This window comes from Phocoena sinus, chromosome 8 (genome assembly GCF_008692025.1).
Source record: "Phocoena sinus isolate mPhoSin1 chromosome 8, mPhoSin1.pri, whole genome shotgun sequence".
Taxonomy (NCBI): domain Eukaryota; kingdom Metazoa; phylum Chordata; class Mammalia; order Artiodactyla; family Phocoenidae; genus Phocoena; species Phocoena sinus.
In genome coordinates this window covers 103,382,112-103,453,292 of record NC_045770.1, presented here as the reverse complement: position 1 = coordinate 103,453,292, position 71,181 = coordinate 103,382,112, and the positions used below count along the sequence as shown (strand labels likewise).

Genomic DNA, 71,181 nt, shown 5'->3' with positions numbered 1-71,181 from the left:
GGAGGTGAATGTAGGGCTCTGCTTCAAGACTCGAGCTGCTGAAGAGAGCCCACTGTTTCTCTTTGTATCCCCAGCATCTTCCCAGCGTTTGGCGCACAGTAAGTGTGCAAGAGATGCTTGTTCATGTGTGTGTATATTCTTTATTTTACAGTTTCTCGACGTACAATAAACTGCAGGTAATTGAAGTATATAATTTGACGAGTGTTGACATGTGTACGTCCTGAAACCAACAATCAAGGCAATGCACATGATCATCAGCCCCAAGGTTTCCTTGTGCCCCTTTGTAACTCCTAGTCAGCTGTTATTGGCTCTTATTTTAGATTAGGGTTTTGTTTGTTTGTTTGTTTGTTTGCGGTACGCGGGCCTCTCACTGCTGTGGCCTCTCCCGTTGCGGAGCACAGGCTCCGGACGCGCAGGCTCAGCGGCCATGGCTCACGGGCCCAGCCGCTCCGCGGCACGTGGGATCTTCCCGGACCAGGGCACGAACCCGTGTCCCCTGCATCGGCAGGTGGACTCTCAACCACTGCGCCACCAGGGAAGCCCTAGATTAGTTTTTATTTTTGACAATTTTGCATAAATGGAACCAGACAGTGTGTAGTTTTTTGTTTTTTGGCCGCACCATGCAGCTTGCAGGATCATAGTTCCCTGACCAGGGATTGAACCTGCACCCTCAGCGGTGAAAGCACAGAGTCCTAACCCCTGGACCGCCAGGGAATTCCCTGTATGTACTTTTAAAAAAACTGGTTTCTTTCTCACAACATAATTATTTTGAAATTGCTCCATGTTATTGTGCACATCAGTGGTTTGTTCAAGATTAAAAACTTCTGGGCTTCCCTGGTGGCGCAGTGGTTGAGAGTCCGCCTGCCGATGCAGGGGACGCGGGTTCGTGCCCCGGTCCGGGAAGATCCCACATGCCGCGGAGCGGCTGGGCCCGTGAGCCATGGCCGCTGGGTCTGCGCGTCCGGAGCCTGTGCTCCGCAACGGGAGAGGCCACAGCAGTGAGAGGCCCGCGTACCGCAAAAAAAAAAAAAAAAAAAAAAAGCTGTTACAATTCAACAATAAAAGGATAAACATCCCAATAACAACACTGGCCAAAAAAAAATTGAATAGACACTACACCTGAGAAGATATATAAATAGCAAGTAAGCACATGAAAAGATACTCAGCACTACTGGTCATAGAGAAATGCAAATTAAAATCACAATGAGACACCACTACATATTCACTAGAATAGCTAAAATTTAAAGATATGACCACCTGGTGGCGCAGTGGTTAAGAATCCGCCTGCCAATGCAGGGAACACGGGTTCGAGCCCTGGTCCGGGAAGATCCCACATGCCGTGGAGCAAGTAAGCCCATGTGCCACAACTACTGAGCCTGCGAGCCACAACTACTGAGCCCGCACGCCACAACAATTGAAGCCCACACGCCTAGAGCCCGTGCTCCACAACAAGATAAGCCACCACAATGAGAAGTCCGTGCACTGCAACCAAGAGTAACCCCTGCTCCCCGCAACTAGAGAAAGCCAGTGCACAGCAACAGACACACACAACACAGCCAAAAATAAAAACAAATAAAATAAATAAATTTATTTTAAAAAATAAAATAAAGATATGATCATACCAAATGATGGTGAGTATGGAGCAATTGGAACTCTCATACACTGTTGGTGGGAATGCAAAATGGTACAACCACTTGGGGAAATAGCTTGGAAATTTCTTAAAAACTATGCATCATAATTACTAAAAATGGGAAGTAACTGAAATCATAATATCCATGCAATGGAATACTACTCAGCAATAAAAATAAACGTTGGTTGAACAAACAAGTGTATTATGAAGTATTCCAAGGACAGGGTTTGCAATACTGCATTTGTTCACTAGATGGCGGCAAAAGCCCACTCATTTCCAGTTCCATACATTTGCATCTCCTGTGGCTACTCTTCTCACTGCAGCAGGCAGACAGGGCATCATTCCCATTTAAACAGAGGAAAAACAGAGTCCTGGAAAGGGCAGGTGACACTCCATTTGCCGACTTGTCAGAGCCAGGAGCCAGGATCTGACCTATGTCGCCTATATTTTCTGAGCTTCTGAATCAACAACCCTGCTAGAGGGCTTCCCTGGTGGTGCAGTGGTTGAGAATCTGCTTGCCAGTTTAGGGGACATGGATTCAATCCCTGGTCCAGGAAGATCCCACATGCCGCTGAGCAGCTAAGCCCATGCGCCACAACTACTGAGCCTGCACTCTAGATCCCGCGAGCCACAACTACGGAAGCCTGCATGCCTAGAGCCCGTGCTCCGCAACAAGAGAAGCCACCACAATGAGAAGCCCGCGCACCGCAACGAAGACTAGCCCCGGCTCGCCACAACTAGAGAAAAGCCCGTGCGCATCAACAAAGACCGGAACGTAGCCAAACACAAACAAACCCTGCTAGACACTCCCACTTCTCACTTTCCCCAATACCCTGCCCCTCCCTCCAAGTCTTCTCATTTTCCTAGTTGCACCCTTACTGAAGTCAGAAATCTGCTTCCCAAATCCAAACCAACTAGCCCTGGGCCTGGGAGACTTGAGGGCAAGTTTGGAGAGGCTGGGAAATGGCGGAGCTGTCACTTAACTCAGGTTTGTTTTAGTCACCCACTGCAGTACTGGAATTATAAGAATAATGAAATCCAAAAAAAAAAGAAAAAAAAAAAAACCCAGAGTGAAAAAGCCTTTTGTACAGCTGGAGGAGTAAATAAAGGACTTTCCTGGGGTTCGTTTATATTATCAAGATCTAGGCCCCTGCCTTGGACATAACCTTCAGAGGAATTTTATGGTGGCCTCCTTCTTTTTGTGCTCAGAAGGAGGAAATGACTTCTGGCCTCCTTCTTTGCCCCTTCCTGTCGTTGACCCTGGCCTTGACATTTTCCAATCCTGGCCAGTTTTGAGCCTGCTCAGCACCAGGAAACATGTAGCCCCTGGTGAATCCCCAGCCTCTCCTCTCTTACTCCTTTGCTCTCCAGTGAAGTCCTTGCGCTTCCTGGGAGTCTTCCAGCTCTGCAAGAACAGACTTCTCCAAAAGATGCTGAAACTGGGCATCAATTCAGAATAGGCACTTAAGCCCAGGGACCATTGTGTTGGGGGCTGGTCTGCTGCTGACCCGTCTGGGCAGTTGATTTTATTATTTTAATTGAAGTATAGTTGATTTACAACGTTGGGTTTCAGGTGAACAGCAAGGTGAATATACATATAATTACATATATATTTTTCAGATTCTTTTCCATTATAGGTTATTACAAGATATTGAATATAGTTCCCTGTGCTCTACAGTCGGTCCTTATTTTCTATGTAGTTGGACAGTTGATGCACATTCATGCACTGAAGTAAAAGCAACAGAGAATTCAAGTGTTGGGGACCAGGGTTCAAATTCCAGCCCTGCTGCCTTGCCAGCGACCCAATCAGAGCTTGCTTCCCCATTTGCAACACATGAGCAACTTAACATTGAGTTCAGTAATGTAGGACAAAGCTGTTTGCTGAGGCCCCTCCCCTCCACTGGGCTGAGGGTGTGGCCAGGCTGGGAGACCGGTGCTAGGTGAGCATCTTCTTCAGAACTGTGTCCCACACTTGGGTTTCACTGGCCAGGTTTCCTGGAAGGAGGCTCTCCTACTCGTTCAGGGTATACAGGGAGGAGCAAGGACATCTCAGGGGTTTAGAAGATGGGCAGGACCATGAGGGTTTTCCAGGTGCAAGGGAGAGGGATGATCTGCAGGTTTGCAGGCCATTCCACAGGACAAGTAACATGACCAGCTTGTAGCTTGGGAAATGACAAATGATTAAAAAACGGAGTCACTTAAGACGTCAGCGGGAACAGCAGAGAGCTTTTTAACCAGTTTTAAGTACTTTCATAGAAGAAATGGTTAATACCGCCCCTCCCCATGTCCCCCAGCTGTTTTTCTCCATCCCAGCCCAGCTCACGGCCAACTGCTTAACAGGAGAAAGTAGGCTGCTTTAAAGGAAATGTCCGTTTTTTTCTGTAGGGACGTTGCTGGGTCCTTCAGCTCACCCAGTGCACGCTTTCCCCCCTCCAGGTCCCTGCTCTACTTGGGAGATTAGACTGCATGACAGTGCAGTATAACTTATTAGACAAGTTAAACAGGAACAAGGTAGAACACCCACGAAAACACCCACCCAAACCAGTTTGATTTGTACACAAATGAATCACACCAATGAAAAGCTTTTAGATTTTTATTAATATGTAATTAAAATTTTCAATAGTGAGACTTCTCCAAATACTAGATACATGAGGAATACCTGAAAATTAAAGACAATGCAGTTATTATATTAAGTTCCTATGTAAATACAAACCAGTTCAGACTTGTGACAAATGAAAAGATAGTTTGAAGTTACTTTTATCTTCCACCTCCCCTAACTCTAGAGCCTAGCACCTGAAGCAAAAGAAGAAAAACAAGAGAGTCCTGAGAGCAGAGTTAGTTAGAGTCAAGCAAAGATGCCACAGGGATTTGAACCCCGTCCTGGAAACCAGGAGTGCCAACCACCAGCATCTTTTGCTTTTTTTTTAAAGCTAGGAAAAGGCCAAAAAGCAAAACCTGAGAAAACAAAACCTTTTGTTTTCTCAGGAAAAGAAAAACCTTTATAAATAACCCTACTGAAGAGCACTGGAGAATCTGCTTCAGCTAAGATGCTAGCTTGGCCAAGTCTGTTATGTTCACCTGAAAAAGTCTTAGCAGAGAATTTTTGCAATCCCCCCCAACAGCCCCTCTCAACTGCTAAAGTGCCTGTCTACTTCAGTTTATACCTTCCCACCCAACATGACAGTTCTTAAATGTTATTTCTCCATTTACTGGTTTAAGTTTCTTTTAATCACTGGATAATAATGCCACACATCTGAAACATCTTAGAGCTTTTTAGCTGTGGTCTTAATATCATTAACTATTTGCAGGCAAAGTAATGGTCATTTCTAGTAGTGCAACCCACCGAAGACCTTGGCACCAATTACCTTAAGACCGATTAGGGATCATGCCCACAAGGATCCAAGCTACCGGCAGCATCGAGGTGAGGGGTGAAGGGTCTGCGCTAGGCCAAAGGCAGGGGGTGGCGATGTGGCAGAGAAGTCACTTGTGGGGAGACCTTGCTTTTTAACAGGCTTCTGGAAAAGCTAGGGAAAAGTGGTTGCCCGCTTTCCCCCTTTCCCTCCCCTTCAAGCATCGCTTCTTGAGGTTTGGGCTTTATTAAGAGCTGCTATAAAAACAGCTGAGTTGTATGTTAGGACAAGCCCAGGGGTATACAAGGTACTAGAGCATTCGTTTGGATGCTTCACTCCCCAAAAAGACAGCCTCGATGCATTGTCTGCAAAGGGTGTCGTTGAGGCAAGTCCTCATTTCCTAACAGAAGATGGGGTTGAGAGGCCGACACCATTCTGATTGACCTTGGTATAATAGCGCTTTGCTGTCTCTCTTGCCACAGGAAGGCTCCGTGGTTGTCCTACTTTAAGCCTTTGGTGCTTTTAGTGAGGGTTACCTGAAAAATCTTAAAAAAAGGCTTAGCGCCCACCTCACCCCTCCACCCCCAGGCCAACAACCAAGTTGCTCATGCCGTTGACACCAGCGTAAAGCTGAAGGTCATTTAGTACTGAATTACCCGTAACAGATCTGACTTGGTATTGTAAACATAGAAAAAGCTTGTTCACCTGTTGTCCTCATTTTGTCCACTGGTGAATTCAACTGGAAGCTCCTTCTATAGTCTGAAGAATACCATCTGAAAGAACTAGTGGTTCCCAATCCCCACATTTAAAATGCAATGTTTGGTTTGTTTATTAAAAGTAAATAAGCTATTTTTCCTTACTGGGTCTGGCTTCTCTGGCCCTTCGCATACGTCTGTTGTTTTGAATGTTCCTGTATATAAGAATTAAGACCGAGGGAGGAGAGAGAGAAACCCGGCACAAAGACAATGCACTAAGACCACTGAACTGTTGTTAAACATTTCCACTTGCCAGTTAAATTTCGTGAAGACTGTTGTTCGTTTGAAATTTATTTCTTGTCACTGATTTTAAAGTTGCATCTGGAAAAGACTAAAGGCTTCAGTGCCCTCCCACCCCCTTACCAGAAGTGAACAAAAAAGCAGTTTACCTAAAAGCACAGCAAAAGGGACTTTGCTTCAATCACAAACACGAATGCTTAAAGCTGCAGAAATTTCCTCAACACTCAGCCTTTTATTACTCAGCTGGATTTTCCTTCAACAATCACTATTCCAAGCATTGGGGAAAACACAACTTTTAATCATACTCCAGTTGTTTCACAATGCATTCTAATAGCAGCGGATCAGAACAGTACTGCATTACTTGCCAACAGAACAGACAGACCTGAGATCAAGACAACTGCATTCTGTGTAGTCTGCAAAAAAAAAACTAAAACAAGTAAGCCCCACCCTCTCCTCCCTTCCCTCCAAAATCAGGGGGGAAAAATTTACTTGAGTATGCTGATAAACTCACTGCAAGGTCTCACACTCACTAGTAGAACAGAAGGCAGAGCCAAGTGCTTATATGCAAGTCAAAATCCTGAACAGCTTCATGAAGGATGAAATGAAGCCTCTGCAAAGGAAAATTCTTTAAAAAACCCACATGCCCTCCCCCACACCAAGTGCCTATATAAAAGGCCAATAGTGTAGACATCAGCTACCACTAGATAACACGACTGTAAGCATTTAAAGTTAACATGCAAACTGGAAACGTGGACAGTATGATCGCTCATTACTCTAGTTTAACCACTAGACTCCTGACTTTCTGAAACAGCGTAGGTGTTACCTGTTTTCCTGATCATAATCTCCCACCTGTCTAAGAGGTATTTATTCCTTATTTAGAGGGCCTCTATTGCCATGTGCCTGGAATTATTAAATGCTCATCACTTTTACGAAGGATAAAATTTGTTTTTCCTGCCTTAAGTTAATCGTTCTTCCGCTCAACTCCTGATCTTGTCCGTTAAAGAGTGTTCAAAGTTTCTGAAAGATGAGAAGAATCCCCCCAAGATTGCCCAACACTAACTAGACAAACAACTTTATTTAAATAAGGAGACAGCTTTCTAAAAGCATACATTCTCTACAAAGTATTTTATTTTGAATAAAATAACGGTTTTCTGCACAATACACACATCATTTGAATTTTAGCAAGGTTAACAATCTGAATTCTGGTTAAAGCACGTCATGCTACCCTTTCATAGGCTTTGCAGAGACTCAATGCTAAACAAATGTTCTTAGTATTATACACATTACCTTTATTAATCTCAAGAGGCTTTAAGGCATTACTAGCCTCTGAGTCAAGTGTGCTAACCCATCGTGGAAGCCCACAGGCACACCAAGTCCTGTCTCACTTTAAAAGGCTGGATAGGAAAATCCCTCACAATCCCGGAATCCCTTAGGTAAGGGACCTAGGACCTCCACAGCTCTTAGCAAAGGTAAGCACTTATCCCTATCATGCAATACTGCAGATACAAGTTAAACTTATCTGTTAACAGCTGCCTGCTGTTTTCTGCTCCCAGATGAAATGAAGCAACTCTTCTGATAATGAGAAACCTGTCTGAGGCAAACGAAAGATTGGCAAACAGCACAGCCTCCTCCTCAATCCACTTGATCCCACTCATTTCAATTATTTCAGCTTCTTTTATTCCAGGATTAACGTGTAGCATTATCATTTTCATTTCATTTCGCTTTTTTATTCTGCTTTTGTAAAAGCAGTATTGAGATGGACATTTGATCTTCATTGTATTTCTCATCATTTCATTATTTCTCATCATTATTTTTGTGGATACAGCTTGATAAGCCAAACTTTAAAGTGGTAGACTCCATTAACTTTAAATTGGTAGCTTTCATCATTTGCTTAATTTTTTTTGGCATATGCAGACAATGTGTTCATCAGTAGTTAAGGATCTCGGGGTTATGCTTTTTCCCCATGTAGGTATGATATATAATCTTTTCTGCCTTTACTTATCATTCACCAAGGAGCTGCTCCCCTCTCCATCTAGGCCATCATACTGCCAGGCTGGTTATGACTCAGAAGATGTTATCTGAAAAAAGTCTACAGGAAAAAAAAAGGGTTTCCCCTCCCTCATCAACAAAAGCCCACCCTCTTATCAGTTATAATTTACAAATACTTAGATGCAAATTTGAGACAGTTTACAATAATTTTGAATCATACCTTAACATCCTGTTTTGCAGTCACACACACAAGTTTTTCCTACACTAAAAAAATATGCTTGCTTACATACAACTGAAAATAGAATCTTACTTGATAATATAAAAGCTACCATCAGAAGAAATCCCTTCAGGATCATTAAGCCACTTCCTTTGCTCTGAAGCTCCTACAGTAGTATTAAGCTTTATTAAACCACCTGAAAAAAATTCCAAAAGAGAACCACACACTACCATATGCAAACAACTTAAGCATTTAAAAAAATTCCCAAGTTTTTAATCTAAGGCAGCCCAGTGGGCTAGACCAACCCCCAGTCCACCATTTTCCTTCCCCAAGCCCTACACTTTAAATCCAGTCAATCTTCATGAACTTCCCCAGCTGTCAAATTCAAAAACTGGGGGAAAACAGAAACTAGAAAATTGGGAGTTACTTGCCACCTTGGAAGTTGAGAGTTCTTTAGTTTTCCATCCTAAGTATTTAAGTTCTCTGGTATGAGTTATCTGAAATCATAAACTAAACAATTACCTAAACCCAACCCTCCCAATCCCAACCATAAGCCACTGCCAACTAATTGCCAAAATGTGCCCCTCCCCTTTAGTAAGTTATCTTACAAGTTACAGGATTTGAAAACTTAACTTCAACATTTGGCCTAGTCAAGCTCTTCTGAAGTTCTGCTGAGATGACTGAATATGAACCAAAGCTGCACTGGGCTGCTGTGCCTTTCCGCTTCACTGGGGATAGATACTCTTCCAGGGAAAAGCAGCTCCAATCCCTGAAGGTGTTGGTGCCAAACAGCGCAGCAGTACAATCCTTCTCTAACTCAGTTTGTCAATAGTACTATAGCATCTGTGGAAAATCTCAGAGAAACATTTTCTCCCCCACCCTCTTCCCCAAAATACTTCAAGGAAAAATAACCAGTTACATACTTTAACAAGTATCTGATTAAGGGGTGGAAAAACAGAATAACTACCAGCCATTTCTCCAATGGATAGCTCCGCCACAGACCTCAAACGAGAGCCGCTTGTGCTCTCGTTTCTACAAACTGTAAACCTGTGGTGTTCTGATAGTCCTGATACTGGATTTTCTTTTTTCCTGTTACCTTGAGTCATTTGCCTTTGGAATTCTAGACAGACCTAAAGGGAAAAAAACTCAAAACATATTTTGCCCCCCCAAAAACTTTCCCCCCAGAATTACACACCCAAGCTACACATTCAGAAAACTTTTAGAATACAGGGTGAGGAAAGAAAAATAGGTCCTCTATTCACGAAATTGAAATGCTTCATTACCCCAAGCTAAATATAAAACCTGCTTACACAACTCGCTGAAATCCTCTCAAAGTCGTTCTATCAAATCCATTTGTTTTCCCTCATATTGGTTAAAAACAAAAACACTTGCCATCTACCATTCCTCCGGGCCTTGGTAGTCTGCCCTCAAAAGCTCCAGAAAAGATGCATGAGAAAATAGGCCTGCAAAAGAGAAACCTACGACACCCGAAAATCGGCCTACATCCCCATAAAACCCTTTATGCTTAAGTACACAACTCCCCCATTACCATTAGGAAATTCGAAGATATTACCATACTCAATTACAAAAAAAAAAAAAAATTAAAGAGAAAAAAACAACCCACGATACGGACGACCTCACGGATTTTTTTTACCACACCACTGGCTCTCCCTGCGGGCCTGGCACACTGGGCTGCCGCTCTAGGATCCTCTATCTATCCTCCACACCGCCTGCTCGCCTCCTCCGCGTGGTTGCCAAGCCAAGCCGCACGCTAGCTTCGTCACCACATCGCACTGGCCTCTTCCTTCCTGGGATCCTCTCCTAGCTTCACCTCCAAATCGTTAGGGCTCCTTCCTTCTTCCTAGCTTCCTTCACCAAATCGCACTGGCTCCCGGGCTCCTCTTTCCTATATTCACGAACTGCCGCTTGCTCCTCAGTCCTAGTTTCACCAAACACTGGCTCCTGGAATCCTGTCTGCGGCTCCTGTCTTCCTAGATTCACTGAATCCACTTCTGTGTAGCACCTGGGTCAGCTGTTAATTAGCGCCTAGTCCTCAGAATTTAAAAATTCATCTTAGCGCAAAGTCCAATGCAAAAATGTTAACTTGACGGTTATTCTTGCTCTTGGATTTCCTTCAGTTACAAAGTCCTTTAAATTTTCCAAAGGAAACTAAGCTACTGTATTTACAGCCTTTCAAATGTTTAACTCTTCCAAAAACATTCTTAGTTTTTAAATTACTTCAGTCCTTTTAGTAGCTTTTTGCTGTCATTTTAAACTGACTTCCCTTCTAGTTTTGGGATAGTCTTCTAAGTTGGTTCTGACCTACAGCAGTTTAAAAACCCTCATCTTCTCAAATCTAACTTCTGCACCACCAGAATTAAGTTGATGGGCTTTTATAATTCTTTTAACTATAAAAAATTATTTTCCTTAGTTTTTGTTCCTTTACTTTATCCAATTTTTTGGCTTTGAACTTCCCCATCTTCTAATTTTTTTTTGACGTCTATCTGGTATGCTTATGTCCAATAGCTTGTTTTTCATTTTCTATCTGAAATACTCGACCGTATGTTCAACCTTCTTTCTCTCTTCTGGTTTTGTCTACTTTTTCTTCCGCCTCCTACCTTCTGGGCTAAAATTAGCTTTTCTGTCTTCTAACAGGCGTATTTTTATCTTCTACTTTTCCTATCTTCTCTAGTCTTTTCTTCACCTTCCTGTACTTCTGTCTTCCGAGTTTTCCACTTCAAATTTCTTATCTTCTTCCTCAAAATCTTTATCCTACCACCCCTAATTATTATTTCCGTCGGCTTTAGTAAATAAAGCCCTTATAATCAAGTAGGCTTCAAATGTCGCAATTTTTATTGCGCCATGAATTTGAAGGCATGTTTCTTAAATCACCTTCAGTTAATTTTCTTAAAAGACGGCCTTTAAAGAATTTTAATCCTCTACAACTTGACTTTTTTAAATGACGGTTAGGTTCTGTTTATGTCACCCTACGTTTTAACGTTAATCTAAAAGGCTGCCTTTCATTTAAGAAAATTCCGTACTGTGCAGTCCTATTTCTTTCAGCAACTCCTTTTAAAATTATTTTTTTCACTCCATGAAGAAGTTTCAGCTCCTAACCTCCGCCATGTTCTAAAATTATTTTTCTTCCTTTCTCAACCTACTCTTTAAGTCTTCATATTTCCTCTAAAATAATCTTGTTATCAAAGTTACTCTAAGAATTTAATGCAAAGCAGTATCTCAGTATTCTATTTATAATTCCTACAGAATTATACTAATCCTATCTATCTCAGCAGAAAAACTTATCTGTGGTCTCCTCAGGCAGCGCCTCCTCCCTCACAGCAGCCTCTGCGCTCGCTGCCTCAATACCTGCCACCCCGCCCGCTGCGGCATATTTATAGAGGAAGGACGGCTGACACCTCCGAATTTCAATACCCTTCCGCCGCCTTTGTGAGGGAAGCAAAAATAGTTCCTCCGGAGCGGTAAAAATAGAATCTGGTTGACGAGACTTTCTAGACTCTTAAGTTTGTGCAACTTGATCGCAAGCCCTGTACCCAGATTTTTAAAACTTATTAACAAGTAGATTTGAGCTGAAAATTTGGGCAAAAACAATGAAAATCACATTTAAATAGACCAGCTTACAAAAACTCAGAGCCATTACTTGGGAATGTTTTAGCAACTTTTAAAATACTTCTCGTGTTTCCTTGGACTACAGTGGGTACAACTTAGTGCTTTTTGAAGGAAGGTTAAACTAGGTTTGCTGACGGCCTGCCTTTCCATTATGTAACCGAACTTCAGCCTCACAAGTACAGACCGCAGCCATTTTAGAAGCGAAGCGTTGCAGTTTTTCCCCCAACGGCCTCAAGTCCTGCGAGGTGGTTCTGAGGTTTATACCGCAACCGGCCTGTTTGCCCTTTTATTCATGAAATCCGATCGGTCCAGGTTATCTGCTTAAGAATTCTACTAAATGTGTAAGTCCACTTCTCGAAAATGTCTCCAACAGCCACAGTTTATTGTCGTCTTCTGCAACAGTGCTGGCCACCCATCTCAAAGGCTGACTAAAATCGAGGCATCAGCGTGGGCCTGTTAGTTACTTGACATGCTATATGCTTTTGTTGTCGATTCTGTATTTACTAAATGTCAGCTAGAGCCCTACACTTTTGGTTGCCTGCTTAGACATTTTAAATCAAGCCGGGATTAACTTCTTGTTCTTTCCAAACGTGAAGCGTTTCTAAGCTTCCAGGCTTCTCTCTCGTTAAAGTTGTCAAAACCAAGTTTACGTGTCCTCTTTATAAAGTATCAATAACAAAAGTCAGTGATTTCCCCTCCAAAGACAAGGCGACCTTGGGCAGGCACTCCGGGAGGGAACAAGTTCTCAAATTTTTGTGAACCTTTACTTGCGGGTTAGCTTTTCCAGGTTCTTCTGTTTTACAAATTTTGCGTTATCTACGGTTTAACTCTCGAGACTTTTAAAAGTCTTGGGGGTTGGGGGGCACTTCCCGGACACCGGCTTCCACGCAACTAAAGAGGTCGCGGCGAGAAAATGCTGAGGAGAGGCCGAGCGGGCTGGGCACGCCCCGCCGGGGCCGCTGGGCCTCCAGGACCCTCGGGCCACCCGGGCGGGGGAGGGGCGTGTTTCCGGGCCGGCGCGGCCTGAGGCCTTTGAGGAAGTGGGGGGGAGGGGCGCGACACGAATGCCACCGCACCCGCACCCCCCACCCCACGCCCGCCTCGCGCAGGGATATGCTGGTCGTGAGCCGCCGGCTCCCTTTGTGAGTCGTAGGCTCGCGGGCGGGTTCCGCCTGTTCTAACCGGCTCCAGCCGGTCCCAGCCGCCTCCGGGAGCGGTGGCGGCTGGCGCAGCGTTCCATTGCGCACGCGCGCCCCGCCTCCAGGGCCGGTGCCTGTCCAAGAGAAAAGCGTGGGGGAGGGTGGCAGCTGGTCCTGAGCCGGTTGGGGCTGTTTGACCGCCCTTCCAACCTTTCGCCACGTTTGGGTTGCTCTTCCCTTCCAGGGGCTGCTGCCCTCCTTCTCTTCTCAGCCCGTGTCGACCTTTCCTTCCCCTCCCCCGTCCTTTGTCATTGCTTCCTTATTATCGCAAAGTCATCCGTTTATTAAAAATTCGCACGTCATCCCCTTGTAGTCATCTAGTTCTGTTTATTGTAACATCCCTTGAGTGTCTGTATGTCACCAGATCTTACTAGTCTAGGATGCTCGAAGCGGAAGGGGTCTCAGAAACTGACCTAGCAGCTGCCTGGGTTGTTTTCCTTGAAAAGAATGGAGTGGTGGTGATGAGATCGTGGAGCGTTCCAGGGCACATGATGGTTTAAAGCCTAGAGCCCAGGACAGGGTGGCGACACCCACCCTCTCGCCGCCTCTCACCTCCAGGGTTTTCAATTCTAGAATCTCTGCAATACCTTGTGTTTAGGCAGTAAATTCCAAGAGGGGAAGACGAGAGTTTATTGGCAAGGTACAGGTTAGGATGGCAACTGAATAATGACATAGGAGTTGTAAAAAGTCCGTAGTCTGTATTTTTAAAACCCCTTTGGCTCCTATAAATGGCGGTGGTTGTGAACGGAGCAGGCGTGGGGGGGCTCTAGCAAGTTAGGGTACTGTTTTCTATGCTACCCTCCCACCTCCTCCACCCCCAATAAAGCAGGGCCAGTTTGAATAGCTACTTTAAAAGTGACCCTGGTGAAGCTGTTCTTGTTTAATCCCTCTTTCCCTCTCCCTGTAAGAGTGGAATATTACAGAGATGCAGATGGCTCCCTTCAAACGTAGTCCTGATGTTTGCTCTCTGGGACTGTAAAAGTTTTAGTAGAATTTTAACGCTGGAAGGAGGAAAACCTGAGTTGGGTCACCTCCTTTTACAAATGGAGATTTGGGGGCCTGGGGAGTTTGTGATTTGCCTAAAATCAGACACAGCTAATTAGTACCAGAACCTATTCTTGAATCTGCGAATTTCAGCCTCATGGTGCCTCCCTTTGTTCCCCCCACTCTCTCCCAGTACTTATGTCGGCCTCCTCAACTGCCCTTTTCTCCAGGGCTGGGCGGGGAGGGGACCTAGGTCCCCCTCTTATCTGTGACCTTTCTCCCATTCTGGAGCCGCCGGAGTGAATGTTAAGAGCCCTGAAGTGCTTTAAATAATTGTCGGTGTAGCTAACTAGTCATTTCCAGTTCCCTTACACGTAGATTGTAGCATTTTCCTTATACTATTAGAATGGCTGCGTCGTATTTGGCTAATTCTCCCTGAATTTGGGGAAAGAGATTTAAATGAAGCTCAGAACTCAGGAATCTCTCGTGTGGGAGAGATGGCTTGCCAAAGCCAGAGAGAAAATTCTTACCTTTTTTTCCCAAACTGGTAAGTAAAAAATATTTTAGAGATTATGGACACTAATCCCCTTTTTACTATTTTGGCCCAAAGGTTTACTGCCTTCATCTCTCTTGGCTTTTGCTTCGCAAAACTGACTAGCTGTCTCCAAAATATTCTAATTCCCTCCTCTTCTTGATGTAGTGAGTCTCTTTTTTTCTGGAAGATATATTTAAACAAGATGGCCTAAAATCGCCATGTTCTTTGGTGAGAAGATAAATAATACATTTGATTATGAGCCTTTCTCTCAATTCTTTTGAGCTAAGGCTCCCTTTAACATAAAACAAAATTTTCTTCAAGGCACCTTTCCTAATCCATGTTCCTTTTAACTGCCTAACGTCCTAAGGCAGCTGCTCTCAATATCCTATGTATTCCCCTCTACCTCAGTCTGAAACCTGGTCTTCATTTGGGCCTAAGGGCACAGGTATAGGAGGGCTAATCCATTTCAGCTGATAGGTCATCTCACGTTCCCACACCCCACCCTCAAAAAAGCCCAGGCTAAAAATAGGGGGCTCTTGGTTCTGGTTTCTGGCAATCACTTCCCTGACAAACAGCACGTGACCTTGGGCACTAACCCAAATAACTTCTCACTGGCCATTTTCTTATGTGTAAAATGAGGAGATTCGATGGAAGGAGTGATGATGCTAACTCTATAAAATGCAGTAAACAGAGATGAGAAGGGAACATGGAAGATTTTAGGCCTCCTGGCTGTGGCTTCAAGGAGGTGGAGCCCTGAAAAGGTCTAAAGTAGCAAAAATTTAGAATCAGGCCTCCAGACCTTCTGTCGCCTAACCCTCCTGAATCACGTCAGACCCGAAACTTCCAGAGAATGCCAGAATCTGCTCCACCTCCTTCCCTTTTTAGAAAGGCCAGTCAGGCTTAGTCAAGAGAAGTTTCTGAGGCCCTTCATTTCTGGGTCTCTGGTTCAGAGGCCAGTCTGGGTGAGTCTTCAGCGATACCTGGCATCCCCCCAGGCCTCTTTTGTTGCATTTTACCTAACCTTGTGCTATTTAGATAATCCTTCATTGCCAGAGACAGTTTTGGAAATGCAGGTCAGAAATAAAAGGCAACGGGAGTCCCCAGTAAACAACTTTCTTGTTTTCTAAAGACTCAAGGAATTTGCATTTCCCAGCCCCCTCCTGCTGCCCACATTCCCCGAGCTGATCTCTGGAACAATGACTGCACAAAAGTTCAGCTCCCTCCTCCTTAGACAGCAGCCAACTCCCACTGCAGGAAAAACCCACAGAGATGACGCAGCTCAGAGCTCCATTATGCAGAAGAGAAGTCATTGTTTTCTAGGGGATTTTGGACAACTAAAAATGTACTCGGAGAAAGTCTAAAAATCAACCACTGAAATCCACCAGACACACCATTACCTCACAGAGAGCTGAGGGCAATTCTAGCAAAAACAAGTTACAGAAACTAAAAACAGCGGCGTCATCAGCCTTCCCCAAAATGCTGTTGGGAAGAGGCAGCCTGGGCCGCTCCCTCTCAGGCACTGAACATCTCTAGGCTGAATAGTAAAGGAAACATTCTCCTCTTGTCTTCCTGAGAAGACCATCCGTCTTTTAAGTGTACCCTCCTCCAAGACATAGCAGAAGGATTCTGTGTTGGTAGAATTCTCTTTCTGGGGGAGAACACAGGAGAAAGCATCTTGAAAAAGAGATTTCTCAACCCCAGTTCGAGAGCTCCATGCTGCTAGTTCCCTTCTTTAGTTTATTCGCCACGTAATGTCTTTGGCCCTGGGCTCTGCAGCCTGTTTGTGGATCTTTCCAGAAGGCCTGGCTGTGGAAGCCCAGCTGTAGCACTGTGGGGTGTGGGAGGACAGAATGACAACAAGGGGCAGAATGCAGCTCTCCAGACCAGCTGCCTCAGCCTCTTTCTCCCCAGCTTAAGAGCTCAGCAAGGCCCCTCACTGGCTTCACCCAGCATTTCCAGACCTTCCTTCCCCAGGCCGTCCACCCTCCCTGTGGCCTTTCCTCTTGTCCTGGTTAACCTGGGGTGGAGATGGTCTACTGACCCCCTCCCCGGCAGAGAACAGAGTCTACCACGCTTTCCTCAGTCCCTGCATTGTGCCTGGTGCATCTGCAGGACAGGAAATCCAGTGGCAGCGTTATTTTCTGTAACATTTGTTGAGCACTGTGCCATACGCGTTCCATGAACCATCTCTTTTCAGTTCTCACAGCCACCCTGTGCGGGAGGTGCTGCTATTAACCCCTTGGACAGATGAGGAAACTGAGGCCCGGGCTGTCTCTCTTGGCATCACTAGTGCCTGGCACACATTAGGAGCTCAAAATGTGCCTACTGAACCATGACTAAATGACTAAATTGGAATAGTATCTCTTTTGGAATTAAAAAACCAGGCAGAACAGTGAGAAGAGCACATGCAGTAGATGCCCCATAAGTGCAGAGTGACTGAGTGACTGGTAACCCAGCTCGGGAGGGGCTGTGAAAGGGCAATGCGTCCCCCATCCTGGAATGTCCAGTCCAGAGACACTTGTGTAAAGCGAGCTCAGTGGTTCTCTGAGGTTTCCAGCTGTGTGTTGCGCTGTGTAAGTACTGGAGCGCGGTGGTGAGGAAGAGGCACAAGCTGACGTGCTTTGATAGGAACAAAATGCTTTTAGATGTGACACAAACACGACCGTCCGGCAGGATGGAGTAAACTCCGCACTGAGCGGTACCGCGTAAGAAACTGCGGAACTTCTGGACAGACTGACCCATAGAGGTGGGGAAGGGTGTGGCCCGGAAGGCTGCCTTGGGTCTCCGTGGAGCTCCTGCCTCCAGAGCGCAGGCCTGTGAGCCCACCCTCAGGACTCAGGGCTTGCTGCCCCTCTGCTGGAGGCCTCACTGCGGGAAGCAGGAGGTGCTGTGTCCAGTCTCACCTGCACTGCGCGGGGCCTGTGAGTGGACCTTTCAGAACAGCCTGAGGAACTGTGAGGCTTCCCAGTGGGTCATTTCCACAGTCTTGTAGCCCTGATCTGTTCAGTCACCCACCTGAGGTCCCGGGCAGGTGCTTGTGTTAGCACCACATACCCAGCATGAAGCTCATTAAACCTTTCCCCCTCCTACACACACACACACACACACACACACACACACACACACACACACACACACACACGTTCATTCTTCCTCAACCCAGCTGTGGCCCACATCCCACAGAGACAAGTCTCATGGAACAGGGGTAGAGGTCACCCGGTTCTAGGATCTTTGCCTGAGGTGTATTTCTCAGCACATGCCAGGTAGAAACAGAAGCCCATGGCATTATGGCTCTTTCTCTGGGGCTGATGTAACAGTAGGGGCTTGCAGTGATTGCGGTGGAATAGACCTGAAAGCTCTTTAGGTGATGGGAACTCACTAGAAAGCAGCGGAGACTGGAGTGAGGTCTGGGAGGACTGGAGTTCCCTGAAGAGGGAGTTTGGACTCTGTTCTTTGGACAGAAGGATGGCTTCCGAGCTGGGAGAGGCCCTGGCTTTGGGAAGCATTGCGTAGCTGCTCTTTGCAAGGTGGCTGAGCTGGGAGAGGCGGCAGAGGGGAGGGCCCTGGAGTCCATCTTCACAGCCCGGGCCAGAGGTCGTGGAGGCCTGGATTTGGGGGTGGTGGTGGTGGTGGTGGTGGTGGCATGGCACAAGAGAAAGAAGACAGGTAGAGGTCTGCCTGAGGCTCTCCAGGCTCCCCACACTGATCTCTTCCTCTGTCTCCTGAGCACCCAGCCCTTTCCAGACTCATGTTCTTTTCTTTCTTCCATTTTTTTTTTTTTTTCTTTCTTTCTTTTGGCCATGCTGTGCGGCATGCGGGATCTTAGTTCCCTCCCTGACCAGGAATGGAACCTGTGCTCCTGGCAGTGGAAGTGTAGAGTCTTAACCACTGGACCCTGCCAGGGAAGTCCCCTTTTCTTTTTTTTTTAAGCATTCATGTTCATCTTATTTAGTTATTTGTTTGTTTGTTTGTAGGCACTCAATAGATGTTTATTAAAAGAAAGGTCCTTTAAATTCTATAGTGTTTTACAATTTTCAAAAGTTTCACGGGGCTTCCTTGGTGGCACAGTAGTTAAGAATCCGCCTGCCAATGCAGGGGACTCAGGTTCCATCCCTGGGCCAGGAAGATCCCACATACCGCAGAACAACTAAGCCCGTGAGCCGCAACTACTGAAGCCTGTACTCTAGAGCCCGCGAGCCACAACTACTGAAGCCCACGTGCCTAGAACCCATGCTCCACAACAAGAGAAGCCACGGCAATGAGAAGCCCACGCACTGCAACGAAGAGTAGCCCCCGCTCGCCGCAACTAGAGAAAGCCTGTGTGCAGCAACGAAGACCCAATGCAGCCAAAGATAAATGAATAAACAAATGAATTTATTAAAAAAAGTTTAACACACATGATTTCATATAATCCCGTAACAACCCTTTGTTTTCCTACCCCTATCTTGCCCCTCCCCACTTCCCTCTCCCCACTGGTAACCACTAGTTTGTTCTCTGTGAGTCCACACTCATGCTCTTTACTCTCGATGACACATCTGCATGGAATGCACCTCCCCCACTCCTCAGATGACACTCATTCTCATCACCCTGCCTGGGAAAGGGCCAAGGGCCTCTCTGCCCAGCGCTTCCAAAGTCATCCTGTATCACCACTCCACAGTTACTCACTGTCACAGCACAGCCTATGTTTTCCTGGATGAATACGTGTTCATTAACATGTCCCCCTAACTCTTCGGAGGGTTAAGGCAACTCCAGGGTTTGCAGCCTGGTCAGCAGTGAGGATGGGGTGCGACTGCTGGAGGCTGAAACTGGGGACAGAGGGGCCTCGGGCTCACTCTCCTGCACAGACTGGAGATGGGTCTGTGCCACCCTCCCGGCGGTGAGTCCCAGCCGTGGACAAAGGGTGAGAACTCCACAGAGATGTCACTTGGCTCCATTTGGTAACTTGTTGCTCTAAGGCCAGAGCTCATTCCGGTCCCTGCATTCCCAGCCCCTCTGCTCTTTACTCCGGGGAAGCAGGCCCAGCAGAGTGACCTGGCTCAAGAATTGTGAAATGGTGGCAGAAGCTCTCATTCCTCCCCTTTGCCTTCCCCAGGTGCAGGGGCCCCTGGGACCGTCATTTGGGGGGCTAGCCCCCGTGTCCCATGGCAACACAATGCCCAGCATGGCTGAAGTTCTGACGTGTCCACGCCAGAAGTGCCTTCTGTGTCACTCAGTCTCAGGCTGCCTCAGGCCTCTTCAGCTGCAGCCCACACAAACCAAAGAAGTTTAGACTCAGCAGCGCCTGGGAAGAAGGTGGAGACAAGAAAGGCACTGGGAAAAAAACCTGGGTGGAAATTTCCATGACTGTTCTGCCAAAGCAAAGGCTTCAGCTGAGCCCAAGGCAGAGACAGACCTGGGAGCTAGAAACCATCCAGGTCACAAAGGGTCACCCTTCCTCACTCTCCCAGATCTTTGTCACCCACTGCCCCACCCTGAACCCGGGCCATAAACCTCAATCAGCTGTGTCCCGTCTATTCCAGCCTCATTTGCTCTCAGACCCCTAGTTCATGATATCCTGCCACCTATCCCCCAAGGACACGGCTAACCTCCCGGCCAGTGGGAGCCCCCTCTTTAGGAGCCACATCGAGGCCCCTTGCAGGAAGCCCTCCCCGCTGAATGGTCCGTCCCTCCTACAGTCGCCTGCGGCTGTCATCACCCAGCGACCTCACCAGCACTCCTGTGATCTTGCCCTTCGCTCAGTGACTCACCTGTTGTTACCCTGAGCTATGGTATATGACTTTTATTGTTGTTGTCACTTATCCTTGCAAACACAGTCTTCCCACAGCCCCGCCTCGGCTCAGACCAGCAATGCACGCAGCTTATTCCGCATCTACGCAGCCTGTCCTGTGTGACCTCCAGCTGGTGCTGGGGACGCTAAGAGGCTCACCCCAGGTTCCAGCTGCTGGTCCCCAGGATCCAACCCCAGCCCAGGCTGGCACTTCCCCAGCAGGAGTTTGGCAGGAATGGTTATAGGCTTGACTTCTCTCCCCACCCCAGCCAGGATCCCAGAGAGGATGAATGATGGGGACTCAGCCCAGGGTCCTGGCCACAGCCTTCCCTGGGGCCTGTCTGGCCTTGCCCACCAGCCGTCAGCCCCAGCCTGGCAATGTGGGTGTCCGGGAGCCAAGCAGGTATCTCCTCCTTGTTCTTCCACTCAGCCTTCTCTCAGCTCCCCAGAAGACCATGGATCTCTCCCCCTCCGCACCCTGTCCCTGTCGCCCACCCCATTTGGTTCTTCAACTCTTCCACCCTTATAGAGGGGTCATGGAGAGAGTGGCCTTGAGAGTCCCACACACTTGGTCTCAGCCTGGTTCCTCCCTCAATGGCTGTACCCTGTGATGGTGGCAAGTTACTTAACCTCTCTGAATCAAGTTTAGTCCTCAGGGAAATAGGAATGAAATCGTGTAGTACCCCCTTCTCAGGCTGTGAGGCCGTCAGGAGCTTACTACAGTGCCTGGCTCAAATGATGTGCCCTGTAAATGGTGTCTGTCACTACCTTCCCTCCCCTCTCGCATACTAAGCATGCAGCTGCCTCCCAGACCCCCAGATCTGACTGGAGCCAGGCACATCTTAGGAAGGGGTTAAACATTGGCAGTGACTTCATCCTTGCCTTGGAGCAGGAAGGAGGCAGAGAAGGTAACAAAATCAGGCCAGAGGCTGGGTGGAATTTTCCAGTGCTCATAAACAGGACCATTCGGGTTGCTGAGGTCACCATGGAAACGGTCACGTGCGCCTGCCTTCTGCTTATTCCAACCTGGCTAGAGGCCGATGACACAAGCTCCAGGCCTCTTCATTGGCTGCCACCTTCTCTTGCCACTGAAATCTAGCAGGAGATTGGCCAAGAGCTGTTTCTGGGCTGGAGTTAGACCTTCCCTACCCCCCAGCCAGAACCTGCTGGAAGCTGTTGTTTTGAACCAGAGAAAGATGGAAAATAGGCTGCCAGAGATGTTGCCATAGCAACTGCTTTCCTTTCTGCTCTCCTTGGAGTTAGTAGTTGCCTTCTTTGTAGTTGAAGTACTTTTCCAAAGGCAGAGGGAGTGGCAGCCATTTTATACTGACCTAACCTTCTTCTTTTGAATTTCTGAGCCTCTGCTTACGGCTTTGGTTACCAATCCACCCCTGGCTTCTGTGAAATGGGATACTCATTCCAGGACACCCTACCTTCTAGGGCTGGAGTAAGTTTGCAAAGGCTCACTGTAAACTAAAGCTCTGTGCACTCGCCATGTGTCTTTAATTGACCGGCTTTGACATGAGCGTGGAGTGGAATGGCCCTATGAGGTGGGGTTGGGGGCCCTACCAACTTGTTTAGCAAAGCCCGGAGCCCCAGGACTCAGGGGCCCCTTTGAAGTCCACTTACTGTTCTGTCACTGGGACCGTCAGCTGTTCACATAGCCCCCCCCAAGGACTCCCTTTCTCTTTCTGTAAGAGGATTCCTCTGTAGATGATCTCAGAAGGCCCGCTCCAGCTCTGACATTCCATAAACCTAAGTTGAAGGCCTGCCTGCTCTCTGTGGACCTTATCATCCCCATGGGAGGTAAACATACAGGCAACTGCCATACACCGAGCACTGTCTAGGCGGCAGGCACCGCCCACGCACCAGCTCAATCTTCACAGCAACCTTAGAAGGTGAGGATCATTATTACAGCTCCCACTCATTTTACAGATGTGGAAACTGAGGCCCTGAGAAGTCAGGTAAATGTCCAAGGTCACACAGCCAGCAAGTGGCAAGGTCTAGATTTAAAGCCTGGTGGACTGGCAGCTAGTGTTTGAAAAACACAAGGCTTGGGAAGGATTGTTTGAAGCTGGGGCCCACAAACCAGTACTGCTCCATGGTACTGTCTGCTGTGATTTTTCCAGAAAGCAAAATACATTCCATTTTGACTGGCCTTTATCAGAGTTGCAGCCCTTACTGCATCTTTGATGTTATAAAGTCCTTTTTCTTATGAAATGATGGTGGCAGCAGATGGTAGCTATTTTGTTGTCATGTTCTTTTTGCTGTTGTTTTTGTTACGTTCTTATTTGGGAAAAGTTGGCTAATTGAGAAAAGGCTAACCTTATATCAATATATCCAACTTTTTTTTTTTTTTTTTGCGGTACGCAGGCCTCTCACTGTTGTGGCCTCTCCCGTTGCGGAGCACAGGCTCCGGACGCGCAGGCTCAGCGGCCATGGCTCACGGGCCCAGCCGCTCCGCGGCATGTGGGATCTTCCCAGACCGGGGCACGAACCCGTGTCCCCTGCATCAGCAGGCGGACTCTCAACCACTGCGCCACCAGGGAAGCCCTCTCTCCCTCTGCAGTTTTTATAAGGAGGTGATTAGATCTTGATCCAGTTTGGGTTCCTTTTTTTTTTTTTTTTACAGGAATATTTTATAGATGGTATTGAAAATATCCAACTTAAAAATAAAATTATTGGCTATGTAAACCCAAAAGCTGGGAGCCACACTGCTCTGAAAGGAATTCAGTCCCTCCATCCCTCTTTGATTCTAGGCCTCACCCCCCGGGTCTAGCCAGAGCCCCAGAAAACCCCTTTGTTCACCCTGCAGAGCCGCACGTGCCGAGGTGTTCTCGGCATCCTGCTCACTGCTGATGTTGCAGTTCTCTGCGCACAGGCCTTTAGTTGGGAGAGTTGCTATCAAGAGCTACCACATCCCCACATGAAGGCCTACGTGAGAAATGTCTTATACATCACCTACCAGCAAAAAGTTTGCTTTCCCTGAGGAACTGGGATGCTTTTCCTTACAGACAAGATGAATCATGTAATAAATACTGTTCCCTTTTACTTTAGCTCCCAGGAAGCTAAAAACCATAACTGAGGCACAAATTTGGCAGTGATAAATGACTCTATGGCCTTTACTTTTAAACCTGCCTGAACTTTCTCTGCCTGATTTTTTTATCTAGCTACCTACCTATCTCACTCTCACTGTATATTTAAAAGTTGATGGCAATCCTTTGTGTAAAAGGTAGCTATAAAGAGATAAATTTAAAAATTAGAAGCAGAGGGACTTCCCTGGTGGCGTAGTGGTTAAGAATCCACCTGCCAATGCAGGGGACACAGGTTCAAGCCCTGGTCGGGGAAGATCCCACATGCCGTGGAGTAACTAAGCCCGTGCGCCACAGCTACTGAGCCTGTGCTCTAGAGCCTGCGAGCCACAACTGCTGAGCCCGTGTGCCACAACTACTGAAGCCCATGCACCTAAAGCCCGTGCTCCGCAACAAGAGAAGCCACCACAATGAGAAGCCTGTGCACCACAACACAGAGTAGCCCCCGCTCTCAGCAACTAGAGAAAGCCCGCACGCAGCAACAAACACCCAATGCAGCCAAAAATAAATAAATTTATTAAAAAAAAATTAGTAGCAGAGCAGGATTTGGTTTTCCTGACTTTTAGCTTCATTCTTTATGTGATTCTGGAACAAAACTTCATTCATTCAACAAACTCCCTCCACGCAGGGCACAGCTTGTGGAAATAAGGCAGGTGAGGGACTTCCCTCGTGGCCCAGTGGCTAAGACTCTGTGTTCCCAATGCAGGGGGCCTGGGTTCAACCCCCGGCCAGGGAACTAGATCCCACATGCTGCAACTAAGACCTGGTACAGCCACATATATAAATAAATATTTTTAAAAAATACAGGTGAAAGGCAAGTTTTCTGCCTTCATGGAGCTTGTATTCTAGTGGAGGAAGCCAGGCAACAATCCCAGTGAATAGCAGCCGTGTAAGTGCTCTGAAGAAGGTGAGGTGGTAGGATAAAGGGAACCAGAGGAGGGGATGAATTTTAGATAGGGTGGACCAGGAAGGTGACATCTGAGCAGCAAGTGGAAGGATGAGAATGAACTGGCCTTGAGAAGAGATAGGGAGATTCCAGACAGAAGAAAGAACAGGAGTGGACAGAGGAAGTCAGGGTCACAGAGATGTTGTTCTGGGAAGTGGGCTGTTCCCCGGTGGGGAGAGGGGGGTTCCTTCCCCTCAGACCACGGGGAAGTCTCCCAGTATGGCCATCTGCCCTTGGTGTGAAACATGCAGCTGCCCTTCCTGCCCCCAGATTTCAACTACCACCTGTGTTAAAACACATGCCCATGTCCTTCTTTGTGGGTGAGGGCCCCAGGCCTTCTGACCCTTGGGCTTAACCTCAGACGGGCAGCTCCTGGAGTCCTGGCTTCCTGCCCCACACGTTTGTCCATGATACCTGCTCTAGGGGCTGTACCACAAGGCAGGAGCAAGGTTTTCCCTGGACCAGCCTAGCTCCAGACGGCAGAGCTGAAAGCCGTGGGGATTTCTCAAAGCTCAGGATTCAGCTTTCACTGGGCATTGGTGCATCAGTCATCACCAAACACCCTGGTCAGGTCCAAACCAGAAGAGGCTGTGCCTTCTCTGGGTTAAGGAAGTGGAGGTGTGGTGGTGGTCGGGGGGAAGGCTGGGAACTATTAGAGCAAAGAAGAGGGGCTTAACTCAGAGGGTAGAGCTAGGAGGGCTTCCAGGGGGAAGTGATCCACACACTCAGAAGAATCCTGGAACATTGACCAAAAGGCTTGGTTTTATCACAGCTAAATCCTCATCATCTAAACCAGTGCCCAGTCTCTGCCACATAGTAAGTGCCTGGTAAACATGTTGAATGAATGAATGAGCCAGGGGGTGTTAAGATCGTTCTTGGTAGCGAGCTCCTTATTACTGGGAGGAACCAAGGACCTGCTGGATGGCCACTGGTCTGGGGTCCTGCCTTAAGGAGTGGTGAGGGCCTAGGGGAGCCTTCCATCCCAGGGCGGTGTGAGGCTAACTCTGAACAACCTGGAGTGGGGAGGTCAAGTCCAAACAAAGCAACTGACGCTCCTTGACACTGTCTGCTTAACTGCTTTGAACCCTGGACCCCTCTGCGCCTCCGCAACCGTCAGCCTGGTCCACGCAGTCATGCCTCCTAGAACCCCAGACCTGAGGAGGGCCTCCCCTGCGTCTACCGCTCGCAGGGCTCAGGCTGGAGAAGACAGGCGTCGGGCTGACGCAGCTGCGGGCGTGCTCTGCCTGCTCCGGTTCCGGGAGGCGAGGGGGGGCCGCGGGGGCCGCAATTGGAGCTAGCGAGTCACTGCAGCCGAGTGAGCTCAGCCCGCGGCCACGGCCCGCGCCCGGGCGGCTGGGGGAGGAGGGGAAGGGAGGGGTGCGGGCACCAGCATGGTACGCAGTTCCGGACAACCCCTCCCAACCTGGGGCTGGGAGAGCCCTGGAGCACCACACCACTCCTTCCTTCCGAAGCTGTCCCCACTGCACCCCGCCCAGCGTCCCTTGACACCTGATTCCCATAGAGGCCGAGTGACCTGCTCACTACTCTCTCAGCCCTGTGCGGTTCCCCAGTCTCAAAGCGCTTTCACTGCAAGTGACAGGCCCCGCGCACACGCTTTGGCCCCTGGTCTGAGGGAGGCCGAAAAGTGGGGCTGAGTGGAGCTGGTGGTAGACGCTCCTAGACAAGGCATTCCAGAAGGGACTACTCTGTAGCTGGATATGGTGGGTATGGGGTCTGGCTCCGGAGTTCACCAGCGAGAGAAGAGGGGTTGTGGGACAGGGCAGTCTGGGTGCAGGGAACAGCATGTGCAAAGGCACAGAGACATGTAAGAGTGTCCCTGTCGGAAGAGGCAAGCGAGTGCGCAGAGCAGAAGGTAGGGCCTGAGAGCGCATTGGCTGGGATGTGAGAGAGACTGATGCCACGCGGTGGATGGAGCAGGGTGCCAGGGGAGGCTGCTGGCCCTGTAGGTGTATGGGACGGGAGGAGGGCCACGTGGGAGAGGCCGAGGCCTGAGTCCCCTGAGGCACAGCAAGAGCTTGAAAGCTGCTCGGAGTGAGTGGGAAGGTAGAGTGTATAGGAGCACATTCCCCCTTCTCCACCTCTCCGGCGCACGATCCTGGGTCTTTCCCAGAGTGTTCTTCCCAAGATGCTACCCCCACCCTTTCTCCAAACCTGGGACACTCTTCTCCTCCACTGACTCCTGACGATCCCCCAAACCTGTCCTGCACCCCAGCTATGAGGGGCGTGGTCTGACAACTCCAGGCTCCTTCTAGATACCCTTTCTGTCCCCAGATTCCCCTCCCCAGCCTGGAACTCCTGGGGTTTCCCAAAAATGTAAGGCCAGGGCAGAGACGCTGGGAAGAGGAGAACCGGACCTGGGCTCCCCCCTACCCCACCCTGCACTGAGGCCGCTGGGCCGGGAGAGACGGTCCGCAGGTTGGCCAGGCCCGGAGGCTGGCGCCCCGCCAGATCTTTCCTGGTGCCTCAGTAAGCCAGGCGCCTCCCCGTGACTTGCGCGCCGGGGCCCGGGGAGGCGGGGGCGGGGTGGGCCGCCTCGGAACTGCGTGGTCGTCTCGGCCCGGGCGGTTCCCTGGTCTGTCACTTGTGGGCGGCCTATGTCCGGAGGCTGGGGCGGCGTCCGGAAAGGAGGGGCTCCTTGGGCGGGAACTCCCGGGTTTGTGTCAGCCTTTGAGAACTGCTTTTCCTGCCGGATTGGCCCAGCTCGATTTTTTTTTTTAATATTTATTTTTTTGGTTGTGATGGGTCTTAGTTGCGGGCGGCCTCCTTGGTTGCGGCATGCATGTGGGATCTCGTTCCCTGACCAGGGATCGAACCTGGGCCCCCTGCATTGGGAGTGTAGAGTCTTATCCACTGCCACACCAGGGAAGTCCCCTAGCTTGGTGTTTTCAAAGTGCGGGTCAGGTACTGTGGTCTCTGACCCGAAGGCACAGAGATGAGATCTGGGCAGGACCGCAGGAGGTGAGGCCGAAGCGGGGTTGAAGGACCCTGTGGCTAGGCCTCGTTCTGGGGGGTCTGGAAAGGCCCCGGGGATGCAGGTGGGTGAAGCAGGGCCGCTGTCCCCACTGTGTCAGCCTGATGTTCTCTTTTCATCCCCTGCTTTCTCACGTGGATCTCAACTCCTGCTGATTCTGACTCCTCCACTTCCCCCTTCCCTGCACCCATGACTGGCCTCCCCCCCAGGCCAGGGCCTCTCGCCGTTCTCTCTCCGTTGTGCCCTGAGCCGCACATCATCCGCCTTCAGGAAACTTGTGATAAACCAGTCTTTGGTCCTATCCCATCCAAGGCCTCCCTGAGTAAACGCAGGCTTCTCTGGGTTTATCCTCCTTGTGTTCCTGGCTCACCCCAGCCACCGCCGTCCCCAATCCTGGTGAAATCTAGTTTGCCCTTAGGTCTCAGCTCAGCCCTGCAGCCTCCTTGAAGACATGGGAGTAAGAGTCCTGCCACAGAGCTCCCTGACCTTAGGAAGAGAGCAGACTCATTCCTGCTCTGGGGCCTGAGGACTGGGGCCCGGCTCAGCCCTCAAGACAGGAGCACCAATGGCCGCAGAACCAGGGTAGCTCAGAACGCTGCCACCAAGTGTGGACAGTCCATTCTCCACCCAACTCAGATCAATAGCTCTGCGAAACCTCGGGATCAGCAGAGAAGATTTGGAGAAGCGGTTAAGCGACACTCCTCAGTTAAGAAAAAATTTTTCGAAATTTGAAAAGGCAAAAGGGTGGCTATCACCCCCAACTCGGTGATAAGTAGATTGATAGGCTGTAAATAACTGTCAGGTAGAGAGCATGACCCGCAAGGTAATAGTGACCCCTGTAGGTCATTAGCCACTTTGTATGTAACCCAGCAATCTTATTCCAGCACTTTTTTTTGGTGCCTCCAAATACTTCTGTTTCCCCGGTTCTCTTTGAACTAGCTCTTCCACCATACTGGTACTTTCCTTAAGGCGTTAAGTAATCTTTGACATATACCCTATACTGAGAGTCATGCTTTTAGCTTTTAAAATTATATGCTGTGACACTTCTGGAGACTGTCTCACCAAGATGTCCGATTGGACTCAGCTGCCAGGGCCAATTAAACTTTGTTGAAGTTTTCATGGGCTTACCTGAAACACTGCCTCTCCCACCTCAGACTTACTGATTCCACCCTGTGATGTCTTTATTATATTATTATTTATTTAGAAATAACACTTTATTGTTATAAAATTTAAACAGCACTGTTAAAGTCCCTTGGACCATCGCTTCCCATCCTAGGCCTGTCCTAAAGTTGACTACTGTTATCCTGTTAATTGATATATATATCAGTGTGTAGAATATATATATACTCCAGTTTATATATGTTTATACAAAAACATAGATATATTAAATAATGTGCTGTGTGTGTATATATATATATATATATATATACACACCACACACATATATACATACATATATGTTTACAAATATATATACACACTATTTGGTCTATGTGTATATATAGTATACACATATATACAAATGTACTATCATTTTAGTGGCTGGGGATTTTTTTCCATAAAAGGTGTTATAGTGGAGGGACTTCCCTGGTGGCACAGTGGTTAAGAATCCGCTTACCACTACAGGGGACACAGGTTCGAGCCCTGGTCTGGGAAGCAGATGCCGCAGAGCAACTAAGCCCGTGCGCCACAACTACTGAGCCTGCGCACCACAACTACTGAAGCCCGTGCGCCTAGAGCCCATGCTCCGCAACAAGAGAAGCCACTGCAGTGAGAAGCCTGCGCACCGCAACGAAGAGTAGCCTCTGCTCGCCGCAACTGGAGAAAGCCTGCATGTAGCAACAAAGACCCAATGACAAAGACTTAATACAGCCAAACATAAATAAATAAATAACTTTATTTTTTTTAAAAGTTATAAAAGGTATTATACTGGAGATATTGTTTTACAGCTTGCTTTTTCTCAAAAATAGAGCTAGAGATCTATTTTGGCACATAAGACCTATCTTAATTCTTTTAAGTGCTAATGTGACAACACAAACCATAAAATACCTAGGAATAAATTTAAGAAATATGTGAGGGCTTCCCTGGTGGCGCAGTGGTTGAGAGTCCGCCTGCCGATGCAGGGGACACGGGTTTGTTCCCTGGTCCGGGAAGATCCCGCATGCCGCAGAGCGGCTGGGCCCGTGAGCCATGGCCGCTGAGCCTGCACGTCCGGAGCCTGCGCTCCGCAACGGGAGAGGCCACAGCAGCGGGAGGCCCACGTACCGCAAAAAAAAAAAGAAAAAGAAATATGTGAGATTTTATGTAGAAAGTTACTGAAGATGTTATTTTATAACATTGTAACGTTATAATGTAATGTTTACAGCCTTGTAATACTGATAAATTTTCTAAGTGATGAAATGTATTTAGCAAAAAGTAAAAGTGTCCCTCCCCCTCTCCACCCCACGGCAACAGCATTGTTTTTTTCCCAGGCTGCTTCTTTACCTTCCTAAGCATATTTCTGGAACTTGCTTTTGGGGGTTGAGTCAGAGCCTCCTTCCAGGGAGTTGAAGACATCTATAAATAGCTGTGACGTGCGTGGGCCTGCAAACGCTGTAGCTGAGGGACCTGGTGCTGGGAAGAACCTGCGTCAGGGAGACAGTCACCATCACGAGCTCAGAGGAGGCTTCTGAGAGTGGGTGGTGCTTTAATTAGGCCAGGAAGGATGAGCTGGTGGATAGGTTGGGCAGGACATCATTGCAGACAGGGGACTTGGTCTGGAGGGGGATAATCATTTCTAAATAGCAGAACCACGACAACGGTGAGACAGAGGCCCACGGAGAGTAGCACGGGGTGTGTGTCTTTTGGCCGGGGTGGGGGGAGCCAGACTAGATGGCAGTGGCCAGAGCCAGACTGCGGCTCAAGTTCCAGCCCAAGAAACAAGCAGGGTCCAGGCTGTGAACCTCCTGCGCCCCTTAGGGTGGGGGCCATGGAGGAGCCCCTCTTTGCTGCACGGAGGGGAAGTCTGAATCCTGAAGGGCCTTCCCACTGTGCCAGGGCTGGGCACTCATTTGGGGACAGGCAGCTGTAGAGATCAGTGGCAGCTGGTAGGGGAGGTACACCGGCCTCCTCTGTCTCTCCCATCTCATCAGTTGGCAATGGATATATCTGTTCTGAGTCACAAGTCCTGGTTCTGACCCTGAGAGTGCCGTGGAGGAGTGCACACTGCCCTCGGCGGAGCGGGTGCCCGTGGTACAGCTGGCAGCCTGGGCAGGAGACACCCGCTCCCAGAGTGAGGCGGGACCTTCAACCCCTCAGCCTCTCCACAGCCACTGGGAAGCAGAGGCCCAGAGACGGCTCGGTGTGGAAGTGAAAGAAGCCAGTCTAGAATTCAGATTCCCTGCCCCTCAGAGTAGGTCGGGTCTAGGACTGGTCTTTTTTCTTCCCTCAAGAGACATGCCCTCATCCCATTATTAGTTGCCTGTCGTTGCACAGCTAAGGCAAGTCAGCACTAGTGCACTAGGACCAGGTCAAGGTCTACCAGACCTCCTTCGGTTTCACCTGAAACTCCCACCCCACCGCAAGAGGACCTAAGCAAAAAGGATATTTATTGTATTATGTTATTGAAAAACGCAAAGGTGGTCTTCGTCTCCGCCAGAGCTGGCCCCAGCTCTCTCCATGGCTCCCCACCATGAGGCTCTGCTACCCTCCGCTTGGCTTCCTCTCAGACAAGCCTTCTCACATCACTTAGGTAAAGTGGTTTGTATTGTACATAAGGAACAGGAAATGCTTGTTAAACTGGTTTAACAAGGATTAAAAGGTTGACAGTTTACTGTGATTTACTCATGCTGTGGAATGCTACAACTGGAAGGGACCATTGGGTGGTATTTCAAAGTTGTCCAAATACTAGATTCATTAGACTGGAAGGGAAAAGCTGGTGTCAAGGTCAAAGCAAAACAGAGTCAGACCAGGCCAGAAGAAATGCAAAGGGGGAACAGAGGACAAGGACAGAGACAGGCTCCAAAAATCTAGATGTTGAAGTTCAGTGTGAGTTTAGGAAACAGGAGCTGAAGAGAGAGGGAAGGGCAAGCAAGCAGGTTCTCTGCCCAACTCAGCCCTCACGACAGACGGGGACAGCATGACCTTGACTCATTTCCCACGCTCTGTAACTGGAGGGCTTGCAGCGCGCGGACCCAGTGTGTGGCTAACGGGCTTTTCTGCAGCTTGCTCTGCTCGTGTGTCTGCATGGTATCTCTGGTTCTAGTGTGTTTCCACTTTCCTGATGAGCCCTGCTGAGCTTTTCCTGCGCTCCTGAACCCTTCTGGCCTCTGTATGTCATTGGGAGACAGAGTTACCCGGGCAGTCGTGGCCAGGAGTTGGGCATTTTCAATTAGAGGGACTCTACACATTTCATGGTGTGTTGTGGAGTCGGTGCTGGAGCATGCACTCCTCTACTGGGTCTGCTTCCAGGTCGCAGGAACCTGTGCAGCCTGTGGATCTCGCTCCCGGACATTCCTGTGTCAAGCAAAATGTCAGCTCATAAGGGGTGGGGAGGAGATGAGGCTGCAAGGTTAGCCCTTGCAATTAGCCCTTGCAATTAGCCCTTGGAATTACCAGGGCTTCCTCAAGCCGGGCCACTCTGGGGAGCTTCTGGCTTCCAGTGGTGGGAAAGCCCTGGTGTGGGCTGTGGACCACAGGAGATGTGATAAGGAGGCCACCAGGAGGTCTTCAGCAGGACCCTGACCTTCTGTGCTGGATGGCAGTGTCTGCCAGCGGACAGGACAGTGCAGGAGAAGCCCACTCATGCCCACTGAGCCTGCGTGTACCTTGGGCTGTTATTCTATGTGAACAGGAAATAAAATTATTATAGATACGCAGGAAGTTCCCAAAATAATAGAGGTCAGTCCCCTTCACCCAGTTTCCCCCATGGTAACATCTTACATGACTACACTATTGCCTTTCTGTATTTGGCTGTGTCTGGGGAAAACTCTCCTGTGTTTTCCTTTTTTCTCACCCAACACTTCACTTCATGTTCGACACTTCATTTTAAAAATTTTATTTAAATGTGGACAATTAGTCAAATGATTGGAAAATCAATAATGAAAAATAGTTTTTTAGGGTTTTCCACACATCAAGTGATTCTTCAACACCAACTGGTGTCCTATAACTCAATTCAATCCTGGCCCTATCTGCCAGGAGTTACATCAGATCCCAGAAGTTAAGGGCTTAGTCCCATAAGACTGCGCCCACTTCGGATGTCAATCTCAAGTCCTAGGCTGTCACCTAGATTTCTGACCAATTGGCTGTAAGTTGGGGTTTCCATGACCCCCCTCCTTGGGTTCAATAATTTGCTAGAATGGGTCACAGAACTCAGGGAAACACATTTACTGCGTTATTGTAAAGGATATAATAAAGAACACAGGGACTTCCCTGGCAGTCCAGTGATTAGGACTCTGCGCTTCCACTGCAGGGGGCATAGGTTCAATCCTTGGTCAAGACCTGGGATCCTGCATGCTGTTCGGCCAAAAAAAAAAAAACAAAAAACCAAAAAACAGAAAATGAAAAACAAAAACACAAAAAACAGGACTTCCCTGGTGGCTCAGTGGTTAAGAATCTGCCTGCCGATGCAGGGGACACGGGTTCGATCCCTGGTCCGGGAAGCAGATGCCGTGGAGCAACTAAGCCTGTGCGCCACAACTATTGAGCCTGATCCTTGGGACCAGGCCCTGCCCTGAAAAGGGTGGGGGTGGGGAACCACAGAGGGATCAACAGTGGAGGAGAGCAGACCAGGCTGGGGTCAGTGACTAGGTGCCTTTGGGGAGGGGTGTTCGTAGAGATCCACCAGGACCAGCCAAGAAGGGGTGCTGCTGGCACCCGTGTCCAGTTCCCTCCTGCTTCACAGGCAGGCCCACTGGCTCTTCTGCCTGGTGGGAGTATATATCTTAACCCAGCTCCAGCAGGAGGCAAATTTAAGCTCTGGAAGTGGGTGTGGTACTGGGAGGGGGTGGGCCTTCCCCTCCTAGGACCTTCTCCCCATGATCTCCTGTGAGTATGGCTCAGCCCCTGCGCTGTGCCCAGCCAGGTGGTGTTGGGCCCTACAGAGCTGGCCCAGAGATGGGCCTGGAGGACAGTGCCCCTGGGTGGAAGGGCCCCAGGGTGGGAGACCAGCCATGGTGTGCCCACCAATTTCCCAGGGCCCTTGGGCTGATGCCTGATGCAGGGCAGGTGGGGAGCAGTTCCAGGGGACCCAGGACAAGAATGTCCTCCTTTATGGCCACTCTGGTCTCACCTCAAGTCCAGGGTGAGGTGGTGCCTTCTTCCAGCTGGGTGAAGCTATAAGGAAGCTGTCCTTTTTCTTGTCTTCCCCTCCTGGGCAGATGGGGACAAGTCACCCAAGCCCTGAGGGGGAACCTGCAGGTAAGACGGTGCTGGCCTTCAGCTCCCCACCCTTTGCCTTCACACTTTACCAGGGTCTGAAGCTGAACCCCGGTGGGAGTAGAGGGTTGCAATCAAGTACAGGCTTTGGGGTCTCACTGACCTGGATTCAAATCCCACTACGGATAGTAAAACCCCTAGTCTCTGAATGATGGCAGAAATTTCAGATTAAAAAATAAGAAGCTGAGATACCACTTCATACCTACTAGGATGGCTATAATCTTTTTATTTATTTATTATTTTTTTTTTTTGGCTGCGTTGGGTCTTCATTGCTGCGCGTGGGCTTTCTCTAGTTGTGGTGTGCAGCCTTTTCACTGAAGTGGCTTCTCTTGTTGCAGAGCACGGGCTCTAGGCACACGGGCCTCAGCAGTTGTGGCACGCGGGCTTCAGTAGTTGTGGCTTGTGGACTCTAGAGCGCAGGCTCGGTAGTTGTGGCACACGGCCTTAGTTGCTGCGCGGCATGTGGGATCCTCCCGGACCAGGGCTCAAACCCGTGTCCCCTGCATTGGCAGGCAGACTCCCAACCACTGTGCCACCAGGGAAGCCCTATAATCTTTTTAAAAAGGCAAAATAAATGTTGGTCAGGATGTGGAAAAATTGGAAGCCTCACACTGTTGGTGGGAATGTAAACTGGTGCAGCTGCTGTGGAAAAACAGTGGGGGACTCCTCAAAAAGTTAACCATAGAGTTACTACATGACCCCGCAATTTCACTCCTTCTGAAAGGGGTTGAAACTAGGGACTCAGATGCTTGTATGTGAATGTCGACAGCAGCATTGTTCACTGTTCAAGAGGCGACAACAACCTAAATGTCAGTAGAAAGATGGATTAAAACTACGGCAAATTCATACGGAGCCGATTAGAGCTGGAGGGAAGGGGGAATGGGATTAACTGCTTAATGGACATGGTTTCTGTCTGGGGTGATGAAAGGGTTTTGGAATTAGTGGTGATGGTTGAACGTAATTAATGCCATTGAATAATACACTTAAAAATCATTAAATATCTGGGAGGTGAAATAGGTGAAGTGAATTAAGTATAAACCTCCAATTATCAAATAAATTATGGGGATACAGCATAAGGAATATGGTCAATAATATTGTAATAACCTTGTATGGGGACTGATGGTCACGAAACTTATCATGGTGATTTTTCATAATATATGCAAATGTCAAATCATTATGTATCGATAGCACACTTGAAACTGACATTGTACATCACCTATGTTTCAATTTAAAAAATTAGAGGAGGGCTTCCCTGGTGGCGCAGTGGTTGAGAGTCCGCCTGCCGAAGCAGGGGACACGGTTTCGTGCCCCGGTCCGGGAAGATCCCACATGCCGCGGAGCGGCTGGGCCCGTGAGCCATGGCCGCTGAGCCTGCGTGTCCGGAGCCTGTGCTCTGCAACAGGAGAGGCCACAGCAGTGAGAGGCCCGCGTACAGCAAAAATTAAAAATAAAATAAATAAATAAATAAAAAATTAGAGGACAAGTTTTATGTTATACATATACGTGTGTGTGTGTGTGTATCTATTGATATAATAAAATTTAAAAAAACATTAAAAGAAAACCCTGCATGGCCAAGCAAAATGCCTTCTGCTGAAATTCAGCCTCCGCTATGAAATCTCGCAAGGACTGGAAGCAGGAAAGGCTGGGGGTGAGGGGGGTTCTGGGATTCACAGGATCAAAAGGATGGAAAAGAACCAGCAGAGAATGGAAGAGGGGTCACCGAGGCCGGCATTGGCCTCCAGCTGCCCACGTGGTCTGTACCAGTCAGACACCAAGCCCCACCCCAGCACCTTCCCCTCCTCTCGGTCCTCACTGTCCCCACGCGGAGCCAGCCCTCTTCCTGCAACGGCTTCTTCCTCTTTGATCTTTGGTCCGTCTCCCCACTCGGCCTGGCTGGTGACCCTTCTAAAACCTGGGTCTGACCCCACGTCTCTCCTGCTTAAACGCTTTCGGCAGCTCCCATGGCCTCAGCTTCAGCCTTGCAAGGAGAACTGTTCTAAGCCGATTCCGACGCAGTTTTCCAGCTTCACGGTCCTGCCTTTCCCGAGCCCCGGGTTCCTTTATGTCTCACACCATAACCATGTTTGAATACCTTCCATGTGCACGCTAATAAACGTTATCCCTGACTTGCTTAACACCCCTGCAAGGTTGTTAGGTAGGTATCACTGACTGCATTTTAGAGATGGGGAAACTGAGCCTCACAAGGCTATAGGTTGGACTCAGAGACCTTTGCTCTTTTTGCCACGTGTCAGATCCTCTCTGTCACTCACTCTGGTGCCTCAGTGCCTTTGCTTATGCGTGAGCATAAGCCTGTCAGCCCCCACCACCGGGCTGATCATGTCTGAGGACAGCAATTCCCGCAGCTTCTTTCTTGCCTTTGTGGCTGCCGCACTTCAGATAAACAGGCACCTTGGTAGACATCGCGACTTCACCACCCAGGCGGGGACAGTCTGCTCGCGGGACCACGGCCTCCGCTGCCTCCTCTCACCACCCTCAAGAAACACCACCTCCAAAGGGTGGTTTTCTGTCACCAAAACTTGCCAAGGGGCTAAGGCACTGCAGATGATGGCAGAGCAGCCACTGCTCTCATTCAGGAGGCCCAAGCCAAGGCCTCTTATTAAGGGGTTCTCTCGACAAGGCTGACCGGCCACTGCCCTCTTCTGTCTCCTAGCTCCCCTCCCTCAGACTGGCATCCTGCATCTCCCTCAGGGCTTGTCCAGGTGTGGTGTCCCTTCCACCCCATGGGAGCCCAGCTCTCCTGGGAGGACCTGTACCATCCTGTGACTTGAGTTTGGGCTGAGAAGACCTACCAGGGCCTGGTGTTCAAACTGGGCTCTGAGAGCCCTGCCTCCTGGCCAACTTTGCCCGCCTCCCCTCCTGCTTCCAGCTGTTCCTTATGGGATGTGGCTTGTTAAAGGAAAAGACTATTGCAATGATGGGCAGGGGCTCCTGGGGAATCATGGGGACGGGCTGGAGCCTGAGCAGCCCTGTTCCAAGGTGCAGACGTTATCAGCATCAGGACCAGCGAAATGGCTTGCGATCCTCTGACCTCTGGGGAGAGGGGAATGGAGGAGGCCAGCCACAGCTGGGAGAGGGACAGAGGAACCTCAGAGGCTGAGAGACAAGGCAGCCGCTGTCAGCTTGCCTGGGATCACAGCTGCCCCTGCTGGGTCCTGAGCTGGGGTCTCCTGGGGTCCTTCCTCCAGGTCCCAGGTACCTGCACAGTGCGGGCTCAGCATCCTCAGGGCCGCCCAGGCCCCTCTTGCACTTCCTGCACCAGCGCCTGCTTGTCGGCCTCTCTCTTTCTGCTCCCCAGGGCCACTCCATGACCTGCCCAGTTCAGCCAGGCCTCCTCCTCTTAGACCTTGTCCACCCAGCCCTTCCTGGTCCTCAGAGGCAGAGAGGAGGGTGGTAGTTGATCCCGGGAGCCCTGGGTGGACGAGGCTGGGTGTGGAGCACACCCTGACAAGGGTGGCCTCTAGGCGGGGCCCCCAGCCTTGGGGTTCACAGCCCCCTAGGCTGTCCTCCCGTTCCCACATCCCCACCCCCTGCCACATGTGGCCCAGGGGTTGGGGGGCGGGGCTGCAGCCCCAAGAGCCCTTGAGCGCCCAGCCCCCCGTCCATGTCTACTCATCTCGGCCAGGCCCCCTTCCAGTGGGTGAGGGCTCCTGGGAGAGAGGCCATGGGCGCCCCACCCGGAAACCTCTCTCCTTGGGGACCATGATGTCCCTGACGGGGTGGGAAGGGCCTGGAGTGGGGAGCTGGAAGGAAGCAGGGACACTGCAGGGACTTGAACCCTGGCCCAGCAGTACCAGGCGTGCCACCACCAGCGCCTTTTGCTTTTTTCCTGCTCATTTTCTCACAGACTCAAAGGTGAAAAGCAAAACCTGGACGCAGCCACCAGCGCGTCCAGGAAAAAAAACACCTGCGCCGGCTCTGTGCCTCCCGCCCCCCAGGCTTACTCTTCCCTGCCCTGACGCCCCTTTCAAAGGCACAGCCGGGGGACACACGGCCCCTCAGCCCCACGGCCACACGTCTCCTGTCGTGCTGGCTGCATAGCCCAGCCGCAGGAGCGCATGAAATCAGACAGGCAGACTGAACCGCAAGTTAAGGTCCTGGTGGCTCTAGGACAGTGTCAGCAGTGACAAGATGCGTATGTGTACAGAAACCTCCAAGATCCTGAGACACTGAGAGGTCACCTCTGTGTAGCAGGGCCGGGATGGGGTGGCAGGGGAAGGAATTTTACTTTCATTTGATACTTTTTCCATGGCTTGAATTTTTAACTCTAGGCAAATTACTTTTATATTTAAAGGCAAAAATCTTAAATTTTTTGCGAGAACAGGGACTCTGAGAACTAGGGGAAACTTGAGCACTCGGGCCTAGCTTGAATGCCAGCGGTCCTCCAGGTCTGCCGTGCCCCGGCCACGTGGGGTCACGCAGACGCGCCCACCTGCCACACCTGCTGCCCCCATCTCTCCGTCCCCGTCCCCTGTGGACCCCTCCTGGGAACTGCCGTTACTTGAAAACGAGGCCGGAACGCCCCCGCCACCTTCTCTCCTCTCACCGACTCTCTGCGGGAGTCTGAAGTTCCGGGGAGGGCAGGCTGCAGTCCCCAGGGCCCCGAGAGGTTACAGAGGAGCTCACCCTGGACCTGCCCCCAGGCCTCCCTCTCAGCCCACGGCCCGCAGTACCCACTGCTTCCGGGCCGGGCTCTGCCTCCCCTGGGCCCACGACGGTCCAGTGGGTGCGCTACCCTCCTCCGTGCTCCCAGCTCTGTAGTTCTCGTCCAGGAGTCCTGTCCCGGCCTCTCACAGCGGGAGCGCTCCTGCACCCCTCCTGCCAGCCCTGAGGAGTTCAGAAGCCTCTTCCCAGCAAGGTCCAGATGAGAGGCTGAGGCCCAGAGAGGGCTGACACCTGCTCAGCGTCACACAGAACAATCAGGCCAGGCTGAGGAACGTGAGCGGAGCCCCGTTCACACACACCCCCCGACCCCAAGGTCTGGGGCCCATCAGGTGGGCTCAGAGCCAGGCCCGTGGGCCCGGCCTCCGTCCCCCTCAGCCCATCTCCCTCACATCCCTGTCCCTCTTTCTAGCCCATCTCCCCTCACGGCCTCCCTTCAGCTTCGTCCCCCAAACACAGCACAAAGGGCGGCCGCTTACTTATTGCAGCAGGAGAGGGGGCTGTGCACGACCATCTAAGTCCCAAGCTGACGAGGAAGCAACAAAGCTCTGACCTTAAAGGGCCTCAGAAGTGGGGGTAGTCAAAACACACTCTGTAAGGTGAGCAAAGCATCACACTTCAGCATGTGAGTGACGAGGCCCTCGCAATTCTTACCTTGGGAACCCCAGAGAGTTATCTACACAGGGAAATACGCACTGGCTAAAAGAGTGAAAATTAAACGGCTTCAAGAAACCACCACACACTCATAGTCAATGAGCAAAGATAAGTGTGTCGCTGGCTTCTCAGAGCCATCTGGAGGGCACAGGGCGGTGAGCGAGGAGGACTAAGCAACTGCCCCTTCCCGTTGGCCAGTGGGGAATGCAAACCAGAAGCAGCCAGGAGGTATACAAGGGGATTTGCCCCAAGACGTTTGTGACTGTGTCATTCAGCATCACAAAAGGCCGAACCCGCCGCTTTGGCCTGCAAGGCAGTAGCGACAGGCTCACACCCTGGAATGCCCCAGAGGGCCTCAACCAGAACGGGTGGATGATTTCAGCTGGGTAACCGCGCCCAAAACATAACCTGAAGTGGAAAAAGCAAAGCAACTACCGATCACAACCGTGTAAAATAAACACACATACGTGGGCAGAAAGATGTAAAAGTAGATAGTTTCAAATTTCAGCTGAAAATAACTCTCGACGGGTCCTTCAGTCAAGTGAGTCAAGTGCAAACAAGACACGGCCAGGCTGGCGGTGGGGCGGTGCAGGTGCAGGTCCGCCCTGCCTATATCAGACAAAGTGAATTCCAAGCAGAAAGCAGTCCACACAGGCGGAATCTCAACGTTCCAATGCTGCTGCTGCGAGACAGAGAACAGAACTGACAAGCCCTCTTGGGGGGAGGGGAGAGAACCAGAAGTGGTGCTGAGAATGTAATCACACTTCTCACCTACAAAAGGATACAGTGGATTTGGACTAGACCAAAAAACACGTGAAGGGACTAATCCAGAATATGGAACGTATCAGAGAATACCGGGCTTCTTGACTGCCATGGAACACTTATGAAAATAATCACACTTCAAGCAATGGAGAAAGGGAGACATTGATTCAAAAAAGCAGTAGTCTTTTGCCTTTTTAAGTAGGTTTTTTTTTTTTTTTTTGACATTTTAAAGCATACTCTTAAATAACTATGGTCAAGTTACACATCAGAACTGAAACCGCAAAGCATATAGGAAATAAGGACAATGAACTCTTTCCCAAATACAGCCAGGAGGCCTTCAGGTGCCCCGGGGGTCCCATCCTGAATTCCCACGGTGGTCCCGCCAGCCCCACCAGAAACGTAACATGTTCCTGTCGTAACAGGGGCAGGAACAGTGGAGGCCCACTCACTCCCAGAGCCTGCGCCACCACACTTCAGCTTCACACAGATCGAGAGAGATGTGCTAGCACTGTTTTTGTCCCCATTTTACCACGGAGGAAACTGGCTTCAAGAATTTAAGGAATTTGGCCAAAGGCATGTGCTGATAAGCAGCAGAGCAGGGAACAGGGACCGGCGGTCAGAGCTGCTGCCCTGGACTGTGTCCACCTCTCCTGAGATCCTGACACCTGCCTGCCTGGCAAGGCCCCGAGTCAAAGTGGACCCTCTGGTTCATTTCTCTGTCGACAAAACAGAGCTCCAGTCCCGGAAAGGTTTGTTTCAGAAGTCACAGGAGGGCTTAATATTCCATCAATCCAACTAGTCATCAGAGGATGAAAGGACAAAAACGTGACGCTCATCTCCATAGATTCAGGAAAGACATTTCAATAAATTTAAAAAATAAAACAGAAACTTCCTCACAATCTAATAACAAATGACCCCAGCGTGTCTGCAGTGATGCCAGCTGACATCACACACAAAGGGACAGCACTCCTCATGCGCTTCTTATTTAAGGTTTGCACTCTCTTCTCTGCCTCCAAACAACTGTGGTTCACAGAAGACACTCTCCCAAACCTTAATTCACACAACACCTTGAGATTTTTTTTTTGCCACTTTTGAGTTCAGCAGTCCTATTTTTTTCCTTAAATCAACTCACTTTTAAAATAGAAATTTATTTTATTTCAAAGGACAATATCAGGAAAGTAGAATCATTGGGACTTCCCTGGTGGCGCAGTGGTTAAGAATCCGCCTGCCAATGCAGGGGACACAGGTTCGAGTCCTGGTCCGGGAAGATCCCACATGCCGCAGAGCAACTAAGCCCGTGCGCCACAATTACTGAGCCTGCTCTCTAGAGCCCGCAGGCCACAACTACTGAAGCCTGCGTGCCTAGAGCCCGTGCTCCACAACAAGAGAAGCCACTGCAGTGAGAGGCTCGCACACGGCAACGAAGAGTAGCCCCCGCTCGCGGCAAGTGGAGAAAGCCCACATGCAGCAATGAAGACCCAACGCAGCCAAAAATAAATAATAATAAATTAAATTTTAAAAAAGTTGATGTTAGCTACTTGCAAGCCTCAAGGGAACAGTGCTCACTCCATGTCTGGAGAGCACCAAGGACAATGCTTACATTGCTTCATTAACCCTTATCCCACCCACTTTTCTTTTTTTTTTTTGGGCCGCACCACTCAGCTTGCAGGATCTTAATTCCCAGACCAGGGACTCAACCCGGGGCCACAGCAGTGAAAAGCACCGAGTCCTAACCACTGGACTGCCAGAGAACTCCTCAACCACTTCTCAGTACATAATAAGATTATCCCCTCTTATAGATGGGGAAACTGAGGCAGAGAGATGGTCACACAGAAATGAGGCAGGTCCAGCATGAAATCAGGGTCATCTGACTCGAAAGACTACACTCTTAGCCAAGACACTATTACTGCCTCTCAACTGACTCTGGTAGTGAAGTACAGCATATTTGTTTATAAAATACATATGTAAAACGAGTCTTACCATAATCAGAAATTTTAATAGAAAAACGTATTCAACCACAATACAGAACACAACATTTCCAGGAACAAGCTTTGTAAATGTGCTTTAATTGTTTGAGGTCTAAAATTCCTGAGGGACATGAACATCATTCTATCCTGAATGAACAGGGAGACCAGTTCCTAAATGGGCAGTCTCAGTAACATATCTATAAATGTAATTCAATCCCAATAAAAATCCAAATACTTTTAAAAAGAATGGCAGGGGCCTGTATTACCATATTATTAAAAGCAGTTATTATAAAGCTAAAATACTTAAAGCACTGGGTTGGCACGAGGAAAGACAGACCAGTGGAACAGACTGAAAAGTTTAGAAACAGACTCAGTTCGAGTATTTAGCCCATAATTAACAAGCAGCATTTCAAATCATTTCAATTCAGTAAAAGTGTGGGAAAATTTGTTTACCATTTTGAAATAACTAAATTAGATTCTTACCTCATACTGTAGACCAAAACAACTTCTAGATGGAGTAAAAAGTTAAATGTCAAAAATGAAACCACAAAAGAACCAGACATGACACCAAAGTACATAACCCTAATAATAAAATTAGACAGATTTGGCTACAAACTTTTAAGCCATCGGCAAGAAACCATCAGCAAGATCCAAGATGTAAACTTAAAAGGTAAACTACAAACTTGCAAAACATTTCGTAGTACCTGTGGGTAAATGCCCTCCACATAAAAATGAGTTCTCAGGAACCGATGAAAATAAAAGTGAAGCACAAAGCAGATGCACGGGTCAGCTAGCAAACACGAAGAGCGCACTTTCAGCTGTACAGAGTCAAAATGTGCATGTTAGAACACCGAGACACTGCTTAACCTTCCGGTCAGCCAAGATAAAAACAAACAGGGCAGGGCCAGGCTGAGCTGTGCTGGCCTTTGAGGAAGGCACTTAGCAACGTGACTCAAAAGCCTTCACACTGGCCAAGTCCTCTGAGCCAGTAATATCACGGTTAAGAAATTCCCTTAAGGAAAAAATCACAGTCTTAGAAAACAGAGAAAAAAGCATCCTAGTGAAGTTCAACAGTAAATCAGAAAAAATCATGTTTAGAAAACAGAATTGTGTTTGGTTGAAGAACAGGCCCATACGGATCATCTCTGAAGAGACAGAGGCCACCACTGACACACGGGTGAAACAGTAAAATAACGAAGGGAAGGCTTTGTTGCCTCACCTCCAGGCACCTTCGGTTCGCCTCTAGTACAGACACCGCGAGCCCAGTACAGGAGGGGTGGGCTGACCCCGAGGAAGGGCCGGGCTGGGGAGGACAGTCAGTGAGGAGACAAACAGGCCACCTCAGCAGCCCCTGAAGCAATGGCCGTGTGCCGGACTGGACGACGGTACGTGGATGGCGGCCTTGAGACGCCAAAGAAAAGGCAAATTCTGGTCTGTGTAACCTCTCTGACAAGGCAGGAAAGCAAGTGAGACATTTTGTAAACAGTCCATCAGGTGTGGACAGGAGAAAAAGGCAGTTCGGGGTCAGGTGCTCGTTACTAGACCAGGATTCCACTTAGACATTCCACGTACACCTTAAAAGAACTGGGCAAAACACGAGGTTTAACAAAAAATAATCTTGAGCTGGATTAGTCTTTCTGAACTACTCATAAAATCCAGAAGCCATGAAAGAAAACATAAGTTTAAATATGTTTAAAACTCTTGAACAGCAAAAAATTTTAAAGCATAAAATTTAAAGGTCAATGACAAAGGGTATTTGCAGCACAAATGACAAAGGGTTAATTTTTTTAATATGTTAAGAGCTCTTAAAAATCCCTAAGTACACATCCCAATAGAAATGCAAATCAAATTACAATGAAATACTATTTTCACTTTTCATATACACTAATAATCTAGTTCAAGAACACAAGGTGTAGGGAACCGTCAACCTGAACAGCCTCCCTAGAGTGTAAGCTGGTAGCTCCCTCATGTTTGGAAAAGTACATGGGCTGTGGCCCAGAATTCCCCTCAAAGGAAACGTTCCCCACAGACATAGGTGCCATGTACATAAAAACACATGGAGACAGATACTCAGGATAGACATTATATACAGCAAAAGTTGCTAGAAACAATCTTAATTGTTCCTCAGAAGGGGAATGGGTAATTCAAACACGCACTACCACACAGATACTGAAGAGCCAAGGCAGACCACGAATACAGATACACAGTGGGCTCCTCGACGCACTGCTAACTGAACCACCCAAAGTGCAAGACAGGGCCTGTGGTGTACCAGGACCTCACAGCAAAACAGGTACAAGAATTCTCTGGAAGGAAACCCCAGCAACTAGCTGGCCACGATAGCTGCCTCTGTGGGAAGGGAGGCCAGGGGTTAGAGAAAGACGTCACAGTATCTTCTACAGGGTTTGAACTTTAACACTTGCAGGTATTACTTTGAGCATTTTTTACACCTTTAAGTTAAACAACTTAAAAGAGCCTTTGCCCTTGGGGTCAGCTCAGGGCAGAGGCAGGGCCTTGATTTGACATACAGACGGCGGGTCACACAGTTGTCTCATCGACAGAAGGGTATGGGGGACAGTGCACGGATCACCCCCGAAGCTGAGGGGAGAGAATAAGGCTGCTGGGATAGATCTCGTGCCCTCTAGTTCCCTCGTGATCCTAAGAGGTGAGTGACAGAGAGAGCGGGTTCACACCTGTGCTCCTGGCACATGGTGGCCTCTTAGAGAGGGAGCATGTACTTAGTAGCCAAGCCTGTGCTGAAAGGCAGGAGGGAGCAGCCTGTGCCCCACCTGAACGCACTGCTTTCCCGAGGACCAGAAACGCCTGCAGAGGTGCCAGGGGAAACGGCTTCAAGAGACCAAACAAACAAACAATAACATAATTAACTGCTACTTTTTGCAAATGTCACAACTACTTTCCTAGAAGAGTTTGTTTTCCAACCTGCTTAGGGGAAGAAGGCTGGGAAGTGGACTTTGAGGTTTGTTGGGTCTTTTTGTTTTGTGCTAAGTAAGTCAGACACCATCTTAAGCTAAAACCTGGCATGGACAAGCAGTTTCAACTGAATTCCCCGACACATTAGCAGAAGGCCAGCATTATTCTACTTTGGCAGCAGAAACTCGCAACCCACCTCACAAGACTGAGCGCCCCAGACCCCGACAGCACCAGGGTGGGAGAGCTGCAGTGCGGGGCTGTGCGGAGCGGGTGTGCATGTCTGGAGCTCATGTCTCCTGCAGGCATCACGATCTGAGGGCTTGCATAGCATCTGCACGAAGAAGTATTTATAAGAAGCTCACTGCAGCACTGTTTGCTACGGCCAGAAAACCCTAGAGATAACCTTAGAAGCCCGTCAACAGGAAAACGGTTAAAGTGGCTATACCAACATGTGCAATTACAGAGTCATGAAAAACGTAGTTGCAGAACAGTGCATATTGTATGTTTCCATCTTAGAGCACATAATAATAATAGGATAAACTGTTGTATGTCCATGGAGGGAAAATATCTGAAGGAATATAAACGAAGTGAGTTGCCATTACTAATTATTCTTGGGAGAAGAACCAGAGAGAAGCTTTTATCTTCTACATTGTTTTCCCATAGTGTTTAAGATTTAAATGCAAGGTTAGTAATTTATAAAGGGATTAAAATAAATTCTGCCACAAACATACACTCCACAGTCCCATCCATTACCACAGTCCATAGTATAGTAACATGAGCCATGAACTTACCCAGATCTGCAAAGTTTTGGTCCCTTTGAGAGTTGCTGCAATGCAGAGACAAGAGGAGAACAAAGCCACAGTGTGACATGGAACAGACCGTTTGGCTGGGGACGCTCACGACTGAGTAATTTAAAAAATTACCTCAAGAAAATCACAAATGATCATGTGCCTTGGCCTCTGGCACCCCCATCAGCGTAAAGCCCACAGATGTTACGTCCACAGATGCCAAGAGTCCACTGTACCTATCAAAGACTCAGTGGGTCACTGTGAACACACGACGGGTCAAAGGCAAGTGGCAGAAATTTAAAAGCTTGCCATACAGGGTGTCCAAGAGGATATGGACAAACAGATACTTTCATAATCAGGTACGCCTACTCCAGAGGACGACAGGGCAGGATGGAGCAAAATGTCTGACCCAGCAATTCCACTTTTTGATACCTACTCTCACGTGTGGGCACTCATGTGCGGGCACACGGAGCACGCATGACGATGATCACACAGCAACCGAAAGGACTGGAAAGAGCGTAAATATCCACCAGCAGCGGAATGGCTAAATAACTCGTGGAACGTCCAGGTGAAGGTGAAGGAAGACTACACAGCAGCTTGATACATGTACTCACGTGACTCTCCCTACTGCCAAGTGAAAAAAGCAAGTTGATAATGATATACAGTATAAAACAGTATTTTCCCACTTATAACCTATGTTCTTTGAATATTAGACGTGGATAAAAACATACAGAAAAAGGTCTGGCAGGAAAAGCAGCAGGCAGGGTGAGGGCAGCGGTGCATATTGGTGGTGCCGCCCCGGTCAGTCAGGCTTTCATTCTGTATAACATGAGAGCATCCACCTACCGCTTACCCAATTACACTGACCAGAGTAAGAGAAGCAATGGGAAAAATCGATTAATTGTGTTATAGTCACGTAGAGACTCCAAATGAACTACACACAAGGTAAAGGATGAATCTTAAAATCATTAAATGAGAATAATTCCATAGCTTATATACAACATAATACCTTTTCTATAAAATTAAAAACAACTGAAATGAAAATTATAGTTTAAAAAACACATTTAGGTAAGTTTTTTCTTTTTGCAAAGTTATATCAGAAGAAAGCAAGTAAAAGGCAAACCTAGTATTGAGGAGGAGGATTACTTTGGCCTAGAGGGAGGCAGGCAGGGAGATGGGGGAGATGACCAGGACCACACAAGCAGAGGAAGTTACTGTTACTGTCTAAAGTCCTGTTTATACAGTGAACAGAAGATTCAAAAATGCTTGCCACATTAAAAACATCAAGGAACCAAATAAAAGAGAGCCATATTATGTCTTGAACCAAAGACTAACCCAGTTCTGTGTGCTCAAGTTCCAACAAGGAGAAGGAATACTCTTGCCTTGAGAGGAGTATCATAGCTTCCACTTACTAGATTTTATAACCTAATGAATAGTAACGGTCATTAAAATTCATTGCATTTGATTAGAAACAACAAAAACTAGAGACTAAAAATTTGATAAGCAGATTCAAGCAGATAATTACAAGAAGCTGCTAGTGACAAGACCTGGAACAAAAGAGCAATGACAGTATTTACTCAGTAAAAGTCTGATAGTTCAACTTTATCAGTGTAATTAATTTATACACTTTATAGGCTGGATCCATAACTCCTTAAATGGAGAAAAGCACTTATCGTAATGTGGCAGTACATACATGTTTAGCTACTACAGAAAAAGTAATCAGAAGCAAACCCAACACCCCATTTGTTATTATTAGACTCGTTACAACAATTTTTAAAAAGTTTTTGTATAACAGATACTTTTTGAGCACAAATACAAAAGGAAAAAATGAGATTAAGTTTGACAACTACTGGCAAAATCTTCAAGATCTTTATACAAATCAATACAGAAATTTTATATGGTAAATGGTCCAAGAGGAAGAATGCAGATGGTAAATCAGGTGGTAAAGCAGACAGTAATTACAGAAGTACAGACTGACTTACTAAACTACTTTTTAAAGTAGCAATAAATACTTCGTAACATTGGATTTAGCAACAATTTCTTGGACGTGACACCAAAAGCACAGGTAACAAAAGTAAAAATAGATAAATTGAATTACATCAAAATCAGAAACTTCTGTGCAAAGGACACAACAGTGAAAAGGCAACCTATGGAATAGAAAAACATATTTGTAAACCACATATCTGATAAAGGGTTAATATCCAAAATATATAAATAACTCCCATAAATCAACGGCAACAAAAAAATAAACCATTTTTTTAAATGGGCAAAGGACTTGAAAAGACATTTCTCCAAAGATATACGAATGGCCAAATAACATGAAAAGATGCTGAACACCACCAATCACTAGGGAGGTGCGAATCAAAACCACACTGAGAGACCTCTCACACCCATTAGCATGGCTGCTACGAAAACAGCAAGTATTGGTGAGGATGTGGAACCTTGTAAACCGTCCGTAGGAGGGTAAAATGGTGCAGCTGCTACGGAGAAGAGTATGGCAGTTCCCCCAAAAATTAGAAATAGAAATACCCCATGATGCAGCAATACTGCTTCTAGGTGTGTATCCAAAAAAATTGAAAGCAGTGTCTCAAAAAGGTATCTGTACACCCATGTTCATAACAGCATGATTCACAGTAACTTAGAAGCAGAAGCAACCCAAATGTTCATGCATGAATGGAGAAACAAGATGCGGTACGTACATACAATGGAATACTCTTTTAAAAAGGAAAAAAAATCTTGACACAAAAAGGCAAATACTGTGATTCCACTTAATATGAGGCACCCGGTGTCACACTCATAGGAACAGAGAAGTAGAATGGTGGTGGCCAGGCGCTGGGGGAGAAGGGAATGAATGAGGAGTTTAATGGGTACAGAGCTTCAATTCTGCAAGATGAGAACGTTCTGGAGATGGGCTATATTCACAACAATGTGAATATACTTAACACGACTGAACTGGGCAGTAGAATATGGTTAAGACGGTGAAATTCATGTTATGCAAACTTTACCACACTTTTAAGAAAGTAGCAATAAATAACATAGAAAAACCTGATGTTAGCAATTATGAAGGGAAATGGATAAACTCACAAGAGAAGTGTAAGGTTTCTGGAGAGTATCTGAGAGTCTGTGGCAAGAGTTAGAAAACCATGCATGCTCAGTGACCAGGCAATGCCACCCCAGAGAACAGAAATGTATGCATATACTTGTACCAATACATATTTACGTATTTTCACAAAACTTACAGAGATGCCCATAACAGCACGATCGAAAATTGTCAAAACACTGTTTACAACTTAAGAGACCGGCTCAACATCCTAGAGCATAAGCACAATAGGGTAAAATGATGCAGCTGAATGATATTTTTTGAGGTCATGGCCCCCTTCAGCAAGCTTACGCTTTCCATAGAAAAATGCACACAGTTTCAGAGCACTCACAGACCTCTAGAAGCCTTCCATGGAATTCCTGCGGGAGAATTTAACAATCCTGAGAAAAAACCACTTCCAATGAGTTTGTGGGCTCTGCTGATATATGGAAATGTGGATGCAAACAAAATTAAGTGTAATATCAGAACAGTCCAGAACACGCACACGGATTACACTACATAAAAGGCCCAGAGCAAGGCAGGCAACTAGAGGACGAGGAGAGGGAACCAGAGGAAGCAGATTGATCTGAGGCTGGGCAATGAAGGACAAGAAGGAATCACGGTACGTGCTCAGTGAGGAGTGGCTGAAATATAGACGCCCGTTTCCCCCATTTCACAGGTGAGGAAAACAGGCCCGGCGAGGCTCAGTAATGTGCTCCCCGTCATAAAGCTCCCAAGTCAGGAGTAGAACCACATCTGTCTGTCTGCACCTGCTTTTGAGCACCCCGCCTGCACCCAGGGTTGCCTGCTGGGCGCAGTTAACACAGCAGCCACCTGCCCCTCGGGTCTTCGGTGAACCTACCCGTTGTGACAACAAGCCTCCCAGCTGAGGGCACGCTCTCTGCCACTCCATCATCTGGCCACAGGGACGTGGGCACTGGGAGGGAGCAAGCCTCCCCTACTACACACACACAACAGACTGCACAGTAAACTCCGGCTGGATTGTATGTTTAAATGTAAAAAATGAAACCATACAACTGTCACAAAATAATACAGATTAATATGTATATACTTTCCGGGTAGGGGAGATCTAAGCATAACATGAGTACAGAAACCATAAAGAGTGACAACCTCAGAAAAACTGTAACTTTTGTATGTTTGAAACACAACAAACAAATGAAAAGGCAACATACAAACTGGGAAAAATATTTGCATCAAACATACGAAGCATTATTAACATGTAAGTGCTTTTACAAAACAACCGATAGAAAAATGAACCATTAGGAAGTGTAAAGTCACACATGCGCGCACATAATAACACGGCAGGTGGCCAATGAACACACAGATATTCAGTGTCACCAACAGTGCGCACCCCCTGGTAAAGCAGCCTGGATCCACCCAGGAAGCAAAGGTTCTTAGTATGACACTACCCACTCTGAGAAAAAGGGGAGACAGCTAGGTCCTCAAGAGTGAGAATGCTCATTTACAAAATCCCTCCCTGGAGGGCAATTTAGCAATAGGAACCTGAAGTCTTAAGAAGTCTGGCATAGGCAATTCGCGTGTAGAAATGTATTCACGTATCCCAAAGAAATATCAGATGTGATAAAAGTTTGAGCTACAGGGGTCATCACACCATTACTTCCTAAGAGAAGAAAAACTGGAAAACAACTCATATGTCATCTAAATGAGATTAAATTGATAGAGGCATACAATAGACATTATGTCACTACAAAAGATGCTTCCAGTGCCAGGAAAAGATGTTCATTGTATATTAAGTGAAAAGAGTTGCACAACAGAATTTACAGTATAATTCCACTTCTGTATAAAAAGGCATATATCCTATGCATAGGGGAACAAACCTCTAGAAGCAACGATGCCAACAACTGTCAACAGATTACTGAGGATTTTGTTTATATCAATTTTATTTGTAAACCTTACAATAATAAACCCTTTTTACAACATGAAAACTCAACTAAGAGTTATTTAAAAGAAAAGAAGAGGGAAGTCGGTGCAGCCCTGAGGGGCCCTGGAGGGTAGAGGCCTCCAGCAGGCAGTGTCCTATGCATAAGACAAGGTGGTAGAGGGGGCTTCCTCCTCACCCAGAGGAAGGTCAAGGCCACACTCCCTGGGACACACATCTTTACATCTTTCTTATTTTTGCTACCTTCCTCTTGCCATTTCCAAACTGCATCAGTGTATTTTTGTGTTAAATGTGAACATTTAAAATAGACCACAGATACCTGACGCCTGTTTTGGCATTTCATTTAACGTCAGCACTGCACAATAAGTACTGCTCAAGGCCAGAGGTTAACATTTCCTCCAGAAACTAAAGTACAGTCAGAGAGGTTAGCCCTGGCATGCCTAAGAGGTCCTAGGAGTCCCTTCACGGCCATAAGACAAACCAAGGGCAGACAATGGGGTGAGGTGGGGGGGGTGGGGAAGGGCAGTTACCATCCAACCCCTTTGGTAACACAGGTCATTTCTGCAGTCAGTGTGTCCAACCTGGGCCCACAGAGGAGCCTCAAGCAATGCTTCCTCTCAGGCTATTCCTTTCTGAAAGAACGTCCGAATTCAACTCTTGCTCTTCTTATACCCCATCGCTTTTAATTTGCATCAGATCACCATTTTCTACCTAACTTCCACAAGCCCACTCACTGAATTTCATTGTACGATCCACCACCTCTGAGAGTTCAGAGGGAAGGCTGAGGTCACATCTACATACGAGGATGCAAGCTGATTAGCAAAGATCACCAACACTGCCATCAACACCTGCGCCCTATCCCACCCTACCTGAGGGTAGTGAAGGGTAAAGAACAGGCCCAGGGGCCCCGGACAGAGCAGAGGCCAGGAGGGCAAGGGCATAGCCTTCAGCTGCCTGCTGTGCGCCTCTACTTTACAACCCCTTCCAATGACAAACACTTATACCCCTGTGGAGAAATTCTTTATCAGCCCACCACAGTCGCTAAGAAACAGTACCCAGAGGCGCTGGTAGCAATTACCCTCAAGTCTGGAAGCAAGAGTTTAGTAATCACCATATAAAAACAAGAGGAGAAACAAGTTCTGAAAACAGGGCAAGGCAGGTGGAGGAGGACGAGGTAAAAAGCAAGGGTAAGGTAGGAAAGGAGGCCTAGACGGTTCTGGGGAAATTGAGGAGTGGGGTGGCGAGCAGGGGAAGGATCCTCGAAGCTGCACAGTGGTGCCCACTCTTGGCAGGGCTGTGAGCCCCGGACAGGCAGCTTGCTGGTGGGCCCCTAACTCCAGCGTCTCAGGAAAAAACACGTGAAGGCTCACGTGGACAGTGGAGGCAGGCAAACAGGAGGCGCCAGTGAGGACAACAGCTGCTCTCCCAGGCCTTTGTTTTGGTCACAGCCTGTCGCATTCCCCTTTCCACTCCCCTGGAAACAATAGCCTCAGCAGAGGCTGGCAGTGGTTTCTATTCCAAGCCCAAAGTTTGTCTGCTGGGAAACAAAACCTTATGGCCCCAAAGAATGAACACTGAACAGCGGTACAAGAATGAGCTCCCAGGATGCATTGCTGTTGCGCCTTCCCCACCCAGGACACAGGATCAACTTAGAATCACGACACATACTCTGGATTCCAAACGCTCTACTCACACCCTGGGCGCGTAGTCCTGGCCTGCTTAGCACAGCACTTAGACACAATTTAGCCCAAATTCTTTTATCACTCACCAAAAGGAAAAATTTTAAGCCAACGTCAAATTCTTTAGTAAAATTAGAATTATGTGCGTTAAACCCAAATCCCAGATACATTCCAGCCTCCCAAAGACCACAAATACATACATCAAATACATATTACATGTCCGTTCTATTTAGCTTGTTTCCTCCAAGCAAACAGGAATAAGGCGGTCCCCTTTTTGACAATACCATTTGGAAATATAACCGGGTAAAATTCCAGGGTGTTACGAAGTACTCCCCCACCTTGACACTGACCTTCATTGGCTTGGTGGTTTGGCATCACATTTTGCGCAACCATCACACACTCCCAGTGAGCAGAGCCCCTCCCCACCTACCAGACTGCAGGCCATTCAGGATGCGCCAGTTGTTTCAGGTTGCCACACTCCACTTAAACGCTCTCAATGTGGAGCTACTTTAGTAAATCTAGGCCTAAATCTACAATATGAAGGTACATTCAACTTCATTATGAAGGCAACTTGATACACAGACAAGATCACTGGTGCCCACTCTTGGCAGGGCCGTGAGCCCCGCACAGGCAGCTTGCTGGTGGGCACCTGACTCCACAGTCTCTTTATGAAGGCAACTTGATATACAGACAAGATCAGGGTTGAGAAAATATAACATAGCAATACAACCAATTCTAATGAGTTTAGAACTCAAACCTTTATTCATGTTGTAAAGGGGAGGAATGATGATTAGCCGTCACATACATGGTGTAACAAGACTGGTTCTTCCCATACAGAGCAACATAAAAGTACTTTTTCCTCCTACTTTTATTACAGTTTCAATTTCACAACAGCTTACCACTTCCCCATACATGCATGACTAATGTTCTTTAAATTCCAATGACAGTTACTATATCATGCCCAAATCACGGGTTAAGAACTGAACTATGTCAACATATTTTTAAACATTAAAAAGAGAACCTAGAAAGATCCCAAGTATATAAATATTGGGGATTTAAAATTTTCAAAGTGAAATTCAATGGGAAGAGGAACAAGATAAAAAAGCCACTGGTATTACTTTATCACAAAGGATTCGGATCTTTCCCTGAATTTTCACAAACACACCATAATCTAGTAATAAAGCACCTCCCCATCCCCAGTTTTGCTTATTTCCCAAACTGATTTTGGCCGATAGTTTCCCCTCTAATACAGTTATCACTTAAAAAACACAAACATTCAAACTAAAGATACAGTGGATTACTAACCGTAACCTTAGCAAGCCTACATGGATTGTTTGCTACCAAACATGACAGTAATTTTACAGTGATCACAAAGTCATTAGGTTCTCCTTGTTACAGTGACGACGAAAAGTAAAAACTCTTGCTGTTTCTAATTAATACTCATCACAAAGAAGAGATGTGCTTATAAGGCAGGAAGTAACACAAAATTCCTTTAGAAATCATTGCATTTTCACTTTGCTCAAGTTTTCAACTGCAAAACCTCAGTGAAAAAAAATGTTGCAAACCCAGAAGAGTACATCTCACCATCCTAAGTGCACTCCAAAATCTCAAGCTTACTTTAAAAGCCCACAATATGGGTATTTAAAGTCTTTTCGAAGACCTCTCCCAAATACCACACATCTCCAGATAAACCACGTAAGAAGCTTGAAAGCAGTGAAGGATGTTAACCTGCTGATGCAAGTTTCTGACACCAATCTTTCAAGCCACCAATAACCAGGTCTTCAGTTACCTTTTCAGTCCTCCCCATCTTGCAGCAAAGCAATTTTGCTTTTTCCCCTGCACTTAGCAGAGTTTTAAGCATTTTAGAATGTTTCCAAGCAACTGTTTTCTGTGCTTCCAAGCGATAATTTAACTAGCATTAACAATTTACTATTAACTAGTAATTTCTTTGCCCATGAGCTCTATATAATTCCCCAGAGCTCTGTCTACTGATCTTTTCTCCAGAGAATTCCCTTCAACCCACATTCCCTACCACTCCCACCCTCTACAACCCACACCTAACCACAACCCTCCCCCTTCTCCCTTTCTTCACGCCCACCCCTCCCACCCCTCCCAGCACCTGCAGCAGGCTTTTCCCTCCCCACCACCCCTCACCTCAGGGTCCTCCCATTTGAACACTAAGATTACTCTCAAATCTGATCAAGTAAAACTGAAGTTAAAAAACACAAAGAGCAAGATGAATCATAGATCACTACCGGTATCCTGACCGCCCCCTTCTTAGTAGGAATGCCCAAACTAGACCTGCCATTTCTATCACAATTTGGGCATGACCAACCCGTACCTCCAGCACAGTACAATGACCCCCTCAATTTGCCAATTGGCTCATTTAAGTATTTGCCTAAGGCATTCAGTCTTGAACACTTTCCCAACACACAGATTATATCATGGCACTAAGAATTCCTCCGACCAATGCACAGGAAGGCGGGCGGGTAGATGAGAGGGTCACTGGGATCCATCTGCAAGCTCCATCTACAAGGCAGCACTCTGTGTTGTGGCATCGCGTTAAAGTGTTCTACAGCTTATGAGTCCTCTGGAAGCAAGGTTCGTAGCACAAAACTAGTACAACAGAAGGCTGAATTTAGAAGATGCAGCATCTGAAAACCTCCACCCCGGAACAGGAGAGGTGCCTGCTGGCATTCACGTGCCCAGAGATCGCTGCTCCCGGATTACACACTCAAAGCAACACATCTGCTGAAGGCCCCAGATGCATCTGCTTTGGACTTTTAAAGATTGCCCCCTCATAAGCTCATCTGAAAACCTTAAAGGATGGTCTCCTGAATGAATACAGGGCTTCCTGAGCAAGGCCTGGAAACAGGACATTGGAGAACTCCTCCTCCTAAGCCTCTGGAAATTCAATCTGTAGACATCAATTTAGGCGGGCTCTCTCCTCCTCCAGGATCTCCCCTCCTGCACTGCTACGACTCACACTGGCCAGGGGCTCCATTTCTCCTGGTGCCATCAGCTTGCCATGATGAACACTATAGTAACAAACCACGGTCTATGAAGCATTTTTGTACCTTTCAGCTGGTACCATCGCTGTGGGCCCACCCAAGGGTGCACCTTCAATCCCCACCCTCTCCACCGGCAAGCAAAACCAACCCGCCCACCCAGAGTCTCCGCTGGGGACGCCTCTCCTCCTTCGGGATTACCGACAATACCGACTCCGGCAGGGGCTCCAGCAACTTTCCCGGCTTACCAGATTACCAGGAGCAACGTTTTAAGTGAAGGGGTAACCTCGAGAGAGTTAAGAGGGAGGAGGAAGGGTAGAGTGAGGTCACAGAAGAGGTAAGCATGGAACCTAGAGGAAAAGTCCAAAGGGGTGCACTGCCACCTGGAAAATAAAGTGGGCGTCAATTTTGTCTGCCTACAGCTCCCGCCTGTCAGATACACGAGGCGCCATACCAGTAACCGCTCAGGGTGGCACGTGACCTCCATCACTCCCTAGACCACCCTCACACTCAGACCTGGGTTCCACCCAGCTGGGCCTGGCTGGACCCTGTCCCAGACCGAGCCAGAATTACATACCGCCCTGGGCCAGAACTGTCAGCCCCGCGAAGCTAAGTTCAGTTTCCACAACACCAGGCCTCATCCCCAGGCGGGTTCACAACCCTCTGTCTGGAAAAAAAGGGGGCTGCTGGTATTGACAAATTCAAGTTCTGCCCTCCCTGCCTATCTACGTCCCTGTACCCCACTGCCTTCCTTCCTGCAAATTTTCAGGGCGTCGACTGCCCAAGTGTGCCTCCAGCAAGGGCCGCGAGACCATCAACCTTCTCCTCCTGTCTCTCTGCCTTCCTCCTTCCGTACAAACAAGGGCACTGGGGGCCGCTCAGCCTACACAGGAGCGGCGCCCTCCTAGAGGTCAGGCTCCCCTTCTCCAGCAAGCAGCTGCGACAGCCAGGCTGGGGTGTTCTCCTCCCCCACGGGTTACTGTGGGCACTTCCAACGCAGCTCTTCCCAGCACAGTTCCCCCAACATCTAGTCTCCCCTTCAACCTTCCTTCTCCTGGCACCCCCCACCCCCCCAGTCCCATCTAACTCTGCCATCTCCCCCACCTGTCCCCTGAGACCCTAAACTGGCCACCTCCTCCCCCAAAACTAAGCCCAAGGCCCCCGCCCTCCCTGTCGCTAACTCCTGCTGGACGGGCCACAATTTTTGCTTTTATAGGCCTGGGCCGCGTTACGCAGGGCATTGCTCAACAGGACGACTCCTCCACTGCCACCGGAAAAAAGTCCCTCCCCGACCCTGGCCAAGGAGACGATTCGGGGCGGCTCCCGCTCTTCCAGGGTGTCCACCTTCTCAGATTCCCCAATTATCCCCCACTCTCCTTAGCAAGTGCTTCCTGAGATCGACGACAGATCTCAAGGTCACTTAGGGAGGCGGATTCCAACGGGGAGGGAGGGTAAGCCCTCTTTTCGGCCGGTGATGGTGCCAGGGTTGGGGAGGCATCCCGGTCCTGGAGGTTGGGAGGGGGGACTAGATGGCGGAGACGGGCTGGGGCTGCTCTTTCGAGTCTAAGGGAACTTTTGGGGTCGCCTCAGGTCACCCCGCCCAGAAGAAGCCCGAAAAAAGGGCCGGCAGAGCGTCTGGAAAATTCCAGGCGGCGGCGGAGGGATCTCTGCAGAGGGCGCATCACTCCCCGCGGCGTTGTGGGGGGTGGGGCGGAAGCGCGTGACTCCTCGGGCGTCGGCTGGGCCTCGTGAGCGCCTGTGATGTCAGTGCTGAGGCGCGCCGGTTGTGGTGTGGGGGGGTGGGGGTGGGGCGGCCCGAGCTCCGCGAGGCTGGATCCAGGGACACGCCTACGGGGAGCCGCACCCATAGCTGTGCTTAGTGTTTCTGGTTAAGAAACCCTGCTGTGATTTTTAATTTTAAAAGTTCATTAAAAAGTTAAGCCCCAGGCTTCCCTGGTGGCGCAGTGGTTTAGAATCCGCCTGCCAATGCAGGGGACACGGGTTTGATCCGTGGTCTGGGAAGATCCCACATGCCGCGGAGCAACTAAGCCCGTGTGCCACAACTACTGAACCCGCTCTCTAGAGCCCATGAGCCATAACTGCTGAGCCCACGTGCCACAACTACTGAAGCCCGCGCGCCTAGAGCCTGCGCACCGCAGCGAAGAGAAGCCCCTGCTCGCCGCAACTAGAGAAAGCCCGTGTGCAGCAACCAAGACCCAACGCATCCAAAAATAAATTAAAAAAAAAAGTTAAGCCACCGCGTTGCTGCTAGGTAGCTTGAGGGTCGTGTGTCGTGGCTTTGTTATTCTCTGTTACCAGGGGCTTGGAGGCTTGAAGTATTTCCTCAGAAAAGTTGTCCCTGCTGGGTAAGAATACTTGATGATTATTCATTATGTATTAAATGGGAAAAGGCAGATGCAAGGTAGTGAAAAGCAAGATCTTGTTTGTGCAGAAAACAATACGTGTAATCGCGTGGCAACAAGACCAAAAGAGTATAGGTATTCAACCCGCTTTCCTTTTGGTTTGGGAGGTGGGGAAAAAGGAGATTTGGGGGGAAAAACTAGTTTATCCAGGTCAGTTTACAGCCCGTGATGGTCCTCAGGGAGCCTGTCTGGTGGCTGCTGGGGGCACTTTTCGCTGGCTGCCCACGTGGAGCAGTCTCCCAACCTGCCCCTCCCACAGCGGAGGCAAAAGCAAACCGGTGAAGTCTTGTCCCCTCCACCAAGGCGACCCATTTTGAAATGGGTCGCTGGCGTCTCCCTTGCCAGTGTGGGACCAGCGGGAGGAGGAGCCACAGCCCCAGACCCCCCCCCCCCACCGGGGGCCTCCTCTCAGCCCTGAAGCCCCTGCGCACAGCCGGAGAGACAGTGGTGCGGAACAACTGAGAAGGGCCTGTCTCCTCCCGGGATAACCACCCACACCCCAAACAAACCCGCCTGTGACAACAGGCTCCCTTGGCAGCAAGGGGGAAACTGGGGCAGTTTTTTTCCCCTGCCTCTATGAGATGGCATCTGCAGGCGGGGCCGGGCCCAGCTGGGCACCCTCCCTGAGTCCTTGGGAAACTGGTGACTGACTCTCCTGTGACCCTTGTCACAGAACGTCGAGTATGTGGCAAGCCCAGAGTTATTCACAGGGCTGCTCAGCTGCCCTCTCCTGCCAGGGAAAGATTCTGGCAGCTCACTTTTCCCCAAGATCTGCCTCATCCGTCTTGTACTGGCAACATTGCTAGGGGTGGGTTGGGAAGACTTGGCCTGAAAGAACAGTGTGGAAAGAGGGAATTGCCTGTCAAGTGTTCTAGAAAGGCCGGGAGGTGTGTGTAATATCAAGCAAGTGCCTTCTATGCTGTGTCACTGTGCCAGACTGTGGGCTCAGCCCTTTATCTACATGGCGGCGCCTGAGAGGCGGTGGTAATTGCTGTGTGTCAGCTTCCCAGGCCCAACTTGATGTCGTAGCTTGCTGTTCTCTACCTGGTCTAATAACCTTCCTCATTCACACATATTATTCCCAAATTCCAGAAACAAACTATCTTAGATTTAGAGCAGGAGTAAGTGGAATTAGCAACACACAAAGCATTAGGATACTACAAAGCTTAGGAGTCCCAACACAAAAGGAACTAAGGGCTTGCTTTGTGCCCTTGTGTCTGGAGGGGCCCAACTCCATTTTCAAGGACAAAATGGCACAGTTTCAGTGGGTCCTGGTTTCAGTTTCTACTGGCCTCGGAGTTCTTCGGAGATGGAATGTGTTTGAGGAGGGATGAGGGTAGAAAAGCGCACAGGGACCTCTCTGTCCTGCCTGAAGGGGCCAAGGCAGTACTCACAGTAAGGTGGATAAATGTGGGGCTTGGGTTCTGCCTCTTTCTCTGCAAATGGGGCTAAAAATACTTCCACTCTGACAGAGCGGGAGGGCAGGGCAGCCAGTGCGTCAGCAGATTTTTCTAGATCAAAACAAGCTGTTCCAGTAAACAGCAGTAAACAGAGGACCTCGGTTGCCTGGGTGGGGCTGGGTGGTGATAGGTCTGCCCCACCCAGGTGGGTGGCAGAGGCCTGCTCGTTCCTGGGCAGCCCACTTAGGGGCTCAGGGTTGCAGGGGTAAGGAGGAGAGGGAGGACCCCTTGGGCAACATCCAGATTTGAGGGCCAGCACCCGGGCTCCAAGCCTTTTCTCACAGCCGTGGTCACCTCGCATTCTTGTTCTGAAGCTAGCTCAGCTCTGTTGTTTCCGAACACACATCAGCCCGAGAAAGGACCCAGGAGACAGAAGAAGAGGGGTGAGGGACTTCCCTGGCGGTCCAGTGGTTAGGACTCTGTACTTCCACAGAACGGGGCACGGGTTCAGTCCATGGTCAGGAAACCAAGATCCCATAAGATGCACAGCACAACCAAAAAAAAAAAAAAAGGAAGCGTGAGAAAGAGGTGATACTTGAGGTTCAAGATGGGTAGAAGGACGACAGTATTGCTGCTGCCACTAGAGAATGTGCCAGAGCCCTGCCGCCATCCCCACAGGTCCAGTTCCAGAACTGTGGCCTCCTGGATCACCTTGGGCTCTCCACTCACAGGAGACTCTTGTCTGGGGCCTTTTCCTTCTGAGCCCTGAGGCCCCTGGTTTCGGGGCCTGGGTGAGCCTGGGTGAGGAACTGCATAGTCACCGCATGCTGGCTGGGAGCCCTTCCTGCCCTGACTCACCTCACAGCAGCCCAGCAGGAACAACAAACAGGAACTCCCCGCCCAGCGCCCACTGGCCTCTCCAGCCTTGGCAGGAAGCAGGGCCTCAGCCTGGGCTCTGGCCCGGTCCCCCCACCCCACCTTGCAGCATGACCCTGGCAGGCCCTTAACCTCCCCCAGCGTGCTTTCCTTGTTGTTCTCACTTCATAATCCTGATGAATACTGTTCTACCTGAAAGCGCTTCACCCAGTGGCCTCCTGGCCCAGCCCTCCCTCAGCTCCTTCCGGCCTCTGCTCAGAGGTCACCTTCTCATTGAGCCCCTCAAGCGAGGGGTTTCTGTCTGTTTTGTCCTCCCCCGGTTCTCTGTGTCCAGCAGGTCCGTGAAATGGCCCTGGCATGGAGCAGACCTCCATCAATGTGTTGACCAAACAATCATCAATATTACAGTAAAGGTCACTGTCCACTGTGAGGCTCTCAGTAAATACTTGTGATGTTTCTGGACTGATTCAAGGAAGGAAATGAGTTTTCAGGTCAGCAGCAGGCCCACAAACTCCATGACAGGCCCAGATCTGGGGGCCTGTCCAGTCCTGGACTCCCAGGTCTGCAGAGGAGGAGAAAGGGGAGGCGCTGCTCCCTGTGGCCTGGGCCCAGCAGCTCACACGAAGGGTCTGGCGCAGCTAAAGAACCAGGGGAGCGTCTCTCGGCCAACGCTGGCAGGAGGCATTCGAGGGAGAGGGCGTGGGGGTGGATACTCCCCAGGCCCTGGTTTATAAAGCGGAGGAGGAAGTGGGCCAGCCCACCTGCATTTCATGCTCTCATTTTTGGGGCCCATGTGTGTCAAAAGGAGAGGGGAAAAGCAGCGAGGGTATCCTAAGTTAGGAGTGGGCTTCTCACACATGTGACCCATGCCTCCTCTGGGGGTCGCAGGGCCTGTGGGCTCTGGGTTCCTGAAGCCCTTACCTAGCCACTGCTGCATCTCCAACCGCGAGCCCCCTGTGCTTAGGGCCAGGCCTCGGCCTCGGGCCTCACCTCCAGGAAATCACTTTGATGGTGTCAGTCTCCTGCCTCTGATCTTTGGGACTCCCTGCCCCGTACAAGGGCATCAGGCCCTTGGTGCCTCAGCCCTCCTACTCCACCCCCGCTTGTCCCTGAGCCTTGCCCCAGCTGGCCTCCTGCCTGGAGCTCACACTGCCCTTCTCTTGCCAGCACCTTCACTGTCTCATGGCCGCCTCCCATGTCCTGAAGCCCCTGCCCCTAAGTGCGCACCGGACCCACTTGTCCCCCTCCCCCACCCGATGCCGAGTGCTTGTGTCCTCACTGCCCAGCCCCCCGCCCCCAGCCCCGGGAAGGCCTGTGGAATGAGGGAGCTGGTCCCACAAGCGTTGCGCCACCAGTGGCCCCCAGACCTCCTCGGCCAGCCTCCTTGTTGCAGACTAAGCAAGTCCCAGCTTTTGTAGGCCCCACCCTTTGGCCTGTGTCCATCTTGCCAGCCTCGCCCCAAGCCCTACCCATCAGGATTCCTGGCAACAGCTCCTCTGGCTCGGGAGCCAGGTGGTGCTGACACGCACCACCTCCCACGCCTAGGGCTGCACAGCCCCCCAGGAAACACTCTGTCTCCTGGGCCCGCCTGCCTCCCCCACTGCGGGGGTCCGCTTCAGCTCGTCCCTGTGGATGGAAACGTCTTCATGCCCGAGCCTATTTCTCCCCCACGTGACCCCACTGGAGCGCTGATTGTTCAGACTGTCCTCGAACCTCTGAAGGAGACTTTTCTGTTCTGACTCCCCTTGGCCTGCCTGAGTGGCATCCGCGAGAGACGAGTGTGTGGTGCCGTGGCTTCTGTGGGCAGAGCGAACCCCTCTGAGTGCTCCATCTGCCCCTGGAGGCTGCTGACCTTAATGATCTGAGGGAGGCCTGTGCTCTTACTGACCCAGAGAGTCAGCAGTCATGGCCCAGCCCCCAAATGCAAAGGTCAAATGGGCAGGGGACACAGAAGTCCTGGGAAGAGCTGGGACTATTATTATTCTCCCACTTGCAAATTATACCTTTGAGAAGTAGTTTAAAATAGCTGAAGAGGACTTCCCTGGTGGCGCAGTGGTTGAGAATCCGCCTGCCAATGCAGGGGACACGGGTTTGAGTCCTGGTGCGGGAAGATCCCACATGTCACGGAGCAACTAAGCCCGTGCACCATGACTACTGAGCCTGTGCTCTAGAGCCCGCAAGCCACAACTACTGAGCCTACGTGCCACAACTACTAAAGCCTGCGCGCCTAGAGCCCGTGTTCTGCAAGCAAGAGAGGCCACCGCAATGAGAAGCCTGCGCACCGCAATGAAGAGTAGCCCCTGCTTGCACAACTAGAGAAAGCCCATGCACATGCAGCAATGAAAACCCAACGCAGCCGCAGCCAAAAATAAACAAATAAATAATTTAAAATAAAATAAAACAGCTGAAGAACTCAGTATGGGTGGGGGAGGGGAGGAGGCGCTGAGAGAGGGGCGGGACTGCTGGGAAGGGGGGCGCCTGGTGGGTAGGGGCTTGGGACAGTCAGCTCCTGTGGGCAGGCGGTGGAGCTGGAGGGAGGTGACTAGCCCCAGAGTGTGCCCACCCCACTTCCCGGATTCCCCCATATAGCCCTTGTTTTAAATATTTTGACTCGATTTTCATTTCACAAAAAAAAAAAAAAAAAAATTCCAAAGCAGAATCTGTTTTGGGGACATGCATCCTGATCTTTGGAAAATGTGGGTCCCTTCACCAACTGGGGACCACAGGGGGAAAACCCTCTTTCTGGCGCTCTTGGAGGTCCAGGACCCCCGATCATGGATGGACCAGAGGAAGGTGGCAGCGGTCAGGAGCCAGGGGTCCCACTCTGAGAGGGGGTGGGCATGCAGCGCCAGACCCAAGGACCCCAGATTCTGCCCTGGGTTCCAGGCTGTGTAGATCCGGACAGGAAGTGCCGGCTCCACCTCTGCAGCTGAGCTGGAGGAGGAAAGGGCGGGCTCAACTGCCCCCTGCCGGCCACAGCCGGACCAGCACCCTACAGACAGTGACCGCGGCCAACTCCCCTCCAAACACCACCCCCCCCACCCTCCGCCAGGAGTTGTCAACTGGTGGGGGCCAGAAAAGCAGGGGACCACGGGGCACCAGACTTACTGCCTAAAACTGAACTTCTGACCCAGGCCCGGCCCCAACACCCCAGTTCTGGGTGATGTTGGGTAGCCTGCCTGCCTTCTCTGAAATGGGCTGATTTGGGCAGGGAGAAAGGGCCAGGTGGCTCTAAGGCATCCTTCTGGCCTGGAAGAAGGAGGAGCAGTGAGAATCTGTCCTTCCTTGGCTCAGAGCTTTCAGTGTCCATCAGCATCAAGGTCACAGCCAGGCTTTGCTTGGCTCCACTGCCCTGCCCCCTTACCCTCTCACTTTGCTCCACTTGTCTCTATCCTACTGAACCTTTCAGGCCCCCTCCTCCAGGAAGCCTTCCCGGATCACTGACTGCCACCCCATCTGTTGTCTGTTCCCCTTTGTCCTGTGTTGGGTGTGGCCAGCTTATCTATCAGGGCTATCGTGTATGTGCAAAGTGGCTTGATTTCCTGGTCCTTTGTGTTCCCATCCCCAGTGTCCCCTGAAAAGCTGACTGAAATCTGAGCTGACATCCTCTTGGGCAACTTGGTCATTAATTCTGCAACTCCCTGTGCAGGGGCATGTAGAATCCTTGTCACTCACTAACACGTGTCAGACTTTCCTGGCACGGTCACTCCAGCCCACTCCTTCCCAGCTTTATATGATCTTGTCTCTTGAGCCTTTATCTTTTCAGATTGAGCATGTAAGCTTCCTTGGTTGCCCAGCTGTAGCCTTTCTGAATCCAGTGGGGCCTCTGGCCTCCTGTGGATCTCTCCATGTGTCAGCACGCTGCTGGGCCACTGCAGCTCAAAGCAGGAAGCCCTCCTCCTGTGGGTGGATCTGAGCTGGCCTCCTGGTGAGCTGCAGTGTGGCCAGGGCTGCCTATATCCAGCTAGCCCAGAGAGGCCAGAAATGGGAAGGCCTACAGGAGTGTCCCAGAGGCTGTAAGTGGTAGAGGATGACCCAGAAATGCCCCAGCCTCAGAAGGGACAACGGGATTACCTGTGTTGATTGTCCTAGCGATCTCTGCTACCTGAAAAGTTAGGGGGTGTCTGGGGGCCGGGAAGACCCTGTCCCACTGCCCCGACCTCCATGGGTGGCCTTGGCTGGGCCTCTTCTGGTCTGGGGGGCCACTGGAGCCAGATGCTGGCTGAGCCAGGCTGTATGTGCCAGGCTGGCTGGAGTAGGCCACTACTGCTTCTCAAAAGCCCCAAAGAAGACCACGACAATAAACCATTAGGGTGGTATTTCGGATTGAATTGTATCCTTCCCACCAAAAAAAAAAAAGTTGAAGTCCTAACCCTCAGGACCTCAGACTATGACCTGAGTTGGAAATAGGGTCCTTGCAGATGTAATTAGTTAAGACAAAGTGGAGTAAGGTGGGCCCCTGATCCAACATGACTGGCATCCTTATAAGAAGAGGAGATTACGACACAGACACACACAGAGGGAAGACCATGTGATGACACAGGGAGAAGATGGCCATCTGCAAGCCAAGGAGAGAGGCCTCAGAAGGAATCAACCCTGCCAACACCTTGACCTCGGACTTCTAGCCCCAGGGACAGAAAATAGATTTCTGTTCACAGGGTCTGTGGTGCTTTATTACAGCAGCCCAGCAAACTAATACGATACCCCCCAACCCCCAAAAGACAGACATACCCCGCATGAAGACGGACACACAGGGAGGAGCCACGGGGTGATGAAGGCAGAGATTGGATTTATGCAGCTGCAAAGCCAAGGGAGGCCGAAGAGTGCCAGCAAAGCGCCAGAAGCTTGCAAGGAACAAGGAAGGATTCCCCTACAGCTTTCAGAGGGAGCATGGCCCTGCCAACCAACCAACACCTTTGTTTTGCACTTGTAGCCTCCAGAATCTGAGACAATAAATGTCACGTTTTCAGCCCCCTGTTTGAGGTGCTTTGTCATGGCAGCTCCAGGAAACTCATGCAGGAGGGAACGAAGGGTGCATGAAAATGAGCCCTGGCGCGAGGTGGGTCTTGAGAGATCAGTGACTGAATGAACTTGACACGATCACACACAGAGGCAGCCATGCAGGCCGCAGATGCTTTCACATCTGTCACCCAATGTCACCCACAACCTTGGAAAGCGGGTGATTGTCTCCACTTCACGGATGAAGAAACTGAGGTCAGAGAGCTGACCTGTGCCCCACACGGTGGGAGGGGCTGCTGACCCTGCGGACCACTTCCCCCACCTCTGGAAACCAGGTGCCTGCCTCTCATTTGCAGATGTGTGAGAGCACCGCACTCTGCCCTTGGGGGGGTGGGAGAAGAAACCATTAGATAGGCATCATACCTCTGCCACTAGCCTGAAGAAGTAGGTAGTGCCACCCCGGTGTAGAGATGAGGGAATGGAGGCCCAGAAATGTGATGTAACTCGCTGAAGGCTGCACAGCAGGGATGGAGGAGACAACAATAAATAGGGTGACTGAGTGACCAGTCTGTTCCCAGGGGAGGACAGCCGTCCAGTCTCACAAGCCAGGGTGAAGGGAATAGGCTGTGTGTGCTGAGAAGCCAAGATGGGGAGGCAGTTGGAGAGCAAAGGCCCAGAGCAGGGAGATTGCAGGGCGTGTTCTAGAACCAAGTGGAGCCAGTGTGTCTGGTGGGTAGGGACCAATCCAGGACTTGTATGGTCTGAAGCTTAAATAATTTTAGGGGCCCCCTTTAAAAAAAATTATTATTTAGGGAATTCCCTGGCAGTCCAGTGGTTAGGGCTCAGCACTTTCACTGCCAGGTGCCCGGGTTCAATCCCTGGTCAGGGAACTAAGATCCCACAAGCCACGTGGCGTGGCCAAAAAAAAAAAAAAAAAAATTAATTCCTATTTTTTCATAAATTTTACAAAACCATAGAACACACTGCTAGGCCCTCCCAGGGACTCGGAAGAGACTCCTGCCAAAGAAAGGCCCTGAAGCTTGAACTTCGTTCAGTGCCCCAGGCAGGCCCGTGTCTGGGTGCAGAGGGTAGGGGAGGGAGGCCCAGAGTTGATGCTGCTGCCCTCACTGTTCTGTCCACATTGCTGAGCACTGACGGAGCCTGGATTTGGGCCAGTGCTCCCTCGTGGGGATGGCTAAACCAGGGCCCGACCTTGGGGTGCCCATGGGGAGGCAGTGGGAAAACACTCCACCTGCATGGAAGGGAGGGGGGCAGAGTGTGTCACAGACCAGGAAGCTGACTCCCAGGGGACCTTGCAGGACCCGACCTACCAGCCACGCAGAGCCAGTTTGCCCACCAGGATCTGGTTCCCAGCGGGGCTCCCTCCCTTGTCCCCTTTGGCCATCTCACGGGTGCATGGAATTGAGATCATGGGCTCCTGGCCCTCAGAGAACCAAGAGGCCTCTCCAACTTCGCGTGTGCATATCCCCCTCCAGGACACAAGGCAGGGTCTCCAGGGGTTGGCCGGTCTCTCTCCAGCTGCACCTGGAGCAGTGGCCGTGGCCGGCACGCCACGAGCAGTGAAGGCTGAACTGAGCCTAGGAGAAGGGGGCAGGGCAGGAGAACGACAAGCACAGTGAGGTGGTCTGGGTGGGCAGTGCCCCCCTTCTCTCCTTCTGCCGGCCTGGTGGGCACAGGAGAGCACAAAGGCCCTTCTGTGGAGGAGAGCCCGCTGGTGACTGAAATGGTGTGCACCTGTGGGGTGGGAGAGACACGTTCTGAATTTATGCCCATGGAACACCTAGGGAGACTGGGCGGTGGTCCTGGAGAGGAGGTCTGGGCGGAGCTAGCCACAGAGAGGCCAGCCTGGAGCAGAAGCTCCTCCATGGCCCTGGGAGGGGTCCCTGAGTCTTCTGAGCCTTTGCACAGACCTGCAGCCACTCCTGCTCCCCTGACAACCAGGCCACAGCGCAGGGAGGCCTTGTCAGAGCCGGGCAGAGAAGAGGCAAGCATCGCTGCCTGGAGCACAAAGCAGGGGGGCCTAGCTGGCAGGAGAAACCCCCAGACCTCCTGGGTTCTCTGGCCTGTCCCCTGAGGCACTGGCATCCAGACTGGGCCCTGGGTCCCTGGGGCAGAGAAGGTGGCGTGGTGGACAGAAAAAGGCCCCCTAAGATGTCTGCGTCCTAACCCCGGAGCCTATGAATGTTAGGTTACATGACTGGCTTTGAAGATGGAGGAAGGGGCCATGAGCAAAGGAAATGGATTCTCCCCGCAGCCTTCAGAAGGAATGCAGCCCGGCCGACACCTTGATCTCAGCCCAGGGAGACTCATTTCAGACTATGACGTCCAGAACTGTGAGATCCTGAATGTGGGTTGTTTTATTTTCATTTATTTATTTCCTTTTGTGGCCACAGTGCACGGCTTGTGGGATCTTACTTCCCTGACCAGGGACAGAACCCCAGCCCTCGGCAGTGAAAGCATGGAGTCCTAATCACTGGACCACCAGGGAATTCCCTGTGTGTTGTTTGACTTATTTTTTAAAGATTTATTTATTTTTGATGTGGACCATTTTTAAAGTCTTTATTGAATTTACTACAACATTGCCTCTGTTTTGGCTTCCCAGCCGCGAGGCATGTGGGATCCCAGCTCCCCAACCAGGAATCAAACCCACACCCCCTGCATTGGAAGGGGAAGTCTCAACCACTAGACTGCCAGGGAAGTCCCCACTGTGTGTTGTTTTAAAAGACCATGGTTGGGAATTCCCTGGCGGTCCAGTGGTTAGGACTCAGAGCTTTCACTGCTGTGGACCCAGGTTCAATCCCTGGTCAGGGAACTAAGATCCCACAAGCGGCCAAAAAAATAAAATAAAGGTCGTGGCCATTTGCTACACCAGCCCTAGGAAACTAGCACAGGTGGCGAGGGCAGAGGGGCCTGGGTGAGAGGAAGGGCTCCAGGCCTGCCAGGCCCCAGGCTGTCAGCGCTCCCTTCCCCACCACAGCGGGGGTGGGGGGTGGTGGTGGTGGTGGTGGTGTGTGCCAGCGGCAGGGCCCGGCCTCTCAGGTGGATCCCGTTCTCCCACCCAGCTTTCCAGATACAGGACTTTTAGAGATGATGAAAGTAGCTAATGCCTATCGAGTGCCTGTCAACACCAGACCCTGAAGCACCCTAATAACCCTATGAGGTGGGTACTATTATCATTCCCATCAAGAAGAGGCTCAAGCTGCCTCATGTAAGTGCCCACGACCATGGTGTCCTGCTGCCCATGCCACACAGAGGACCCCATTCACTGTCACAGACGCCCAAGGGGAGGGGCCCTAGTCCTGGAACCGCACTATTACCGGGACACATGGCTTCCTCCTTCCAGCTCCTGAAATGTTCAGTGTGAACCCCAAGCCCCCAAACAGTGCCCACCCTCCAGGGCCAAAGCCTACAGTTGCCACTGCTGCCTCCTGCGGGGCTCCCAGTGCTCTGGTGTGTGGGTCTTGTGCTGTCCCGTGCCCACCCGCCAACAGCACCTGTGGGAAACAGACTGCCTCCTGGCCAAGCCTGGGGCACGAGGAGACCTCAGGGCTGGCAGGAGAAACCCCCAGACCTCCTGGGTTCTCTGGCCTCTCCCCTGAGGCACTGGCATCCAGACTGGGCCCTGGGTCCCAAGCCCAGAGCGTGAGGTGCGAGCTGACGGCACAGCGTCCAGCAGGCCGGGCCAATTAGGCTCACTGGACAGGGACAAAGCGTCTGCCTGCCCACCGCCAGCTCCCTGTTCCCCTGCTCCCTGCGGAGCTGTCACCTTGGTTCCCACCATGAACCCCAAAAGCCCCCTTGGACTTTCCCACCCTGGGAGTCCCTCACCAACCGCTGAGACTAAAATGCTTTACTCTGGGTTCTCCACCTGTGTCTAGCTTGGCAAGCCCAGTGGGCTGCATCCCTTCATGCATATTTGATGAAAAGCAAATACACAGCCTATAATTAACTCCCAGGCTGTAATTAACACACTCTCATTATTTCACACCATAAACCACCCCAAAATTTGCTGGAAATTAATTTTATTATTAATAAGTCACATGATACGAAAGGATAAGAATATTCGAAGGACACTTAGTAAGATACTGCTTTGCCCGAAAGGGCAGGCAGAAAAAGTTAAGGCACAGTGGATGCTAAGAAAATAGGAAAGAGACTGAAGAGTCAAAACAAGTAGTTTGTGTGTACACCCCCCCGCCAGGCCCCTCAACCCATCAGGTAAGAATGCACCTGGCATCAAAACAGTGAGCGGGATGAGATAACCAGAGAGCTGGGAACCGGGGAGGGGCTCCAGGAGGAGAGATGAGGTGTCCTACGGCTAGGACGTTCTAAAGGACTGGAGATGCCTATGTATTGACAGATAACAGTCCCTACTGCTGAAAGGCAAGCCACCTTGAAACATCTGGAGTGTTCAAGAGTCACCAAAGAGAGGAGGTGACTGGAAATCTGGAGACAAGAGGTTCACATTTCCTCTCCCACATTCTCCCCTGGGAAGGGAAGACAAAGCAAAGCCTGTGCTGAGTTGGGACTGCCTCAAGTCCCAGGAAGCGCTCATGAAAGCCAGGGACCTACCACGGAGGAGCCCGAGGGCTGGGAGGCCCTCCCCGAGGCCAGCTCATCTGGGGGAAGGCAGGCGGGTGTGGGAAGAGCCATGCCCAGGCCACATCCAGCCTACCTACAAGGTCCTCAGGAAGGAGGAGACCACTCCCATCCTGGGGTTTCCCGTGCATGGGCTGGCCCCCTGGCTCAGGCTGGGTGAAACCACAGCGCCATCCTGGAAGGAGCGCCAGTGGCTCTGAGGCCGGTGGCAGCATCCTTGTGAGTTGCCCAAGTTCACAGGCTTCATGGAACCAAAGCAGACAAAGAAAGATCAAAACTAAAACCTGAAGCCCAAGGGGGTTTGGGAGCTCCTCCGGGTGTGGACCGTGGGTCCAGTGGACTTGCTGGTCCACAGGACAGCCAGCTCCCAGCACAGTGGCATCACCAAAGATGAGCAAGCACACTTTCCTTCTGGTCAGAGTGTCTCCTGCCCGCAAAAGAGGCCTGAGTGAGGGGCGCAGGGGCCATCCAGTTTCATCCAGCCGGGGAGGGCTTGGTGGGGGCCTCACCTTCTCTGTTCCTGCTGTGTTTCAGTCCAGGGAGGCCCCCTGCCCTCTCCCCACAGGGCCACGTCCCAGCCTGGTGGTGTGGGCTGGAATGCAGCAGAAGGAATGCAGGGATGTGGTCACCAAAGTCCAGGGGAAAGACCAAAGACACAAAGTACGCCCAAGTGTCCTGAGCCCTATTCCTCCTCCAGTGGGGACACCTGCCTCCAGAGGGGACTTCAGGGCAGGGGATACTGTCCGTTTTGAGAGGGGCACAAAGGCGAGTCCCTGGGTGGGAGGGGGCGGCCGGGGCCTGGTCAGATTGGTCCTGAGACTGCAGCGGGGCCCGGCATCTGGAGGGAGGGCAGGCAGGCTGCAGGAGGGATCCTGCGGCTGCCCCCAGCTGGCTCTGCATAGCGCAGCCCGGGCAGCATCCCAGGTACAGAAGTGACTTGTCTACACACTGAGGCTGCCCTCCTCCCAGCGCTCCCCCTTAGGTAGCATGATGCTGGGCCACGCCCGGGGGCTGCCCCCGCGCCCTCCCACCAGGCACTGCGGCCCTCAGCCCTGCTCCAGGCTCTCGGTGGGCTGCACCACGGCGTAGCTTCCCTGGCCCAGGGAGAGTTGCCGGCTGAAGAAGGACGTGCTGCGCTTCGGTTTCACGCGCTTGATCTGCTCACCTGTCGGGGAGCAAGAGGGACACGCTGAGGGGAGGGGGCCCAGCCCCAGGGGAGCCCCTTCTGGAGCCTGTTCAGGATGAGCTCTCCTCTTCACTCCTGCCGGCTTTGTGAGCCTCAGCCCCACCCCAGCTCTCCCACCAGCAACAGGACACGTGGGGTGGGTGGCCAGCCTCCAAATCAGAGGCTACCAGGGTTTGCATTTGATGCTGGGCCTGCTGTGCTGTCTAAACCTGTTCAAGAAGAGACCAGAGAGGTGTACAAACTTCCAGCTGTAAGTCACAGGGATGTAATATATAGCATATGGAATATAGTCAATAATATTGTAATAACTCTGTATGGTGACAGATGGTAACTAGACTTATGATCATTTTGTAACATATAAAAATACTGAATCACTATGTTTGTCAAAATCACTATATATATCACAATATATAATATATTGTATGTCAACTATAATTCAATTACAAAAAAAAAAGAAGAAGAAAAAAAGAACAGGCCAAAACCACAAAATACCTATAACATATACTACTGGCTGAAG

The 71,181-nt window shown here is 49.8% G+C and overlaps 1 protein-coding gene and 2 long non-coding RNA genes across 4 annotated transcripts in view; all 3 read right to left on the bottom strand.

The window, feature by feature from the left end:
• Positions 1–4,207: 4,207 nt before the first annotated feature.
• LOC116757435 lies at positions 4,208–11,565 on the bottom strand. Its single transcript, XR_004350969.1, has 2 exons — positions 4,628–11,565; positions 4,208–4,585 (listed from the first exon to the last, which is right to left on the bottom strand). It is a non-coding gene; the product is annotated as an uncharacterized LOC116757435 (long non-coding RNA).
• A 28,471-nt stretch (positions 11,566–40,036) lies between these two features.
• LOC116758524 lies at positions 40,037–56,284 on the bottom strand. The gene is made up of 2 exons (XR_004351185.1): positions 55,781–56,284; positions 40,037–55,586 (listed from the first exon to the last, which is right to left on the bottom strand). It is a non-coding gene; the product is annotated as an uncharacterized LOC116758524 (long non-coding RNA).
• Positions 56,285–68,887: 12,603 nt separating this feature from the next.
• FRMD8 (FERM domain containing 8) overlaps positions 68,888–71,181 on the bottom strand; it is a 21,997-nt gene continuing 19,703 nt past the window's right edge. For both annotated transcript variants that reach the window (XM_032641271.1, XM_032641272.1), the window contains exon 11: positions 68,888–70,643. In XM_032641271.1, the coding sequence (XP_032497162.1) occupies positions 70,525–70,643 (119 nt within the window). In that variant the 3' untranslated portion in view covers positions 68,888–70,524. The remainder of the gene's footprint in view (positions 70,644–71,181) is intronic.